Below are 72,089 nucleotides of genomic sequence, written 5' to 3' on the forward strand. Positions count from 1 at the left end.
TCACTCAGAATGTCAAAATATAAGCGATGTGATCTATTTTTGAGATATTAACGTTAACTCATACTAGTTAAGTGCTGCGGTTCCGGGTGGCATATCCGGGTGTCGTGTAGTGTCGTGATGTCACGCCGGGGGTACGGTGGCGCAGTCGGTAGCGCTGTCGCCTCACAGCTCGAAGGTCCTGAGTTCGATTCTCGCATGGGACGCTGTGGGCGCTGGAGTTGTGACCCCCCCATATCTTCAGTGCCTACTGCCCAGGTGAGCTATCTCGTCGAAAGGGCCTTTCTGTGTGGAGTTTGCACGTTCTCCCCGTACGCCCCAGGGGGTTCCTCCGTACATAACCCCCCACTAAAAACATGCAGAAGATCGTCATCCGACCAGTGACGACAACATCTGAAGTTGGTCCCCGGGCGCCGGAAAGAAAAAGCGACCACTGCTCCTGGCCTGCCCCCCGGAGGAAAGGACAAGCCTGGATGGGTCAAATGCAGAGGACATATTTCACCGGCCACCGTCAGCATGAGTGTGTGTTGTGGCCGCATGCATGTGTTGTAGTGTGTTCGTGTGACAATAAAGACGGGCTTCCGTCTGAAATCGTGTTTAATCGTGTTTCGTGATTCGTCCTATAGGGGAAACGCTGGTAATACATTATCAGTAATAGTATAACAATGGATGATAACAACAGATGAATGAATTTTGATGGCTTTTCTCTGCGTCTGTCTGTAGATGGGTGCAGTGGGAATTACAGAGAATGTGAAAGGAGACGTGAAGAAGTTTGAGATCTGGTACAGTGGCAGAGAAGAGGTGTACATAGTTCAGGTGAGGTCTGTCGCTTTCTATTTTCTATCTTATTCTTTTTCTTACACTCTCAATCACTCACTGTCTCTGACTCTCTTATCTCACACACACACCGCTGTCCTGTCCTGCTCTGTGCTGTGGTGTGTGTGTGTGTGTGTGTGTGTGTGTGAACGCGCGCGTGTGTGTGCATATATCGTGTTGGGGGTAACTCAATACAAAAGTAACATATTACGTGTAATATATTACTTTTAGCAGTAACTCAGTAATATCACTTATTACTTATAGGATTTCAGTAATATTATACCAGTTACTTTGTCAAGTAACTCACGTTACAAATTGAGTTACTTTTTCTTTTCTTTTTTTTAACCAAAGCTCAGATTTAAAAAAGATACAATAATTTGCTAATCAAACTGTGTGTTTTTATGCAAATAACCACTATAGATGACAATAACAAAGGAAAATAATAACATTTAGAATTTTGGATTGTTTACACTGACTTCAAGGCGGTTGACATTATTTTTCGGGATGGTTCCGGGGTGGCGATGTCATTCTGCTGCTGCTGTTGTTTTGGTGAAAGTAATGCAAAAGTAGTGTAATAAGTAACAAGTTATAACTCGTTATAACTCACAATATTACTTTCTGTGTAGAAAGTAATATTGTAAAGTAACTTATTACTTTCAAATAAAAGTAACTAGTAATATGTAGTATATTACATTTTGAAAGTAACTTGCCCAACACTGCGTATATGTGTGTGTGCTTCTCTGTCTAGGCTCCCACACTAGAGGTGAAAGTTTCTTGGCTGACAGAGATTCGGAAGATTCTTACCAACCAGCAGAAACTGCGCAACGGTCTCTATTACTGCTATTATTTATTATATTATTTATTTATTTATTTATTTATTTATTTATTATAATATCTTATTAATTATTTATCTTCTTTCTTGCTTTCTTCTCCTGTTCAGATGACAAGTGTAATTTGCATCATTCACCTTCCTTGAACTTAAGCCCCGCCTCTGTGCTGTCTGTCCCCTCCCCCTTCTCTCAGATGAGGCTCAGACCCTCCTGGTGTCAGATGCTGCTCTCTCTGACAGGTGAGGCTCCCTGCATGACCTCCCTATGACCCATGACCTCCTGACCTCCTGACCTATGCTGGGAACCCTAACCCAAATCACTTTCAATTCAGTCAGTTCACAAAGAACTCCATTCATTAAGGAAAGGAGTCGAGGTTGTCGCAACACTTGTCGCTCTCCTGTTTGGAAAAACAAAAAACAAACCAAAAAACATCATTTATTGAAGAGATCTGAGGCACTCAAGAAGGTAGTATGTTAAAAAGCCTTTATTCTTAGTTGGCTATCATTGACAGAAAGTTAAAAACATTGCCTACGCGTTTCAGCCTCACGGCCTTCATCAGGGCAAGTCTGAATGGTACGTTCGGGCATAGATTTAATTTATAAAAAATAACCTATTCTGTGGTCACATAATAGGCTATTGTCAGCAGAGTCGCATATCTCCATATTTCATACAAGGACTATGCTGGAAATAATATGAAGTTCAATCACATCATACAGGCCAAAAGCAACACAGTTGCAGCTGCAAAATGCAGGAGTAGCCTAGATATGAATCATCTGTGTGCAGGCGATCCCATATTAAATTGCTTAGATAGTAGTAATTACTTAGGCTATTCTGACATGTATGACCATGTCCAACCCAACGTCAGCCTCAGCTCCGTTGTGCACACGGCACCGTGCGCTTTGGAGACGTTTATGTAACCTTTTTATGCCGGTTTAGTGATATTTCTCCACTCACCATTCAGCTGCAATCGATCGGCGGGGTCAAACAACATATCTCTAGCCACTAATCTTGCTTCGTGGTACACCCCTCAGGACAATTGAGATACTTGTTACTCATGTTCGCTATTCATTGCAGAAAAGCTATGCACAGCTGGCTTTCAAATACTTCCTATAATTAAACTTTCTGGCACATTTTGTAAATGGGTCCATGGGTCAAACCCACCCATCTTCTACTTAAAGCAGGTTAAGGTAAACACTAGGGATGTTCATCAATTGTCGAAAATCGATAATTGATCGTTAAGGATTGGAATCGATCCTGTGGAATTTGGATCGATTTTGTTATTATTAAAAAAAAAGAAAAAAAGAAAAAAGAAATTGGACTAGGTTTGGGTGGAATTCGTTCCTCCTCGCCCCACTCCATTGCACAGCCGACTAACGTGAGGTGGAGCTTCATATAGTCTCTAGTTTTCTGGCTGGGCACGGGCCTTTGTGCCAACAAAACTGTTTTAAACATGGGGAATTCACACCAGCATGCGCCGGGGACAGCAGTGTTGGAGAGGAGACACATTGAAATAAAGAGTTCATTGAGGAGAACACGTTGTCTTTCGTATTTTCTGCCATAGGCATTCATTTTGTTAAAAAAAAAAAAAAAAAAGTATTAATATGATCGATAATCGATAATTGATCGTTCATTTTCACCGATTATCGATTATGGAAAATTTTCAAAATGAACATCCCTAGTAAACACTGTGGATTACGGTATTTGCAAATGTGATTTGATTCAGGCCTTGTATGTGTGCAAAATACTGTATTTTCATATATTTCTAGCAATCCTTCATATGGGAAACTGCAATATGTGTTTTGAATTTGAATTGAATGGAATGCTGAAGTAATTAACAGAACGTGCATGATATGTATGAGCTCGTTTTTGTGACACCGTGGATATTGTTGTTTTTCGTTGTTTGTTTGTCGTCATGGTGTCTCGTTCCCATGGTGACGGGGTTCAGTGTGTCAGGGGTGTGTGTGTCGTGGGGCGGAGCGTCGATGGGGGGCTGCTCAGCGTGTCTCCATGTTCCTCACAGCTCCAAGACCACAAGCCATGCCCACAGTCTGCAAGGGGAGGAGTCAATACACTGCAGCCCCGCCCTCTCAGAGCCTGTGGTCCAATCACCTCGGCGCAGTGAGTCACTGTGTCAGATCACAAAAGCAGAACACGCACACACACACACACACACACACACACACACACACACACACACACACACTCCGACCTGCAATAATTTCCTATAAATAAATATCCATTTTGCTGCCTCTATAGCCGATTGCTGCTCTAAACAGCGGTATCGGGTAGGACTTGTGAAGTGATGCGTTCAGAGGATTAACCGCTTCTAACCAAAGAAGAACAATTTGGATCTTGTGGACTTTAACATTCAAAACGTAATAATACAAAGGTTTCACATTGAATATAGATCACGACATAAGCACACATCAGTAGGGGTGTCACGATATTTCGTCGCACGATATATCGCGATATCTAAACGTCACGATATGCGTATTGTCAGAAAAAAATGATATCGTAAAAGAAAAAAAAAATATATATATATACATATTGCTCCTGAATAATAATAGAACAAATTTAGCAGAATCAACACGCATGAGTGAGGGGGTAGACTACTACTGGCATGGCAAAACAGCTCAAGGGGTACATAAGATTACATACATTTAGGGACCATTGAGCATGAGTTATTTAAGAAATAGATTGTATACCGTAAATTTCGGACTATAAGCCGCGGCTTTTTCCCCGTTTTTTGGCCCTGCGGCTTATATAACGGTGCGGCTTATCTATGGATTTTATCAGCTAACGGCCGCTCGGGGACCTCCAAAATCTATGGATGTTGGTATGAGGCAGAACGAGAGCAAGACAGACATTACGAGAGCGAGACCCTGATTGGATGATGTTGCAAAAAATGTGCCTCGCGACCTGATTGGAGCACTGTGCCACTACGCTCTCTCAGCCACTACAGTAAAACACCCTCCCTCCTCCCTCGCTCCGGGGGGAAAATGGCAGCGATTGAGCCTGAAAGACAGTCTGAATGAAATTGAATGTAACATTCCCAATTCTATGTATTACATTCTAAAAAACTAACGGCAACATTTTGGAAGGCTAAGCCACACAACTAGCTCGTTGTAATCTAACATCATGCTTCAAAAGATGGAGAACTGGCTGTGTTACGACGATGGCGGCGAGAAGAAGAAGGAAAGAAGGAAATCGAGCAGCAGCACGTAACCTTGGCATCAGGGTGTTGACACAGAGAGCAGACGGCCGAGGTGTGTCCACCGTTCAGATCCGACTGAAGGCCAAAACAGTCGCCACCGAAATGAAAATTGAACATTTTAGAGGTGGACCATCCTGGTGTTTCAAATTTATGAGACGAAAGGGACTGTCCGTCAGGGCGCGGACGACTGTGTGTCAGCAACTCCCTCCCGACTACCAGGAGAAAATTACAAACTTCGGCGAATTCACACAAAGAAAGATCAAGGAATATTCCATCGGACCGGAGCAGATCATAAATATGGATGAAGTGCCTTTGACGTTCGACCTGCCTCTCACTAGGACTGTTAACTCATTCACTGCCAATATCTGACTGGCATTTTTGGCACAGGCCAAGTATTTCCATAATGTTTGGTCATCTTTCAAGACCCACAGTAAATTCTGTACTAGGACTACAGTGATGTCCAATACCTCGAAATGAAGATCTAAGTCTCTACTTTCACCCCCAAAAAGAAAGTTAGCTTTTAGCATGTTCTGTACTCTACTTATAACCCTTTTTATACACCCCATGTTCACCAAAAAAGCCTGTCTGGGAAGAGAAAAGGGAGAAAAAAGCATTTTTGTAAAAGGGCACAATCTCAGGCATAACTCACTCTCAATTCTTTTATTTTGAACTGTATTGACATCAGACATGTAAATATTATTCGTTAGGACACAAATGACAAAAAAAATATATATATATATATATATATATACACACATGAAGTGCTTTTTTTTTTACATTCAACAATACAGTTTACTCGGTGTGAGTGTGCAGACAGACAGACAGACAGACAGACAGACACACCGACAGACAGACAGACAGACAGACAGACAGACAGACAGACAGACACACACACACACACACACACACACACACACACACACACACACACACACACACACGATCCCCCTTTTAGATTTCTAACCCAACATAGGATAAGCAATAACCACGCCCTGTGGCGCTGGGATTGGCCAGGAGCAACACTGGAGGGCACGCAGCCCAGCGATTTCATGAACCAACTGAAGAGCTCTTGAGAAGGACAGCGGGCTGCTGTGAGTGCCTTCTGCCCGCTGCTGCCTAGCTGTTCCTGTGTTTATTTTGATTTGTTCTGGTACACCGTCCTCGTCCATGTCTCCCTGTCATATCTATGATCGTTCCCGTTTTCCCCTCGGCTATTCAACACGTCCTCACCGCCCTCGCAAACTGATCGATCATTTCCTCATTCCTCCGATGATCAAACACATCTCTTGATTACTTTCTCCCGTTTTCTCCTGGCTGGCACAGAGGAAGGCGACTCCAGCTCGGCGTTTCAATGGCGTTTCTCCTGTCTGCACAAGGAAGCGTTACCCGTTCTCTGCTTTCCCTCTTGCTCAATTTCAAAACAACAGCTGCGGTATGTGTTTGATCGCGTGCTGTCGGCTACCCTTTGAAGGCAGGGACCTGTGTCTGTGTGACAGGCTGGGCAAGTGTTTGCTGCAGGCGCTGCACCAATAAAAACAAAAACACGTCAAACACGTCCTTGGCGGGGAAGGCCATTGCTGATAACACGTCAAAGACGTCATTGGCGGTGAATGAGTTAACAAGAAAGGTGAATCGTCCATCACGTTGAGAACCACAGGTCACGAGAGAACGAATTTCACTTGTGTTCTTGGCTGCACAGCATCTGGAGTAAAGCTCCCGCCGATGGTGATTTTTAAGCGTCTCACAATGCCAAAAGAAAAGATCCCCAGCGGGATATGCTTGTTTTGTTGAAATGTTAATAAATGGGAGCTTCCCCAAACAGCCATCTCTTTCCCGACAATCCCCTCTGTGCACGAACCCTTACATATGGTAATTAAACATCAAAACACCCGCGGCTTATAGTCCGGTGCGGCTTATATATGTAACAAACAGGCAATTTTGCTGCTGCGGCTTATACTCAGGTGCGCCTTATAATGCGGAAATTACGGTACTTTATTTTTCTTTCACCATGCAAGAAACATTTAGTTTGTGACAGTGTGACACATTCTATTGCAAGAGAAGCATTATCTTCCATGTTGTTTTCTAGTTATTATAATAACAATTTCCAAAAACAGCATTTGTTTTGTATTTTGTGTATTTCAAATGAAAGACTATTTTTCCAGTATTTTCCCAGGGCTCCCTTGAAAAGAGGTTTCGATTTCAACGGGACTCACATGGTTAAATAAATGATAAATAAATAAATAAAAATTATTTACTTTTGTTAAAAAATATATTGTTAAAATATCGTATCGTATCGTTATCGTGAACCCAATATCGTGTATCGTATCGTATCGTGAAATTAGTGTATCGTGACACCCCTACACATCAGTGATCAATAACTGGATCATTGCATGGTCAAGTCATTAGTTGTCTCAGCTGTCTGTCACCTGCAGGTTGGCATGCCCCCCACTCACTGGCTATCTGTGAGGGTCTGGAAGACTGGGGCGGAGCTACAGACCTCTCCTCCAACCTATCAGACTCAGAAGAGGAAGATCAGCGCGCCCCCCTGGTGAGAACTTTCTTCATGGAGCTTCCAGGCTGTCCATATAAAGTGGTCAAAGCTGCTGTAAAACCCACTGACATTTACACTACATGTGGTAAACGTGTAAGTTTAATGACACTTGACTTTACTAAATGTGTGTACTCATGGCACCCAAACCCTAAGCTACGTTACAATGTTCTGGACCTTCGCTTGAGGGCATTTTCTCTATCTGGACCTCTTTGAATTTTAATTTGAGTACCCCTGCACTAAACAAAAACAATGAAATCTTCCATTTTCACATTTTCACATAGATAGAATAACATTTTCACAAATCTTAAAGTGTTTCTTGGTGAGAGTCTAGGGTCCCCTTGGTGATCTAGCCCAGATTTGAAATGTGTAAGTGTAATGCTCTTTGAACTGGACCTGGTGTTATGATGCGGAAAAACAATGAAATCTAACACATTTGATTGATATTAAAATATATTAGATATAAAATCCCCCCTCTTCTCAAAAATAGGGGAGGAGCAATCTCCATAGAGAGCCGCAGGGATGACGTATTTTTGTAGTCAGAACGCGGAAGTCCTAGACTTCCTGGTTCTTCACTGTTTCTGTCTATGGGATTTTTGTATGGGTTTTTGCCGCGATGCTTCAAATACGGTCTCTGGGCAACGCAAGATTAATCAAACGCGAACCAGAGTTCAGTCGGATAATCTTCACACATGAGGACCACTTTCATTAGTTTTGTAGCGTAAATGCGAGCCCTAGAAGTAAAAAGCTCGAGCTAAGCTAATCCAGAACTACACACTGTCGCATAGGCTTCCACGTCACGTCAGCACTCAACCTGGACTGTTGTTGATGTGTGCACTGATTACCCCGGGCTGAACGGGGCTGAACCAGGTGAGGGAAAGAGAATTTCCGTGTTCGTCCTTTGAAGTGGTGACGTTATTGACGTATATATCCCCATCGACTCACTAGTGTAGTCTCATTTAGCCGTTTGCTAGCTAGCCGCCCTTTTAACGGCACGTAAAAGCTTCAAAACTCGTAAAAGTGGTCCTCGTGTGTGAAGATGATATTACTAAACACTGGTTCGCGTTTGATTAAGCCAGCGTTGCCCAGAGAGATTATTAGAAGCATCACGCCAAAAACCCATTCAAAACTCCCATAGGCGAAAACAGTGAAGAACCAGGACTGTTAGCATCGATGATTTCCCGACTCGTTCCTGCGGCTCTCTATTGCTTACATAAATAACCTCCACTGGTGTGCAACCTGTTCAGCACTTTGGTTAACTGTGGTTGTGTAAATGTGCTTTAAATGAACTTTGACTTGACTTGACTTGATACCACGCCATTGTCTGATTTCTCAGACTCTGCTCTTCCATGCTAAGCAATGCAGTTTCACATGAATACAGTTTCACAGACGGTAGTTGCACTTGTATACACACATACATGATAGATGCTGTACATATCTCATAAACATCTATACAAATCTACATGAAGTATACAGAATCAGAATCAGATCAGAATCAGAATCACTTTTATTGCCACAGTATGCAAGTTACATTTGTCTTAGTGTCTGTATGCAGCGTAGGGGTTACATCAATATACAGAGATAAGAAGTAGGAAGATAACTAAAGACAATCGCAAAGTTGCAAGTGCAATCAAATCAAATCGAGTCAATATATACAAATTATGTACATGAGTGGTGAAGGGTTCTGTGGATGATAAATATGAATTTACGTTGGATTTACATGAGATTTACAGACTGAGTTAAATAGACGTTAAATATGCAGTGGATTTACATGAATTTACAGTCAGAGTTAAATAAGAGTTTACATTGAATGTACATGAAATTTACAGGCTAAGTTAAATAGGCACAACCCTAATGAACATACTATTTACATACGCAGCTTGGTCTGAGGACCCATACAACAGTATGTCAATTATGATTATATTCTCCTGAGTTTGACTTTGACTGCCCTGTCTTCCATTCCAGGTGGCTGGCAGGTACAGGGTCATGGTGGAAAGCAGCATGGCCAGCACTGATGACATCATCTTTAATTGCGGTGATGTCATCCAGCTGCTGCATGAGGACTCATCAGGAACATGGTAAGAGGCATGTTTCAAAATGTTGATCATAGTCCATTTAAGATAGAGATGTGAAAATCCAACTGGAGGAAACGCTTTGGTTCAGTGAGAGGTTATTCAGTCCCTCCAGGAAATTGTGATTTTGCGATCGCAATAATATAATAATATATATAATAATAATATTTGCAAGGGCTTGCCATTTTTACATATCCCCAAGATTTCTCAGCAAAAATTTAAAAAATAGGTGCCTCAACTTGCAAATTTGACCAGTTCCCGTAATTTTACAGCAAAAAAATCACATAAAACGTGATTATCAGGACGCTATGCCTTGTTGTGGTATCTGTGTAAGGTCTGTGTGTGTGTTTTTGGCTTTTATTTTGCATGTCTGTGTGTGTTTTGGGCTTTCCTTGTGAAGGTCTTGTGTGTTTTGGGATTTCATTTGGAACGTGTACAAATATGGGCTTTTACTTTTAGAAGGTTCTGGGCTTTCATTTTGAATGTTCTGGGCTTTTATTTTTGAAGGTTTTGGGGCATTTATTGTGAAGGTTCTGGGCTCTTATTTGGAAGGTTCTGGGCTTTTATTTGGAAGGTTCTGGGCATTTATTGTGAAGGTTCTGGGCTCTTATTTTGAAGGTTCTGGGCTTTTATTTGGAAGGTTTCTATGCTTTTATCTTGAAGATTCTGTCCTTTTATTTTGAAGTCTCTGGGATTTTATTTTGAAGGTTTTGTGCTTTTATTGATTGTCATCTATAGTGGGTATTTGCATAAAAACAAATAAGTTTGATTAGGAAATGATTGTATCTTTTTTAATTATGTGCTTTGATTTAATAAAATGTAATTCAATTTGTAACTTGAGTTACTTGACAAAGTAACTGGTATAATATTACTGAAATCCTATAAGTAATAAGTTATATTACTGAGTTACTGCTAAAAGTAATATATTACATGTAATATGTTACTTTTGTAATGAGTTACTCCCAACACTGCCTATAGCCCAGAAATCAAAGGATCAGTATAACGTCATACTTTAAAAAACACATAGAAAGTAAAGTGAGAGAGATGCTACAACAAGCATCAATGTGTGTTTGATGGTGTGTGTGAGTGCAAATGGGATCTTAACTTTCGTTTGAAACCAACCCTCCTAGATGGAAGAGATATATCCAGGTAGACTATTCCAAGATGATATAGACCTATATAAAACAGTTGGTATTTGGTCTGGGCAAAGTCAACTGACCCCCACTTGCCCCTCTGGTTGAGTATGTGTGAATACTTGAACTATAAATTATATTGTTGAAAAGAAATTCAGGAGTTTGGTTATGAATAACTCTGTGAAAATGTAAAAGTAGAATGGCCGATAGCCGTTGTTCAACAGTAAGACGTATATGCATGTCAGCTACGCTAGACCTGGGGGGCTTTTATTTTAAAGGTTTGGGCTTTTATTTTGAAGGTCCTTTGCTTTTATTTTGAAGTATCTGTGCTTTTATCTTGAAGGTTGTGTGCTTTTATTTTGAAGGTTGTGTGCTTTTATTTTGAAGGTTCTGGGCTTTTATTTTGAAGGTTTTGGACTTTCATTTAGAATGTTCTGTGCTTTTATTTCGAAGGTTCTGTGCTTTTATTTTGAAGGTTCTGTCATTTTATATAAACGTTTTTGGGCTTTTATTTGGAAGGTTATGTGCTTTAATTTGAAATGTTCTGTGCTTTTATTTTGAAGGTTCTGGCTTTTATTTGGAAGGTTCTGTGCTTTTATTTTTGAAGATTTGGGGTTTTTATTTTGATGCTTCTGTGCTTTTATTTTGAAGCGTCTGTGCTTTTATTTTGAAGGTTGTGTGCTTTTATTTTGAAGGTTGTTGCTTTTATAGAGAGCCAAAGTCAACGTCATTCCTTGCTTCAGCAATGATACCAATGGATTGTATTTGTTAATCTCTGTGTGCTTTTATTTTGAATGTGTGTTGTGTTGTGTTGTGTTGTGTTGTGTTGTGTTGTGTTGTGTTGTGTGGTTTTTATTCTGGGCATAGGAAGCCCCTGCAAAATAAAGCATTTTTGATCGCAACAATCACAAGTAATGTAATTGTGTGTGTGTGTGTGTGTGTGTGTGTGGGTTGGTGTCTGTGTGTGGTGTGTGTGTGTGTGTGTGTGTGTGTGTGTGGGGGGGGGGGGGTGGTGGTGTGTGTGTGTGTGTGTGTGTGTGTGTGTGTGTGTGTGTGTGTGTGTGTGTGTGTGTGTGTGTGTGTGTGTTTTCAGGATGGTGAGGAATATAAGTCGTGGTGAAGAAGGCCGTGTCCTGCCTGAGGACCTGCACAGGATTCTGGGAGAGACTTGCTGAGAGCCAATCAGAACAGAGGACGGGAGATCCACAGTCTGTGATGACTTGCTGAGAGCCAATCAGAACAGAGGACGGGAGATCCGCAGCCTGTGATGTGTTTCCTTTCTCTTTTTCTTTCTCACACACACACACACACACACACGCACACACACACACACACACACACACACACACACACAGACACACACACACACACACACACACACGCACACACACACACAGGTCCTGACCAAAAGGGGGCGTACGACTGCGCCCAGGCGTTACCCCCACCAGTCAGATTGAAGCACAACACACTTTACTCTTCAAGCTAATGTGACATGATCTCCTCAGAAGGCTGTGACATCATCACCTCAGAAGGCTGTGACATCATCACCTCAGAAGGCTGTGACATCATCACCTCAGAAGGCTGTGACATCATCACCTCAGAAGGCTGTGACATCATCACCTCAGAAGGCTGTGACATCATCACCTCAGAAGGCTGTGACATCATCACCTCAGAAGGATCCACGCTGCAGACTGAACCAGAAAACAATGCCTGTACGTGGGACCTCACAATACCACAGAATGTCTCTTACACTAGTAGTGAACCATGGCCAGGTCATATTTTGGACTTATTAGAGACATGGGACTGGGGGGCTTATATTCACACGTGTGGACTTTTTATTTGATCGTTGTCTATTTTCTTATGAAGAAGCGCCATGATGGTCACAGACACCCACACGCTGGCTGGCCTACCAACATATCACTATGTTTATGTGCCAAACTATTCTGCTAATACCACTGTCCTGCTCTGTGCTGAGGCTAGCAGCTTTCCCTGCTCTTCCCAGTACTTAGAGTATGCAGGATCGATGCAAGAGGGGATTTCCTACTTGGGCTACCACTAGGGGTGTCACGATACACTCAGTTCACGATACGATACGATACACGATATTTGTCGTTCACGATAACGATACGATATGATATTTGAACAATATTTTTTTGCGATCGATTTGTAAGTTGAGGGGGCATCCTCCACGCTAATTTGAGTCATTTCACCATTTTCATCCTCCGTGTGTCTGTAACGTCCCTCGTCTGTTCAAAGTTCAAACAAAGCAATGAAAAGGAGAGCGAGCATGCAATCAGATGCAGATCAGTGCCACCATGTTCAGCTTCTTTTTCTCGCGATATGAGATTTCATCTCAACGATACGTATTGTCACGTTTCGATATCGCGATATATCGTGGGACGTTATATTGTGACATCCCTAGCTACCACTGTAGCTGCCTGGTTGCTCTAATTCAGTGTGTAACACATAATGAAAGAGCTCTATCATGAGGAAGTTTATTTGCTAAAAGTTTTTGTTTTGCTGCTGCTGCTATAACAACATCATCATCATCATTATAATTATTATTATTATTTTGCTTTTCCCTGTTAGACCAGCTAAGCACCTTTTGATCTAAGTGTGGAAAGTGGTTATGAGAACACTGCCACTTTATTGCATCTATGCTACGGGTTTCTCTACTCAAGCCACACTACTGCAAAGTTGTGTCATATTTCTGGTCGTTAACTACAGTTAGCCACGATTATGTATGTATGTATGTAGACACTGATCATTTAGATGTAAAAGCACATCTTACTTTCAACTGATACTGCTGTAGGTAACACTTATTTGGATAGTCAAACGTTGATATTCATCAATCAGATGACAAAATGCAGATATTCAACAAAGTGTCACTTGTCCGATTGCCTATGTAACCCTGACTCCATTTGTGACCCTAAACACAACCTTAAAGGAACACTCTGCCCATTTTCAACCAGCTTTGTATCATTAGAACATCAGTAGTATATCAGTAAACTGTTTTGAAGTCTGTCATTTAATTTGACAGTTATTGAGTGTTAAAGTGTGGACCAGTGACATCACTGGTCCACACTAACTCAAATTAATAACTCATTAACTCAAATCAACTCTCAATAACTATCAAACTAGATGAATGATGAATAGTTTGACAGTTATTGAGAGTTGATTTGAGTTAATGAGTTATTAATTTGAGTTAGTGTGGACCAGTGATGTCACTGGTCCAAACTTTAACACTCAATAACTGTCAAATTAAATGACAGACTTCAAAACCGTTTACAGTTTTCTGATATACTACTGATGTTCTAATGATACAAAGCTGGTTGAAAATGGGCGGAGTGTTTCTTTAAGGTTAACCCTAACTCCATGTGTGAGCCTAATCACCTAAGGCCTAAGGGTAACTCCTACCCATATATAATATCTGGGTATTCAATATCTGAGATATTGAATATTTATAGACTCATTGTCACACTGTGGTATCACCTGAAACTCAGTAGACTAGCGATACATTGTCATTTGAATGTCAGAATTGGACTGTCCAAATAAAGTGTGACCATCTAAATAAATATTCAGTCACTCATTGCTCTTTCATGTTCAGTTCACGGTTACATTTTTGGAGTAATCCAACTCACACTGGCTATGCTGTAACATTGTGATATATATATATTTTTTAACTTTACCTTTGTTCAACCAGACTGGTGTCATTAAGGTCTGTTTTTTCCAAGAGTCCTTAAAGGGATAGTCGGGTTAGTTTGAAGTGGGGTCCTATGAGGTACTTGCATACAGTCAGTGTACAGTACTAACTACATGCAGTAGAAGGCAGCTGGCCTGGTCCCAGTTCCCAGGAGAAATGGGACTGCGTCAGGCGAGTAGAGCTGTCTGCTGAGTGTGAAGGAGGCCACGAGCAAAAAATGTAAAACAAAAAACAAAACAGAAAAAATACATAAAATACTTTCATACTGCTCACCTGGCATATTCCAAGTCTCCACAAGCCCTGAGATGCCAAGTTAAGTTCAGTTCAGTTATCCTTTATTTATCTCCATGGGGAAATTCATCCTCTGCATTTGAACCATCCTCTACTAGGAACCTTCCTAGAACTATAGGAGCAGTGGGCAGCCGCGGTGCAGCGCCCGGGGACCAGTTCTTTTACCAGTGCCTTGGTCAGGGGCACTGACAGGAGTATTAACCCTAACACTAACATACATGTCTTTGATGGTGGGAGGAAACCCACATGAACACGGGGAGAACAAGCAAACTCCACGCAGAAAGCACCTGGGACGGACCGGGGTTCGAACCCGGGACCTTCTTGCTGTGAGGCAACAGCACTAACCACTGAGCCACCGTGTCGTCCGATTTGAAGGTGCGGCAGCAGCTGGGGGGGGGGGGGGGGGGAGGGGGGCTGATGAGGCTGCTGCACCAGCTGGCTACAGGAAGATTTCAGCTAAAAACAGGGTGTAAATGATGCCTTTTCATGATAACATGGCATCTCAGGGCTTTTGGTGACTTGGATTATGCCAGGTGAGCAGTATGGAAGCATTTTATGTATTTTTTACGTGTTTTTTTTAAACGTTTTTGCATGTAGTACTGTACACCAGTGGTTCCCAACCCTTTTTGTGTTATGTACCCCTTGAGCTGTTTTGGGATGCCAATAGTACCCCCTCACTCATGCGTGTTGATTCTCCTAAAATGTGTTATATTAAATGCACTTCTAGTAGAATTGTATTTTCATTTAATAATCAGATCTGATTATTAAATGAAAATACAATTCTGACAGTTTTCATTTGAAAAAGTCACCAGTTTTTACCAAGACGGGCCGATGAAATTACCTTGAATATTGTTTTGATCATTTTGTAAGTAAATTGTAATCCCCAATCTTTCCAGGTACCCCCTGCAAGCTGCTCAAGTACCCCTACAGTAGGTGTACACATATCCCCTGGTTGGGAATCACTGCTGTACACTGTCACCTTCTGTGACATTAATAGCAAAACTGCTTCCTTTCTTTCTTTCTATCATTCCTCACTCTTTTTTCTTGCTCCGACTTGTTATTTTCCTCACGTCCAGCTGCTGCTGCTGCTGCATTAAGGAGAAGGTCCCCAAAGAGCGGCTCTGTCATGAATTTAACTTGGCGATCCACAAAACGGACTCAATCTTTAAAACGTGGCTCTTCTCTGTGTCACAGGGTGATGTGTGATAGTAGAGATGTATTGTCAGATAACCCCTAATTAGTTGTGTCATGTGACTTGTGATGGAGCACCGGGGTAGACAGGAAGTGGTAGTTGGCTAAGGGGTTTATAGCCGTGGCATTTCAGGCTCTCTCTTAGCTGGTGTTTTGAAGAAAGCCATGGATTCCCTGTTGCCCCATTCTCTAGTCATGTTCCCTCTGATTTCACGTATGGATGTGACTGTGTGTGTTTGATATATTCTTTATAATAGCGTCCCCTAACTTAACTTAACTTAACTTAACCTATTGAAGGGAAGCTGTGTGTAACTAGCTTCCACACCCAGGCTTGAGCTGTCCACTGACGCGGAGTGACACCACCGCCCCCGGCCTGTCCCAAGGTAAGCCAACCTCCCGTTTATCGATTTCCTGTAAGATACCCTGTTGCTCCGTCAGTTCTGTGTTGTTGTGGCGAGGTTTGGATTGACTAGACACGAGCTCGATCCTATTTTGAGAACCAGACCCACAGTCACATCTGGCTTTTTCTCTTGGATCTCAAACACAACCGCTCTCTCCATGGTCTATGATCTTGTACGGTAGCTTTGAGATCATGATTTTCAGATTTTGTAGGATTATCCAATTCGTCCATGCATGCAAGTACCTCATAGGACCCCACATCAAACAAACCAAACTATTCCTTGAATCTGTTTTGCTGCTTTTGCTCATTGTGCACTTTTATGGATTATGGGAATTATTGTGAGAGTTTCAATGTATTATAATGCATACTGTATATGATTATTTCCCCAAATATAAGCACAAGAGTTGTTGATTTGATTCAGCCTGACTGGTGTGACTTCTTTCCTAGAGCTTTTAAGGTCTAGGTTTAGTGTCAGAGCTTAAAGGAACACTCCGCCCATTTTCAACCAGCTTTGTATCATTAGAACATCAGTAGTATATCAGAAAACTGTAAACGGTTTTGAAGTCTGTCATTTAATTTGACAGTTAATGAGTGTTAAAGTGTGGACCAGTGACGTCACTGGTCCACACTAACTCAAATTAATAACTCATTAACTCAAATCAACTCTCAAACTGTAAACGGTTTTGAAGTCATTCATCTAGTTTGACAGTTATTGAGAGTTGATTTGAGTTAATGAGTTATTAATTTGAGTTAGTGTGGACCAGTGATGTCACTGGTCCACACTTAAACACTCAATAACTGTCACATTAAATGACAGACTTCAAAACTGTTTACAGTTTTCTGATATACTACTGATGTTCTAATGATACAAAGCTGGTTGAAAATGGGCGGAGTGTTCCTTTAATGAAGTTCACAGAAAGTAGGCTACACATACTGTTTCAGATGGCCAAAATTGTGTTCAAATTAACTTATTTTACTTGCATACCATTTGAATCCAAAACCTAACCTAACCTAAGGTCACACATTGAGTTACCATAGGAATGAAAGGCTTAAATGTACATACTCAGTTCTGTTTTAGTTCTGTTTTATTGGACAGAATAAACAGGACTAAATTTGGTAAGAAAAACACCAAATGAAGCCGAAGAACAAAAATAGTATAAATCTACTTCCAGGAAATGGCTGATCTTGTATAGACAAATAGAGCTCAACAGTCACGTTTTGTCTTTCTTTCGTGTCACGTTATTTTACCAGTGTGTGTTTTGAGTTTTGTTAACGTGTCTAAATGATCAGAAATGGAGTCGCCGATCTCCACTCCTCCTCAACCGGTTGAGCTGTTCCCGAGGAAGAGCGCCTCAACACTACACCTGGGCCAGAAGCTACACCTGGGCCAGAAGCTAGTAGGGTTACTGGGAGGATATGAAGAAAGAGAGAGAGAGCGCATTGCTCTGGTTGAAAAGGAAGAGCGAGAGAGAGCCACTCTTAGGCCATGTTCAGACTAGGAGGCCAAATCTGATTTGTGAGGTAGTTTCCAATCTGCTTTAGACTGATGTGACTTCACTCGCAACTCATCATCAAATGCTTCTGCGCAGGAAAACCATGTCACCAACGTACGTATTTACTGACGCCCACGTCATTACGATAGCAACCCATGATTTGCATTTCTATCACCTCATTATTATTTACATGTGAAAGGCCCCAAGCCAGGGGGAGGCTGCGGGGGCTGTGTAAAACAGCCATCCCCGTCAATCCTTCAGAGTTTCCTGTGTTATCCGGAGATCACCACAAATAGTTGTTAATCTGAACTTCCACAGCCATTCACAATGGCGCTTACTGACGAAAATGCCACTTTTCATCCAGTGATGCAGATAGGCTGTTTAGGTCTGGACACACAGATCTGACTTGAGAATCAGACACACTCCCAAATCAGATTTGGGAAACCAATCAAGATAATGATGATTAATGACTTTATCAGCAAATCGGATTTGCCTGTAATGTGAACATGGCCTTATTGACAAAGAAAAGAGGGACCGAGCTGAGAGAGAGAGCGAGAGAGAGCTGCTGATCACAACGTTCAAAGAGAGAAAGAAGTGAGGGACAGCGCTGAAGCCGATAAGGACAGAGAGTTTCAGAAAGAGCTAGCCGTGATGGATCGGAAGAAGGTGCTGGATGTGGAGGAGGTGACATCACCGGTGGAGCTCATGACCTCTGAACCCGTCACATTCCCATTTAGGGTCTTACCATGAGAGTCTTGTGGAGAGGCGCTAACAGATGTACCATAAATTCCGGACTATAAGCCGCACCTTTTTTCCCGTTTTTTGGCCTTTTTTGGCCCCTACGGCTTATATAACGGTGCGGCTTATCTATGGATTTTTTCAAAAAAAAAAAAAAAAAAAAATTTTTTAGCACTCTTTCTAACTATAAATCCACTTCTGTTTTAATTTCCTCTCTTGCCCTCTTTTCACCACACTGTATGACACTGTATGACACTGTGTGCACTGTAAATAACAACACAGGTGGTGTTGTGTTATGTTGTTTTGTTGAAATGTTAATAAATGGGAGCATTACATATGGTAATTAAACATTAAAACACAATAAAAAAAAAAAAAAAAAAAAACACTAAAACACCCGCGGCTTATAGTCCGGTGCGGCTTATATAAGAAAAAAATAGTCAACTTTGAAGGTGCGGCTTATACACCGGTGCGCCTTATAGTCCGGAATTTACTAGTTCAAAGTAGTACTTGACATCCTAAAATTTGTTATGAACTCGTGTTTCAGTGTGGGCGTGCGTGCACGTCACGGTCTCACCACTCCTGGCTTTGACTCCGCATCCACAAACTCCTCTGTACAGAAGTAGCAGCTATTTGCTCCACAGAAAGCCATCATTCAAATGTTGCCTCTCTTTCTCCTCCTCATCCTCCTCGTTATCATCTGCTCCCGTATTCGCTGGCTTCCACGGCACAATAACTTAGAAATTAAACCGGAAACAACGCATGAAACCACGCCATCAGCTACCGCCATGTTTACTGCAGGCTTAAAACCTTTTAGATAAGGATTTTGTTTAAACCTGAGGTTACGCCACGACTGTTGAGCTCTATGCCTATCGTTTTTTTTTATGATATAGATCAGGGATACTCAACTTGCTTTGCCACTTTCGTGAAATGATAAAGACCAGGGGCCAGTTAATAAACAAACAATATACATTTTTCTGTAGCGGATTGTAGGTTTTTGGGGTGTCAGCCGGAGTTTAGTCTGACAATGTTGTGCACACCGGATAGTTAGTTACTGTAGGTTAAGTTAGTTAGTAAGTACATACATAAGTGCCTGGGTAGTGAGCAGACGGCAGTATTTGACAATTTAGCAGCTAAATCATAGATTATTGAAAGATATTCCATATTCCACACTGAAATGCTATAACAGAAGTGGAGTATTGGCCAGGATGACAGAATGACTTTTTTTTTTTGCAATTCCATCGCGGGCCACACGGGGCGGGCCCGCAAGTTGAGTATCACTGATATAGATGGTTTCATGGCCTTGTTGCGTAAGCACATTTTAGATACGCCTCTGGCTTTGTGTGTATGATAGCTGTTATGAAGTAGCTTTACACGCATTGCGTGGTCAGTTTGTCGAGTTGCTAATTCGAATCCCCGTGGTCTGACTGATCCACGGGTAGTAGAGTGAGACTCGAGTGTAGATGCCGTACTTTCCCTCCAGAGCGCACATCTCGCCCCAACTGACGATGCCGGTGAGGAACCAGGTGCCGTGGGAGTTTGTGGCGTGCGGCCCGCCGCTGTCGCCCTGGCAGGCGTCTTTGCGCTCGCTGTGGAAGCCGGCGCAGAACATGAAGCGCGTGATGTGGTCCCGGCTGCTGCCCTTGCACACCGTGCGGTCCACGTACGGGACCTCCAGCTTCTGCAGCGTCCGGGCCTCGCGGCCCTGAAAGCTCAGGGTTCCCCAGCCGCTCACCAGGGAGCTCCTGGCCTCCCTCAGCAGGCTCTCCGTGAAGACCTTGGGGCCCAGGCAGATCGGGCGGCGCTGGGCCGACAGCTGCACGGGGCTGCTGAGCTGCAGCAGGGCGATGTCGTGGTTGTACTTGGACTTGCGGTCGTCGTAGTGCGGGTGGATGAACTGCTCGATCACAAAGTGATCTCGCTCGGTGCCCTCCGTCCGGTCCAGATCATGTTCACCTGTAGATGGAGGGATATAGCATAGAGCAGGGGTTTTCAAAGTCTGAGACTGTGGGCCTCCCAAGCAAAGGCGCCTTCCCTCGCTCAATTCCTGGATGCCTATGGGATCATGACAGGGCCGGTTCCAGAACAAGATGACTAGGGATGCATCCTAGATAGGAAGGGGTGCAGATGCCCGGCCATGTTATTTTACTAAAAATAATGAATTTTTACCATCATTTCAAGTAGAATGATACCACCCAAGCAAGAATATTTCAAGTGTTTCAAGTGCTTTACTGAAATATTTGGACCATATAATGATAATACAATTATCTCAACCTTAAAAGGTTACATATAGGTGCCAAAAAGCCATAAATTCACATCAAAGAACAAAGAAAAACAACAATTATAATTCAAGTTTAAACAGTAAGTGTGCAGCTGCAGCATTTATTTATATATATATATAAAAAAAAAAAAAAACTTTTCAACTGAGCATGCAGACAATTAAAATAAGGGTGCAATGTGTGCTTTTGCACCCCCGTAGAACCGGGCCTGGATCATGATCCCATGGTAGGCACTAGCTCAACAATTCATGGTCATAAAAGTGGACTGGTAACTTCGTTACATAGCTAATTCATGTTCTCATAATTATATAACAACCATAATGAACCGCGACGTGACAGAAAATACGTTATTTACAGTGTGAACGACGTATGCCCCGTTTACGCCCGTTTTGGCCAGTTCCAGGACATCATATTTTAAGCTGGAAATAAGGTCTGGGGTGTAAAAAAACAGGAATTCTCCGTTAAATGCAATTTTCAGAAAACTCATAAAAGTGGTCCTCGTTTGTGAAGATTATCCTGCTGAACACAAATTCCCACTCCCATAACCACAGACCTTATTTCATGCATTTTAACCAAAGTCCCCATTCTAAAATCCCATAGCCTTTTCCCCTTGACCCACTGATACCTGATGCAGCATTTGCGTGTATATTTCAGACCTGCAGCATGTGTTGTCGTTTTCCCTCTAATCCCGGCTGCGACGCAGAGGCGTAGTGGTTGTTTCAAGACATGTGACCGATGAAATGCATCGTGATTAGCTGAACAACCCCCCCCCCCCACACACACAAACTCACTACCTCCTCCAAAACTCAACTGAACCCCCCCCCCCCATAAAACTATAACTCATATCTAATTTAATGCCTGTTTAACTGGGACTGTAAATTCATGTAAATTCCCTGCACGTTTAATGCCTATTTAACTTAGCCTGTAAATTTCATGTACATTCAATGTAAACTCTTATTTAACTCCGACTGTAAATTCATGTAAATCCACTGCCTATTTAACGTATATTTAACTCGGTCTGTAAATCTCATGTAAATTCAACGTAAATTCATATTTATGATCCACAGAACACTTCACCACTCATGTACATATTGTATATATTGACTCGATTTGATTGCACTTGCAACTTTGCGATTGTCTTTAGTTATCTTCCTACTTCTTATCTCTGTATATTGATGTGACCGCTGCAGACACTAAGACAAATTCCTCGTATGTAACTTGCATACTGTGGCAATAAAAATCATTCTGATTCTGAATTTGCACAGGGAAGGCAAAATGCATTGTGGGTTTTAGAATTAGAATGATGTTTTTTTTTCCCTTTTGCGCCTGGATGGAGCGGAAAGTTTTCAAAGCTGAACTACAACTAGACATGGCTGATGAGTGACGGAGTGACGGGAGCGATATTGACAAATGAAAGCTAAAGGGTTTAAGCTTTCAAATCTTTATTTATTGATTTCATGTTTCAATCTGCAGCTCACAAGTTACATGTGAAGGCAGCAGAACACATTGGAGGTGGCTTTAGTGACATGATCAACACCTGTGCATTAATCAGCATCTGGATAGGCCACGCCCACACCTGTCAGGTGGATAGCCCACACCTGTCAGGTGGATGGATTATTTTGGCTAAGGAGAAGTGCTCACGGACATTGATTTTTTAACAAAATTTTGAACAAAATTTGAGAGAAATAAGCCTTTTATTTGCATGAAAAATGGGAAGCAAAAACAAAAGTGTTGCGTTCATATTTCTTGTTCAGTATACCTTTTAAGAAATCCAGACACCAACTACTGTATTGATCGAAAGCGCATAACTAAACAAATTAGGCGACGCTTTTGAAGACGGGATTGCATTGTATTTTTAGGGATACAAAATGAGAATCTTCACGTAAGGATTTTTGTTCTTACCGACTCGGACGAAGAAGTTTGCTGAAGCCGTCTTTGCCTCGATGAGACAGTGAGCAGCAGTGATGACCCACAGCTCACTGAGCAGAGAGCCTCCACAGAAACTGGAGGCTCCATGGCCTTTGCCAGGACGCATTAGGGTCACCTAAAACACACGCACACACACATGCACGCACGCACACACACACACGCACACACACACATGCACACACACACGCACACACACACATGCGCATGCACACACACACACACACACACACACAAATAAGGATGGAATGGAAGAATAGCAACACAGCGTACACCAGTGATACTCAACTTGTTGTGTGTGGCCCGCGATGGAATTGCAAAAAAAAATAAAAAATACAGTGCACCTGAACGCAACATGCAAGATACCCGCTGAATAAGTGTCCAAATGTTCATGTCATTCTGGCCAATACTCACACTTCTGTTATAGCATTTCAGTCTGGTATATGGAATATCTTTCAATAATCTATGATTTAGCTACTAAATTGTCAATTACCGCCGTCTGCTCGCGCTACCCAGGCACTTATGTATGTACTTAACCTAACTAACTATCCGGTGTGCACAACATTGTCAGACTAAACTCCGGCTGACACCCCAAAAACCTACAATCCGCTACAGAAAAATGTATATTGTTTGTTTATTAACTGGCCCCTGGACTTCTATCATTTCACGAAAGTGGCCCCCGGGCAAAGCAAGTTGAGTATCCATGGCTTCTCGTTTCCTCTGCATACAGTTGTTTCTCATTTCATTGGACCACTTAAAGTCCTACAAACCACCATCATTCCCAGCCAAGCCAAAGGTGCAAGTATTGCTTTGTGCCTAATTAGCCCAGGCAACACCGGGTACATTGCTACTTTTCACCCAAGTAACAACACATATAGTTGAGTTGGATTTGTCAGTTAGTCTGCCTGCACCCCTCCCTACCTACCTGCCAGGGTATCTCTCCAGGAATGGCCTCATTCCCTCCCACAATCCGCTTTTTCTTGTCGGCCTCGGTGGTGTTGCTCAGCCCAGCGCTGCTCGGGCTCAGCCCAGCGCTGCTCGGGCTCACGGTGAAGCTCACAGCAGAGGTCACCTGATGATGTCAAATCATGAAAGTAAAGTAAAGTAAAGGGTCAGAGTTTTGGCTTACTTGAATAATATGATTTAAGGATCCTAATTATAATGCCTAGCCTCTCTCGGCCTCGCCTGCCCTATTGGCGCGTGTGTGTGTACGTTGCTCACTAAATGTTATTGCATCAGTGATGTCACAATGCCTCCTAGTGTGTGTGTGTGTGTGTGTGTGTGTGCCATTATGATATCACTGATGACATCATCAGTGTGTGTGTGTGTGTGGGTGTGTGTGCCCCCCTATGACATCACTTATCAGTCTTGTCACAATTCCTCGTGTGTGTGTATGTGGGGGTGTGTGACATCACTGATCAGTCTTGTCACAATGCCTCCTTGTGTGGGTGTGCGTGCGTGTGCCCTTATGACATCACTTTTGACGGTGACATCACCATTGTGACGTCCAGCTGTCGATGGGAATGTTATTCCTTGTTGCTTATCGTGACATCACAGATGAGGTCATTGGGTCGATGATGTCACTCGGCTTCATGTCATTGCTGATGTCATTCACACCATCACTCTCCATTGTGATGTCACATGGCCCTGATGATGTCATACAGTCCCTGGTGATGTCACTATTCGCAGTAGCTCCAGGGAACCCGGCAGGCCTATTTGGCCCCGGATTAGGCCCCTTTCAGCCCATCTCGCCGTGCATAGGCACCTAAAGCTGCGTTCACACCGACCTATTAAAGTTTGTCGCTGGCGTCGAGTTTACATACAAAGTCAATGCAAACGAGCGATTGAGCGTATATTCGCCTGGGAGAATAATCGCTGGGCGTCCGAGCGGCAGAGACAGAGCGATAGGGAGAAAATACGCTCGTCGCTCAAGATGAAATATTCCAACTCGAGCGAAAATACGCTGGCATCAGTCCCTCGCTGTTCAACGCTGATTGGCTGCCGTGTGAGAGCGAGTCAAGGATCACTCTGGCTTGGAACAAACCGCTGGTTTATTGTGTGGCAACAAACCACATTGACAGGCTGACAGCTGACATGAAGTGAAGTCTGTACTACCGGTATGCAGCTCGCATTAGGAGCACGCTGATAGTCTTAGCTTGTAAACAATGACGGTGGCTCGTAGTGGACAAACAGCATGACATTGCGTAACGTTATATCCCCCACATGTCCGTCATTTCGTGTGCCTGTTGATGAGCGATTTAAACAGAGCGACAGAGCGATTCCAAAGGGTTGACTTGAGCGACAGAGCGAAAAATAAATATCTCGGTGTGAACGCCCCTTAACAGGGAACCTTTCTATCAGATACAGTTCTCCAAAGAGAAACAGATTGGTGATGCAGGGGAATTGTACAGTACAGTAAGTTGTGGCACAGAGATTACGGGCCCTATCGTCGCAACGGCGTTAATTTTGCGTTAGCGCCAGGGATTCCGCTAGGCATTTTTCCAGACGGCCAATGCAGCCGGTAACCTTCGAGAATTCCAGCCATATCGAATATTTACCGGCCACTATTTAAAAAAGGATGTTGTAAAATAACGTTTTTGAATCCATTTATTTCTCTATAGTCTATTCTTTATAGCCTCTATAGTCGATGATATTTATTCCAGTGTTGTCATTAAGAGGCCGATTTTGCAGCAAGAATATTTAATTGGTCGGCACGTCGTTCTCGGTGAGGCCGCTTTCGTTATTGAAACAGACAACATGCACGCTCCTACTGTAGCCTATCTATCTGCATTTGCAGACACTCATGAACCCATATCTTCTGCACATTGCCTTGATGAAAAAAACAACGTAGCTAAAAGTAATAAGTGCGACAGTGTCAGTGCAGACAGCGCACAACTTGAATCTCCAGCAATAGAGAGCCGCAGGAATGAGTCCGGAAATCATCGATGCTAACACTCCTGGTTCTTCACTGTTTTCGCCTATGGGAGTTTTGAATGGGTTTTTGGCGCGATGCTAGTAATATCATCTTCACACACGAGGACCACTTTTATGAGTTTCCGACTGAACTCTGGTTCGCGTTTCATTAAGCCAGCGTTGCCCAGAGAGATTATTAGAAGCATCGCGGCAAAAACCCATTCAAAAATCCCATAGACAGAAACAGTGAAGAACCAGGAAGTCCGGGACTTCCGCGTTCTGACTACAAAAATACGTCATCCCTGCGGCTCTCTATAGGCTACACACCTTAATCTTTCCCACTCCACACCTGGCACCTGCGGCAGCTCTCCACTCGTTCTCGGCTCCCATGTGGCTTTATTTGTGGTAAGCATTTTGATTAATCTCCTCAGGGTTCGAGTTATGGGGGGACCTATGCGGTCTTGGACCCCATAGATAGAGTCTGGGACCCCATAGTCCAGAACACCTGTGGGACCCCCACAAATATAACTTTATTTTTTTTATTTTTTCCCAAATAACACATTTTTCGATGTAATAATTAGTATTATTTATGTTAACTAGATAAATAGGCTAAATAAGAAACATGTTTTCAGTTTTCCCCAAAAACCGTTTGAATTGTGTGAAATAGGCTGCATTTCACCTCCAAGCCACCATGCGCCGCCCATGAGCGCGTGTTCTACTACTACAACCGAGTTGCAGGGAGAAGAAGCCACAACAGCAGAAGAAGAAGACATGCAACCATCACGTGATGTAAACAGCCGCCTGAAGCCAACACGATATTATTAATCTTTAGTATAGCGACCATGCCACCGAAGAAAAGGTTTAAGCTGCCAACGGGGTGTAAAAGCCCGGATAGCTTCGGTTTCAGAAAGAAACAAAGAACGGCTTCAGACAACGGACAACGACCTGTTAGCGCAACAGCTAGGTTGCTACTAGCTTGTAGCTAAGCTAACGTTATGCTGATGATGTCGTGGACACAGCTGAGAGGAGAGGAGGCTGAGACGTTTCATTTTGTAAGTATTAAGCCTACAGTTTGTTTTTGTTCTAACAAGATGCTGCCACTGTATCTGCTGACATGCTGCTGTTTGTTTGGTGCAATTTGTTTTTCATTCACAAGTTCTTGATGACCTGTGCACAAGTTAGCCTACTCTGGTTACTTCCGGTCTGTTGTTGCTATGCAACGGTAGTGTCAACGGTAGCGTAGTAGGGGATGGCTGCCCCATTCATCTGTTTTCTTCTTGTTGTTTTTAGATAGCATTTCTTGCGGAGTGCAGAGAACTGCTCGGAAAGCAAATTGTATTTGCATTAAGTATATGTATGTATAAGCATTATGTATTTATTTTTGTAGTTTTTGATTTATAAGTGCAGAGACAGAGTTAAATAAATGCTCATTTAAGTTCAGCAATTTTGTCTCATTTGTAAAATTAAATTGTTGTATTTTATCAGATGCAAATAAGTAAATATCACGGCATTATATAGGCCTAGCTGTCGGAGCGGAGGTGAGTGAGAAAAGGAACAAATTGATGGTTAAGAGTAACGGCTCGGGCACACCATGAAACGCTCGGCGGCTTGCCTCCTGTGAAAGCCTCTTTGACGCTGCAGCTTGATAGGCTGTCTTGCTCCATTTCCGCGTCTGATTGGTCCATTTCAACCTCGCGCGACAAGGCGGAAAAGCGATTTTGCCATTGTAGATGTGCACGAGCCGTAAGACTGTCTGTCTGCGACAGGGAAACGCTGGGCGGTTCCAGCGGCAGGGGGCGCGAGATTCAAATGGACCAATCAGACACGGAAATAGAGCAAGACAGCCTATCAAGCTGCAGCGTCAAAGAGGCTTTCACAGGCCTAGCATTTCATGATGTGCATGAGGCGTAACTGGAGCGAGCGATTGATTGATTGATTGATTGATTGGGCCGACAGGTGGCTTTTTACCTCGGCTAAATTGTCAGCCTACGTCGGGTCTCTTTCGCTTTTGACGGCGGCAGGCACGCTTTTGTTTCTTCTTGAGGAAGAATAGCAGGTGCTTGGCGCTTTCCTGCCGTCTTGCTGGGCTCGGCTGAAGTACTTGTCGTTGCACGATCTAGATTAAAAAAAGGACTGGCCTAGCAAGGGATGTGTGTTTTGACGTTTGGGTTTCCTCCTGCGTCAAGTCACAGCGGGTCCAGCGCTGGCCGGCGGGACTGATGCTGCGTGTGCGGCTGCGCTACAGTAAAGAAAGCAGCTGCTACATTTTTCTTTGTCACCAAACAGTGTTTGGCAAACACTCAACATAACAGGGGGTGGAAAAAATATGATGTAAGTCTCTATTTAAGTCGTAACTTATTGGCAACATCACTTAGGCTATAGGTCACACAATATTAGGCTATTTTATATAAGGAATTTATTTATCTGGCATATTTTAAACCGTCTACTTGAGCCGGTGACCTTTTAATTTGAGAGAGAGAGAGAGAGAGAGAGAGAGAGAGAGAGAGAGAGAGAGAGAGAGAGAGAGAGAGAGAGAGAGAGAGAGAGAGAGAGAGAGAGAGAGAGAGAATTGGAGGATGAACCAGTTCGGATTCAGGCTATAACATACACATTTAAAAATATTTGTTTCTTTAATAGGGTAGGGATGTGTGAGATTTTAATTCTAGCCTATTTCAATAGCCTATACCAGAATTGTCCACTCGGGTTAAGCTATTGTTGCATGGTGCAATTGCAGGGGGAGGTTACTGTATACTATCAATGGTTACTGTATAGCCTACTGGCCGGTGTTGTGTCAAAAAGTGATTTGCTGCCAGAAACTGATTTCGATCCACGGGACCGTGCACGGCGCTGCCTCAGTGCCTCTACCCACCCTGTGCACCGACCCACCCGGCCTGCCTACCCGGCCCAGCTCACACCTTCTCCGGGGAGACCCCCCTCCAGGACACGGCACACTAGCCGAACACTTAAAAGCACCCCTCCCCGCGCTACACACAGACTCCCGCCCCGCCAGACCCTCGTTCCCCTGGTAATCCAACTCAAAACGCAAATCACTTTTTCGCACAAAACCATGACAAACAAATTCTCATTGTTAAATCAAGGTGTGTTTTTTTCTGCAGTGTAGGTGAGTTGAAAATCAACGTGGCATTCTGAGGAGGGAGGTGTGTCCGCGTGCGAGCCGTGTGTAATGGGCCTATCCAAGCGAGGATTCCCTGCACTGCGCCGGAGAATACTGTCTGCGCTCAGGGTACGCCTGGCGTAGTGTTTTTTTTTGCTCTAAGACCAGCTATTTGGTGGAGTTAAAATTGAGAGCACCCAATGCCTTTTTTTCTAACACATTGCGCTGGAACGCCTATTTTGGAACGGTTAGGGTAAACCTGTGTTTGCGCTCGGAACATACCGACGGTATCTTCGCCAGAGCGCAAAATGACACTTGCGGGAGGGAGATGATAGGCTAAAGGCCCACGGACACGCCTGGGCCACGCCTACACCTGTGTCTGCGCTTAGATCCCAGCGCAAAACTGGACGGTGGAGGCAGACGATGGCTTAAGACTCAGGGAAGATAGCAATAAGAGGCGCGCAAACGGCAGCGCAAACGATAGCGCCGTACGAAGATAGGGCCCTACGTGTGTGATGAGACAGTTCCATTGCTGACATGGCAGGACATCAGGACAGTTCATGATAGATTAGGATTCCTGTGTTTGGACATGTGAGATCAAATGGTGTACAGAGTGGAAAAGTGTGAATTTTCAGGAGAGATGTACATTTAAGCAATATAGCATGAGAGCAAGTGTGTTGTGGCGAATATATCCCGCTGATAAGCTGTTATGCGGCCTTGTGGGATAACAGCTTATCAGCGGGATATATGCCACAACACCACGCAGCTCGAGTGCTATATTGCTTTTATAAAACGGTTTCCAAGTATAATAATATAATAATAATAATAATAATAATACTATAAGTCCGACTGGCATGGTATTCTGGTAGAGTCAGTTGAAACACTACTGTAAGGCGGGACCGCAAGAACGTGCGGGTGATTTGATTGGATCGTTCTGGAGACTGAAGTTGACATTGGCCAATCCTGGCGCTTGCTGAGAAGCTGAGTGCTTTCTGGAAAGCCCGACACGCAGCTCGAGCGCAGCGCTGCATTCTCAGCGCTTGCTGAGAAGCTGAGAGCTTTTCTGCAAAGCCCGACACCAACTAACGTTACGGGGTTAAATGCGGGGTTAAATGCGGGGTTAACAGCCTTTTTTTTTGCAAAGAAGACATTAGCCCGCATTTATTCTTGTACAAAACATAATTTTCTGCGAAGTATTAGTAAAGTTATAAGCGAAGATCGATGAACAAGGATCTGACAGCTGTCTCCGCCATTTGTTTTTTTTGAGGTAACCAAAGGCTTTTAGTAAGAGAGTTGCCATGGCAACTCAATAACCCATGGCCATGGGTTATTGGAGTGGGTTATTGGATTTATACAATGGCTGTGAACCAATCAGATTGCTTGATTTGAGAGAGCCGTTTTATAATATGTAATATAGTAGGGTTGGCACGATGGACGATGGCATCGACCATCGTGATTGGCCGACCCCCCATCGACCTCTGAGCCTTCTACATCGGATCATCGTGATTAATTATCTGTTCGAAATAAATTTGTACCGTTTTAATAATAAAAAATACCAAGTCAACTTACCGTGACGCGTGGGGGACGCGCCGGCGGCATTAAACGAGCGCGCCCAGTTCAGACTCAGAGAAGCCTCCTCCTCCCCCTCCTCCGCTCTACTGCTTCTCTGCACTGGGAGCGCTTGTTTAATGTCGCCGGGGCATTCACACTCATCAGTCTGAATGACTGATCAGTCTCGCGTTGAGGCTACAGCAGCAGCTGTGTTTCTCTCTCAACTCTCCTCTCCTCGTCAAATCGCTCTCATTAGGTTCAAAAGCCCACGCGAATCTAACGTTATATCAGCCAGTAATTCAGTCAGTTTACTGCCAGCTAGTTAAATTCAACACACACACGTTGTTGGTGAGGACCTGTAACGTTAACATTTTGTTATTTGCGCCATTCAAATTGCTGGTAGTGAGAGCCACTGCTTCATTCAGTCGCCTGGCTCTGTGCTGTTAGCAGCACAGAGGCTAATAGTAGCCTATCGAAGCCCGCTGGTCTCCGTGAAGAGCTCAGCTGTCCAGTTGTTAATGAACGCATTAATGAATGGCATTACCGCACCGCAGCGACTTAATACATTATTAATTATTCCCCCCACCCCCGCCAATGACGATGCCATCGTGGATCACGATGGTTCACGGTGGAATAATCACGATGGATAATTTACTGACATCGCACAACCCTAATGTGTAGGCTATGTATTTAAGTGGATGAAAGGGTCTGATAGTTGAATGGTTCACATCACCTGATCTGGCTCCACCACAGAGGAGTTGAGGAGGAGTTCAGATAGCGTCAGGTTGTCCATGTCATCATAATCGTAATCATAAAAGGAGGCGTGTGTCCTGTTGGATGCTGGGATGAGGGACCTGGTCTCTGAGCTGCTGGGCTCACTCACATGGCCGCAGGCAAACTGCTCTGAGGGGGTGGCGATGAGGGCAGAAAGAAAGAGAGATCAAGTTTTGTCTTTGGATGTTAAAAGGGGCAGTGAAACGTTTCTTTTTAACCAAAATGTTTAGGCTACATGTTACATTATGTTTTATTTTGTCACATTTTTGTCTGTGTTCTTTAGGTTTACTGTAGCCCATATGGCTCTGTATAGCTGCACAAAGGACCAAAGGTCGCCGCCAAAAAGAAATTGGCCACTTTGTCGCCAGATTAGAGGAATATTAACATTAAGATTAATTAGACTGTTGTGATGTCATTATTCACCTTTTCTCACTCACCTCCATGTCACCTCTCCCTCCCTGCCCGGGTTGTAGCGGGTTCATTTTTAAAGCTAGAGCGAAGCTACTGATATCATATGAAACTAGAAGATCTAAGGCATCCAGTGATACCAACCAGGACATGCTAGCTCATCAGCAAGGGGGGTAAATACCCCTCCAAACTTAGACAACATTTTGGAAACGGAAAAATGGACATGGCCATATTCACAGGGGTCCCTTGACCTGTCACCTCAAGATATCTGAATAATAATGGGTTCTATTGGTACCCCAGTCTCCCTTTACAGACATGCCCACTTTATGCTAATCCATTTTATTCTTCCAAAAAAATGCATGCATTATAAATGTGTTATTTTGGCCTATTCTGAATATTTCTGCATACTGGACCCCTAAACAATAATGGAATTGCAGAAATTGAGTGTGACTGGAAAGCTGAGAGTCTTGTAAATTCAATTAGCCCAATTGTATTCATGTGTGATGATGTTAGTCCACATCATCTACATTGTGTCTTGTACGTGTGTGTTGAGGCTCTACTTTAGCAATACAGTCATGTAAATCGTGGTATTTATTGCCATTATTCGCTCTAGCTTTAAAAATGAGCCCGCTACAAACCGGGCAGGGAGGGAGAGGTGACATGGAGGTGAGTGAGAAAAGGTGAATAATGACATCACAACAGTCCAATCTTAATGTTAATATTCCTCTAATCTGGCGACAAAGTGGCAAAAAAAAATTTGGCGGCGACCTTTGGTCCTTTGTGCAGCTATACAGAGCCATATGGGCTACAGTAAAATAAACAAATAAAAGTTAATAAATATAAAAGCATTCCAAAGTGGTAAGTAGGCTTAATTTAATCATGTAGAAGTGCAACGCTTCAGTCCTCGATTAATTCAACAGGAGCCATTCATGTTTTTTCTTTTGTGATTATCATTTGAATGCAATCTATTTTTCATATAGGGGTCCTATATGAATGGTGACTCTGGATTTTCAGAGAGTTGATTAGTCAGAAGTTGGGTCTTTCATGCGTTTTGATCTTATCCTCTCTGAACTTAAACCTGCCCAAGAGCAGGTTAGCCATGCAGCATGAGTTGCCATGGAGATCTAAACCACTGATCTTGCTTCGTGGTACAGGCCTCAGTTCCCTGAACGCTGTATGTGTTTTTATGATTGATCTTATTGTACCTGTGGGGACACAGCTCTCCCCGTCTGGAGCCAGTTTGTACCCAGCAGCACACTGGCACACAGCACGCCGCCCCTCCATCACACAGATGTGGGAACAGTCTCCGTTGTCCACTGAACACTGCTTGGTCACCTCTAGAGAGGGGCAAGAAAGCAGAGGTGACTCTATCTATCTATCTATCTATCTATCTATCTATCTATCTATCTATCTATCTATCATCCATCTATCTATCTATCTATCTATCTATCTATCTATCTATCTATCTATCAATCATTTACAGTATCTATCTATCTGTCTATCTATCTATCTGTCTATCTGTCTATCTATCTATCTATCTAGCTAGCTATCTATCATCCATCTATCTGTATCTATCTATCTATCTATCTATCTATCTATCTATCTATCTATCTATCTATCTATCCATCTGGAATGCTGGCATCACACAAGCTCTTTCATCCCAATTGGAGCGGGTACAGAAGAGGGCCTGTCGCATCATCCTCGGCCCCAACTATGACCACTACTCAACCGCCCTGTTAAAGCTAGGGCTCACTGACCTGGCTTCCCGACGTGAGCAGATCTGTCTGTCATTTGCCCAAAACCTCCAAACCTCCCAATTCGCCAACTGGCTACCCCCAACACGTCTGCAGATCTCTGGCCGTATAACCCGGAACTGTCATAAACTGAACAATCCCCTCACAAAAACACGCCGCCATCAGAACTCTCCCATACCATATCTGACTAGACTCCTGAACCAACATATTATCCCATAACATGTCCTGTTGATTTAGTTTGCTCTTGTCTATGCCTGAAGTCCCATTTTAGTTATGTGCTGTTTTGAATTTTTAACTTGTGTCGATGTCTGCTTTTTAACCTGTAAATTGGTAATTAATTCAGCCTACGGACTGCTATATGCCAATAAAGTACTACTACTACTACTAATAAATAATCATCTACAGTATCCATCTATCTATCTATCTATCTATCTATCTATCTATCAATCATCTACAGTATCCATCTATCTATCTATCTATCTATCTATCTATCTATCTATCTATCTACAGTGTATCTATCAAAAAATCACAGGACATTTCTATTTTATTTTTAATAATAATAATAATAATGTCTGTCTAAGGAGAAAAACCTGTTAATTTTTTATTTTAAAAGCTTTATTAGGTAAGTTACCGCTGTATATTTCTAGTTTATTGACATATCGCCACAGCCGATTTAACACTCGGTCATCAGAGAAAATTATTCTCTTGGCCCCCAAAACCCGAACAGAGCTAGGTAAATCTTCCTTCTCCTTTCATGCACCATATGCCTGGAACGAGTTACAAGATGTTTTAAACATGAAATCTTTACCCCCTCTGGACATGTTTAAAAATACTCTAAAATCTGTTCTTATAGAACAATGTCATTGCATGTGAAATGTGCGATTGTCATGTTAATTTAGCCCTTCTTCTTAGCCTTTAATCCTTGTAGTTTGTGTTTGCTTGTGTTTCTGTGTGTATTCTGTTATTTGTCCCCGTTTGTACTTTTTATATGAAACCTTTTATTTTTGCTGTCCATCTTGACCAGGACTCCCTGGCAGAAGGGATATTGTATCTCAATGGGACCTTCCTGGTTAAATAAAGGATAAATAAAAATAAAATAATAATACTAATTATATTATGATTATTAAACTTAAAACATGTTACAAGTCGATATTCATCGGGCGTCCGGGTAGTGTAGCGGTAGATTCCCTGCATGCCTACCAACGCGAGGGGCGCAGGTTCGCATCCTCGTGTTACCTCCGGCTTGCTCGAGCATCCATACAGGCATGATTGGCTGGTGTCTGCGCCTATAGCGCCTCCTCTGGTCAGTCGGGGCGCCTATTCACTGCAGAAGGGAACTGGCAGGAATAGCGTGATCCTCCCACGTGCTACTGTACGTCCTACCGGTGAAGCTCCCGCTGTTGGGTGAAAAGAAGCGTCTGGCTACTGTGCATGTCGCGGAGGAAGCATGGTGCTAGTCTCGGCTCTCTCCAGACCGGCAGAGGGTGGAGCAGCGACCAGGGCAGCAGAGGGAAACATTTTGGCCAAGTACAATTGGGGAGAAAATGGGGGGGGAAAATCAGAAAAACATAAAAATAGAAAAAAAGTCGTTATTCGTTCCTACGTATTTTTGAAGTATTTTCACTTGGATTCTTGAAAACAAACTTTGAAACAGCTATCGGGAATTGCGGAAGGTCTTTTGAACATTTCATTGTTAAGCTTAGCTAGCTTGGTTATTAATTACTTGCATTAGCGATGCCGGTGATACCATTAAAGCTCGTATTAGATATAGCTAGTTTTAAATTTTCAAGCCAAACATGAATGTATCAACCAACGTCTGCATTGCCATCAAACATGTTTATTTAAATGATTAAAATACATTTCTGTCTCTTTTATGCTTTTCCCCCAATTGTGGTTACAAGCCAAAACTTCCTAGAAGAAAACAAGAGATTGGTAAGATGAGGCTAAAATGTGGTAACTTACACTCTTTCTGAAGAGCACTTTAGGGTTTGACACTGGGGACCAGGGACCGTTTCCGAGCACACTTATCCCCAAACTGACCCCAGGTCTGGACCGGTTTGTTTGATGAGTGTGAACATTGCATTAACTTTTTAATTAATGCAATTAAAAATTAGTTTGTAAATACCCCTTAGCTTTGCATGTTTAATTGGTTAACCCATTGATACCTGATGCAGCATTTGCGTGTATATCCCTCATTTGTGTGTGTATCCCTTTAAGACTAGGGATGGGCGGGAGTACTCGGGTACTCGAGTACTCGTTCATAACGTCAGTACTCGAGTAATGTTTCTGCTGTTCGGGTACTCGCCCCACCCCCCACCCCTTTAAAAATGGTACGCACACATCGTCATGTGGATCAGGCAGCATGGCTGTGTTTCAGACAGGCATAACTGCACGGGCGTCAAGTCAGCCAGAATGTAAAAGTATGTCATCTGCTTTAGGGCTTTCAAAATAAAACCCTTATTGTAACATTGGCATTAATATAAATTTTGAGTAATGCCTTACAGCCACAGTTTCACTCGTAATCTTAACATCACGAGTATTTTGATACAAGGTTTGCTGCTTTGTTTGTTGAAATACCTTTTTCTCATCCAACGTGCATCAATAAGCTATTTACTTTTGTTTAAGTACTATTATTTTGAAAGTTTTAACAGGAAGTTTCCCAGCTCATCATGAAGATTGACTGGTGGAGATGCGCTCCCGTTAACGACACGAGACAGACGCACTTCTCCACAACGCACCCCCGATAAAACTCATTGAAAACGTGGCGCTAGTTTACTGACTACACTGTCGTCGTCCCATAACGTTAGCCACAAGAAATGTGGAGAACGAATCACTTTATTGCTTCATGTCGATCACTATTTAGCTGCAGCTAACGTTATGGTCACTGGTCAGTTTTCACTTTTTGGCAGAACACCGGACCTTGTAATCCGTGGATTTACGTTACTGTACTGATCATAAAGCAGAATGGATTGTACCGGGCATGTAGGCCTATTGGAAATGAGCCTTCTTCGCTTGTTTCACAAGTCTGCTCCGACGACGCAGCGCTAACCAATGCTGCCATCCAACCACCAGAGATCTGAGGTAGGGACAACAGCTGCAGCTAACGTCACCTAATTGTCCCTTTCCTCACAAAAAGTGCTACAGGTTGTGTTTTTTCCATGCAAAAATGCAAACGCTATGTGTGAACAGCCCCATACACAGCAGATTACCCCTGCTCCTGCCCCTGTCATTACCATAGTAATAGATATTCGAAATGAACTGCTTAACATAGCCAAACTTGGGTTAAGCGTGTGTTTCCACACGGACCCCCAAAGCCCCCCAAACCCCCCCCCCCCCCCCCCCACAGCGAGTACCCGATTACTCGTTCATAATAGAAGGAGAGTACTCGAGTATTTAAATTGGTTAAAATGCCCATCCCTATTTAAGACGGTCTTAAAGGGATACACACACAAATGCTGCATCAGGTATCAATGGGTTAAGACAAGATATTGCTAGATCGCCATGAAATAGTGCATCGTGGGCAGTGTTGGGGGTAACTCGTTACAAAAGTAACATATTACATGTAATATATTACTTTTAGCAGTAACTCAGTAATATAACTTATTACTTATAGGATTTCAGTAATATTATACCAGTTACTTTGTCAAGTAACTCAAGTTACAAATTGAGTTACATTTTATTAAATCAAAGCACATAATTTAACTGTGTTTTTATGCAAAAAAACGAAAAAGAACAAAATTAAGAATTTTGGATGGTTTACACTGACTTCAAGGCGGTTGAAATTATTTTTCGGGATGGTTCCGGGGCGGCGATGTCATTCTGCTGCTGCTGTTGTTTTGGTAAAAGTAATGCAAAAGTAGTGTAATAAGTAACGAGTGACTCTACACAGAAAGTAATATTGTAAAGTAACTTATTACTTTCAAATGAAAGCAACTAGTAATATGTAGTATATTACATTTTGAAAGTAACTTGCCCAACACTGATCGTGGGCGAGGCAGCGCAGCCGAGTGTGCGAGCTGCGTCTGCAACGCCACGAAGCGGGCAAGACCTCGAGGGCAAACTGACGAGTTATGGCAGAAATGATCGATGAGGAGGAGGAGGAGGAGGGGAAGGAGGAAGAGGCGTGGTAGGCTGGAAAGGAACGGGTACAGCCAGAAAGGAGAACGCGCAGTGCGCTCTGTTTCTAGTCCACATAATCTACTCTGCAAATGTTGAAATGTAACGTTATAGCCTACTTTTCTTCTTTGTTGTGTTTATTGGCAGATCGCAAGCCAACTAGGTGCATGTCGCCACCATATGGGAGTTTATTAGGGGTGCTCCGATCCGGCTAAGCCACGATCCGATTCCGATTCCTGGGGCCACGATCCGATTCCAGAATCGATTCTCGATTCCAGAATCTAGAATCGATTCTCAATTATGTAGTTTTCTATTGCAATAACACACAAAGGTAAATCTAAGACAAAAAATGACAAATGTATTAATGCTGAACTTCAAATTCAACTTCTGAAGTATTACAGTCAGGGCCTAAATTCATTTAGCAAACTAGGGGGGAATTCCCCCCTTATGTTCTTCAGATAAGATGGATTTATAGACTGGGGGGGATCTGTAGACTTTGAGAAGGATTTATAGATTTTGGGGGGAATACATTAACCAGAGTTCTTAAGTGCAAGAGGTGGTGGCACCGTGGCAGTACAGTACACAAATGACATGAACATTTGGACACTTATTCAGCCGGTATCTTGCATGTTGCGTTCAGGTGCACTGTAAAAAAAATATATATATATTTTTTTTAACAATACGAAGAAGAATCGATTCTTGGGAGTTTGGAATCGATCCAGGAATCGTGGCATTAAGAATCGTGATCCTTTCAAGAAGAAAGAAGATTTTTTGGAGCACCCCTAGAGTTTATACGCAACTGTGCCCGGGCACGGAACAAACAGGGGAGATGGGAGGGGGGGGGGGGGGGGGCAATCGTACTCAGGCACGGAACGAAAGCGGTCGTTACAGTGTGAAAACACCCTGTGTGAATCTGTCAGTCAGTCAGTTCCACTCACCAGTCTCACAGTTCTTGCCGCTGAAGTTTGGTGTGCACCAGCAAACGTACGCGTCGCTCATATGCTCGCACGAACCCTCATTCTGACAGGGGCTCGATTTACACTGGTTTTCGTCTGCACACACACACACACACACACACCCACACACACACACACATACATTCACACACACACACACACACACACACACGCACGCGCACACACACACACACACACACACACACACACACAAAGGTTTAGAGGGGAACAGTATGCTTCAGATTCAGCAGCTTGTCATTGGGTTGTGTGTGTGTGTGTGTGTGTGTGTGTGTGTGTGCGTGCGTGCACGTATGTGTGAGTATGTGCGTGTGTGTGTGTGTGTGTGTGTTGCTTACCGCTGTATGTGGCCCAGAACTCCATCTGAGAGAGAAACACACAGGTCAGTGAAAAACCAGAGTAGCAGTAGAATTGGTTGTTTAGGTGTGTGTGTGTGTGTGTGTGTGTGTGTGTGTGTGTGTGTGTGTGTGTGTGTGTGTGTGTGTGTGTGTGTGTGCGCACGTATGCGCGCGCGCATTATGTTCATCTGGGGCGGCTGTGGCTCAGGAGGTAGAGCGGGTGGTCCACTAATCAGAAGGTCGGTGGTTCGATCCCCGGCTCCTCCAGTCCACATGACGACATGTTGGATAAAAGCGCTGTATAAATGCAGTCCATTTACCATCTGGTCGCAACAGAGTCTGTAAGATGGCATATTTGTTATGGTCTAAGCCAATCCACATGTAAGACTTTATATTACCACTGTTAGGGAATGGAATTACCACTCCTCATCCGCTAATGTAATATAACAGCTTATATAAACCAAATGAATGAAACCATGAGCCAGAAAGATGTCTTATAGAAGTATATTAAAAACCATACATTCTCTGGCAATCTGTATTGTCAGAGGACTGAATCTCAATGTACACATTCTGATACGTTATACAGAGTCCAAATATTCACCGATGACTGACAGTTTAACATATCGTCGCTGTTGTGCCAGGACCTCGAATGTGCCTTTTTTCACTTTTTTATTTTTTGTCATGAATCAATGCCATTGGTCACCCTTCACGTCTCTGTGTGGTTTTTAACAAATGCAACCAATGGAAAAGCATTAAAACGAGCTTGTGAGTAAATCTCGTAACGCCATTCGCCCTCAATCTGTCAGTCAAACCTCGAAATTCGTCCCCTACCTCCGTCTGTACCCCCCCACGCAGGACAATAAACCCGGAAAAGACACACGGCAGACGCGCTGTGTATTTCTCATATCGTTTTGACTAATCCTGGCTTCCTCTGACGTTAATAGATCAATAAAATGTTTTCCAGTTATTCCTAGGCTGCAAACTTGTTTTAACATGCAAATCGGAGTGTTTTCTGACGAGAATAAAGTAACGTTAACGCTACGTTATGTCAGACTATTTCTCACCCCATGCGAAAGCCCCCGCCTCGGACATGAGAGGCGAGGGGCAATCCTGCTGCTCCTGCGCGCGGCCCCGCGGCCTGGAGCTTGGGGGCTCGTGCATGAGGATGCGACTGCCTCCCGCTTGACTGGCCATGAGAAAGCGCTTCCAAGTCGGACTGATAATATAAACAACATCATTTGAGCTTATCCAGGTCAGATATTTATAAAGTAATGACACGTTCAGCGGGAAACTAACTATAATTAAGACATGTGCCAACTTTGACGACATTTGGTTCAGTATTTTAAGAGCAAACAGGTTTTTTTTACTTCCTGAAAAGTTTCTGTTTTGGAAATTCGAGGTCCTGGAACGACAGCGACGATATGCTTTATACTGTAAGGCAGGACAGAGGAAAACAGAGAGAGGAGGGGAGACTGTTATCAGTTTTTATGGCACTCCATGCACTGTCCAAGGTTTCAGCAAAAGGAGAAGTCCTCTGCCACGGGTGAATCTATATGTGAGATGTCATGTAAGGGTTAATGCCCGACGAGGTGTACATTATCACTTTTTAAGGGACGACGCGAGAGGCGTGAACCGTCCGAGGCGAAGCCGAGGATGGTTGCCTCCGCGAAGTCCCTTAAAAAGTGATAATGTACACCTCGAAGGGCATTAACCCGCTTATACCATGGTCACTTGCCAAAGAAACAAAACAAGACCATTCATTTATATTTCCATGCATTTTGCAATCAAAATCTAGTTTTCATAACCTTGAATATGAGTTGAGAACCGGCGAGACAAAATAGTCCCCTCGAGATTAGGCTATCATGGGATAAAATGGCTGCTTAGTTTCTACACCTGGCACAATTCTAGAATCAAGCTAACTAATAATTTGGCCAATTGTAGCCTATGTAACAACATACAAAATAAAACGGCAATGTCTAAGAATGCAACGCCATGTAACTGGGTCGTTTAAACTCGCATTCCAGGGAATTGCGTTAACGTCTGCGGGTCTTATAAGACGTAAATGGCGCGAGGCAGGAGTAGAGTGAAAACTATCTGCTTTCAGTATGTTGGAGTCCAGGTATGTCATCGTCAATACACGTTCGCTAATAAAACTGCTTGTTTTGCCATCTGCGGGAAGGCTCAAACTGTCAATAGTGTTTGGCAACATGGAAACGACTCTATACATGAGTATTATTCTCCGGGGTTTACTGTGGGACAGAGAAAATGTGCGTATGAAGAGGCGAGAGGAGAGAGAGAGAAAGGAGGACAGCACAGCGCATGATTAATGAGGCTTGCAACATGCAGTAGGCCTATCGTCGACGTTTTATAGCCTATTGGAATATTTTCAAACCTGTATCGTGCTTCTTCTTGTCAGTCAGACCACATAATTTGGGTTTTTATTCAAAAACAAACATGTCAACAATTAATTTCACTTGTCATCAATATACTGTAAATCATATGAATAGAAAACAATTGATTTAGCGGTTAAGAATATTTTTATTTTGTATTGCAAAGGCAGTAATCTTTTTTATTTTCCTTTTCAATAACAATATTGCGCATAGAACAAGAACGTACAATTTGACAGATTATAGCCCACATGGGCGAGGTAATAATAAGAGGAACAAAATAAGTGGCATATAGGCCTGCAACAAGAACACAATATTGGCGAGGTAATTAATTATGCTGGAGAAGAAACTGATTTGTTTGCATCAGAGAAAGACCGACAGCGGGAGAAATATAGCCTACAGCTTATTTTTTAAAATTGAATTGAACGTTTCCATTGATTGTGAAATTTGATAGAGTAACAGGCAAATCTGGCACATTAGCGGCGTTTGGAGGAGGGTGGACAGCTGTGGACTGATGGGCACTGGCACTGCTGGCACTGCTGGCACTGGAAGTGGAAGACGACAAGACATCGCTCCATTCTCGTCTCTCCCGTACTGATGGAGCCCAGTAAGCCCGCAGGCTGCTCTCGCAACGGTGGCCTGTCACCGACATTATCTGGCGGCTCTCCAGGCCGGCGTCCGAGAGGCGACCTACAGCTGTGCTTCGGAGGCTGTGGTTGGTGTAGACCCGCGAAAGACCGACCTGAAAGGTAAGATATAGGATGTTATATTTTTGTGATGGAGCGGGAGACAACTCAGACAAGCACGGTCTTATACAAAATGGTTAGACTGTCATGTTTTTATTTGCCAATTGTAATCACCTCTTTGCTGATCTTTTGCATCATGCTTCCCAGGTAGTGCACACCCATAGGCTCCCGGCTGTACCACACATCAGAGGCCACGGTGCTGGTGCTGCGCTTCGGGTGGAGGTAGAAGGATTTAGCATCTGATGGACATTTGGAGATGTATTTTTTAAAACTTGCAACCGGACACAGCGGATCCTCTGGCCTGGCAAACATAAACCCTCTGAGGGTTTCTTTATCTGGCTCATTCGGGTCTTGATGATTTTTTGTGTGTGGGTTGTGTGCCAGGCTGACAAACTCCACCCCATCCTCGTCTGTCTGGAGGAGGAAAGATGCAATTGACAGCTCTCGGTTGCCCTCCCTGCCACGTCGAGCAAGGCACAGCTGGATGTCGAACCACACTTTTCTGACCAAGCCGACGGGTGTATCTGCAGATAGGGCTACAGACTTTCTTATTAGCTGAAGGTCTGACTCAGAGATGCGGGGATGGTGGATGCTGGTATCCTTTCCACTTTTCCTGTAGCGTTTAACTATGGCCTTAAAAACGGCATTGCTGCTATGGAACCTGGCGTCAGTCAAGATGTTGAACTGTGTTAGGTATCGGTTTATACCGCCTCTCAGACTTCTCAGGCTTGCCACACTGTATTCACCTCCTGCCTTGGTGGACTGAACAGCAGCATAAAACTCCCGCAGGGTCTCATTTAGCGCATCGGCACTGTAGCTTTCAATGTTGGAGTCCTTTTGTTTTTGTCCAAGGAAGTCTCTCAGTATGTTAACAGCCCATTTCGTATTTTTTTTTGTGTTGACCTCATCTTTTTCCTCCTCGATTTGATTTACTTCTTCCGTTGATAACTCTTTGTGCCGTTTCTCAGCTTTCCTTTCAATTTCTCGTTCTTTTTCTTCTTCAGCTGCATCCCAGTCATCAAAGTTGCCATACTCTCCAAATATATTAAAAGAAATTTTCCCAAGAAAGTCGCTCATTTTTGTATTTGTTTACAAACCGGTGTGGGAGCCAAAAAGTGAGTTCACTTGTCTTTCACAGCCTCTGGGAGAGCGCGCGCTGTCTATAATTAATATACTCCCCGCTTTCAGCGGGAGCGTTCAATGATAGACCACGCGCACCCTGGCTGGTTTGCTGCAGTTGTAAACAGAGGGTTTGACAGCGGGAACGAAGGGGGACAGAGGGCTCGCGCAGGTTGCTGCAAAGGCCTTTGACAGTTATCAGCTGATATCTGTCAAAGGCCAGGCTCGCGCCGGGCTCGTCCCCGCTCAGAGGGAAATCTCCTTTGTCGCCGAGAAGAGCCTGGTGACGCGAGGTTAAAAATCTCCGAAACGAAAATCAAAATTGTAAATAAGAGTTATTTTTGATAAACTGAGCACACAGGGGTGATTTAAATACTTACTTTGACCGAGTCAATTTTTTTCTCAACATCCAAAATTGTCATATTAACCCTTAACGGGGGTATAGAGCTCAAACTGCTCTCCTGATAACACTTGAAACTATGGCGCATTGATATGAACGGTGAACAGACCATTTAGCTAGGTGTCCATTATCACTGTACAATATCACTTTTTAATGGACACCTTGCAGCCAATCAGAATCGAGTATTCACCCAGACCATGGTATAAGTCATGGTAACTCATAGCATAATTATGCGTATGCAATTATTAGGCAACTAGTATTAGCTTATTTATTAGGAAACGCCCATGGAACTTATATTTTCTCTAACAACCACAAAAGCATAAACTGCTGTCTTAAATCAGTTCCATAATGAATAATAGAAACTAGTGGGAAAATAAAGGCAAAATGGACGCCCGCTAGTGTCCGTAACACCATCCCAATGTACTAGAGCCCGACCGATACTGGATTTTTGAGGCCGATACCGATATTAGGGAGTAGGGTTGTCAAAAGTATCGATAGTATCGAAAAAACCAATACTAAAAATTTGAAACGGATACAATCCTAATTTGCAACAGTATCAATATCAGCAGTACTTTCTCTTAATGAAAAATCAAACATACCACTGATTTCTCCCTCCCTGTCATTGGTGGGTATCTGTTGCTTCAACAAGCTCAAAGTGTTCTGATGACTAGAGCAGGGGTATCTGTTGTGTTATGATAGGCTGATGACTAGAACAGGTGTAATCTGCTGTGTAAGTGTAAAGTTTTTAATGGGTTTTATCAGGCCTAGATTATGGAGAAGTGTGCATCTGTCCGTCCATCTGTCTTCGTTTAGTTTTTATGCCTCTCGATGTCTTGTCGCATCTCCCCGCGTCGTATCGAAAATGGTATCGAGTATCGATATTTTCCTAGGTATCGGTATCGAAGCAGAAATTCTAGTATTGTGACATCCCTATTAGGGAGTAAAAAAATGCCAATACGGATAATATCGGCCGATATTTTTTTTTTTTTTTTTTTTTTTTAATCAAATTTGTATCTCCCATTAGTGCAAATTTTTTATTTATTTATCCTGGTTGCTGCTCCACCCTCTGCCGATCTGGGGAGAGCCGAAAACTGGCTCCATGCTTCCACATGGGCAGTTAGCCAGCCGCTTCTTTTCACCTGACAGGGGAAGCTTCACTGGTAGGACATAGCACGTGGGAGGTTCACGCTATTCCAACCAGTTCCCCTCCCTCTGAACAGGTGCCCTTAACGACCAGAGGAGGAACCACATCAGCAACCCTCAAATATCAAACACTTGACAAAGATGAGTTCACATGAATTGAAATATGTAATGTAGGCAGGATATTTTACAGCTTATTAATAAACTCAATGCAATGAAACAGTAAACTTAACTGGGAATTTAATAATTGTAAATAACTAGAAATACAAAAACACAATAGAACAAATGGTTAACAAAAAATATCAAATATACACAACATGCTGTCTATAACTTAAAAAAAAAAAAATCTGCAATATCGGCGCCCCATATCGGCCGACACGATATATCGGTAATCGGCCAATATCGGCCGATAATATCGGCGAACCGATATATCGGTCGGGCTCTAGAATGTACCGTACGCTATATGTGCAACCAACTCCCTCCTTCGGTTTAACACATAATGGGCCAGTATGTCCAGTGTGTGTTACATTATGTGATAGTCGGAGTGTGTGTCTGAGTGTATATAAGTGTGTGTGTGTGTGTGTGTGTGCGTGTGTGCAACATACAGTCTTTTGATCATTCTCAAACACCTCCCTGGCCTCCTCAAAGTTGCACACCTCCTCCATACACTCCCTCTCCAGGTTGTCTTTGTGGAAGATCTCCTCTAAAGGGGTGTTGTGGCGGCGCTGGCGGCGCAGCACTGTGGCTGCCCACTGCCGAGATACAAACACAGAACCTGAAGAGAGGACAGATGTGTGTGAGACTCAGAGAACACAAACCACGGCCACTCCCCCCCCTGTACACTGTCTGCACGGCAGACCACGGCCACTCCCCCCCCTGTACACTGCATGCACGGCAGACCACGCCCACTCCCCCCCCTGTACACTGCATGCACGGCAAACCACGCCCACTCCCCCCTGTACACTGCACGGCAAACCACGCCCACTCCCCCCCCCCCCCCTGTACACTGCACGGCAGACCACGCCCACTCCCCCCCCCCCCCCCCCGTACACTGCACAGCAAACCACGTCCGACTAAGCTCAAATTGGGCCCGACTCTAAAATGAGTCGTGCAGTTCGCAAATCGGGCCAGAAAACAGGCTTAATTCGTACACTGGCTTGGCTTTAGTGCCAATAGACCTTATTCGCTAACCCCTGACAGCGCCATATTGTTGACATACCGTCCTACAGCTGACAACTATAGTAATGGCCTTATTGTCGTTTCTGTTCCATTACAAAATAGCGATGGTAATGATGGCAATAAAAAACCCACAGTTGTTGTTTGTATGCAGCCGTTAATGCCTGTAATAATAAACAAAAGAAAAAACGAGGTGAACAGACTTTGCTGTGAGGAGCTGTCAGAAAGTTTCACCTGTCTCTCTCCTAACTATCCACACATCTCCTGTGCTGCTGACGTATCCTCCGTCTCGCTCCCTTCACGTCTGTGGACGGTAGAGATAGAAACAAACCACGGGGACTTTATTGCTGTCATTACTACAGCCGCGTGTAACGCAGGTCACCATCCGAACACAATTGGAACGATACAGGTAACGCTAACGGCGGCTAGCTGCCTATAAACTCTGCTCTTACATAGGCTGTCACTTAAAGCGGCTGCGCTATGTCAACAATAATGGCGACGGTGGGCGTGCCCGTACGTGAGTGACGTCAATCGAATAAGGTCTATTGCTCTCTCAATGATTTTGATCGGAAAACCTTTTGTTTAGACTTGGTCATCAATCATTTAAAGGCCCTTCCCATGTCTCCATGTCTCCATGTCTCCGACATCTCTTACCTGTGTCCTCGGTGCCTGCAGCTTCCAGCCTGGACATCTCCAGCAGCAAGCCAGCAGCCAAGGCCAGGAAACAAACCCTGGCCATTTTCATATTGTCCATCTGCCTCCCTTTTCAACTTGACACTGGAGAATCCTGAAGCCTGAACTCATCCACTGACCCCCCGCTCCAAAGTACAGGAACACACTGTTTACCCACCTGTGTGTGTGTGTGTGTGTGTGTGTGTGTGAGAGAGAGAGAGAGTGTGCGTGTGTGTGTGTGTGTGAGAGAGAGAGAGAGTGTGTGTGTGTGTGTGTGTTAGATATTGAAACAGATCAAGGGGAAGGGACGCAGTAGAAAAAAGTGTGAGACTGTGTGAGAAGGAGAGTGTGTGTGTGTGCGTGTGTGTGTGTGTGTGTGCGCGTGTGTGTGTGTGCGTGCGTGTGTGTGTGTGTCTGCGTGCGTGCACGTGTATAACAGAGAGAGATTTATAAAGTGATGAAGTTGGGGAACGAGGAAGAGAAAAACAGACTTTCTCTCCCTTCTGTCTGGGTCCATCTCAGATCCAAATTGAGCAACAACAAATATTGACTGCTGACGAGAAACGGGGACAGTCACCAGTGTGTGTGCGTGTGTGTGTGCATTTTCGATAATACCAGTATGTACGGTAGTTAATGATGAGTCTTTTCTGATAAGCAATTTTTTTTACTGCGTGACTTACATGACTGTGTCCATTGGAGTTAGCATTGGCACCTAGCACCCCGGGTAGTGCCATAGAGAGCTGCAGGAACGAGTCCAGAAATCATCGATGCTAACACTCCTGGTTCTTCACTGTTTTCGCCTATGGGAGTTTTGAATGGGTTTTTGGCGCGATGCTTCTAACGCGAACCAGTGTTTAGTAATATCATCTTCACACACAAGGACCACTTTTATGAGTTTTGAAGCCTTTTTTTAAAAGGGCGGCTAGCTAGCAAACGGCTAAATGAGACTACACTGTTGAGTCGATGGGGATATACTGTATACGTCAATAACGTCATCACTTCAAAGGACGAACATGGAAATTCTCTTTCCCTCACCTGGTTCAGCCCGGGGTAATCAGTGCACAGCAGCGCACACATCAACAACAGTCCAGGTTGAGTGCTGACGTGACGTGGAAGCCTATGCGACAGTGTGTAGCTCTGGATTAGTTTAGCACAAGCTTTTTACTTCTAGGGCTCGCATTTACGCTACAAAACTCATGAAAGTGGTCCTCATGTGTGAAGATTATCCGACTGAACTCTGGTTCGCGTTTGATTAAGCCAGCGTTGCCCAGAGACCTTATTTGAAGCATCGCGGCAAAAACCCATTCAAAAATCCCATAGACAGAAACAGTGAAGAACCAGGAAGTCCGGAACTTCCGCGTTCTGACTACAAAAATACATCATCCCTGCGGCTCTCTATTCACACTCAAATGAACCCTGATCCAGCTGAGTTAACCCTGTCATACCCAAAATCAAATCAAGCTGGGAATAACCCTGCATGGTTGGACCCTTGGTGTGAAAGGGGTCAGAGTAGCCTGATATTCAGACTGCATCGTCAATTCATAAACTCATTTCCTCTTCGTCTGAAGCTGCGTTCACACCGACCTATTGAAGTTTGTCGCTGGCGTCGAGTTTACATACAAAGTCAATGCAAACGAGCGATTGAGCGTATATTCGCCTGGGAGAATAATCGCTGGGCGTCCGAGCGGCAGAGACAGAGCGATAGGGAGAAAATACGCTCGTCGCTCAAGATGAAATATTCCAACTCGAGCGAAAATACGCTGGCATCAGTCGCTCGCTGTTCAATGCTGATTGGCTGCCGTGTGAGAGTGAGTCAAGGATCACACTGGCTTGGAACAAACCGCTGGTTTATTGTGTGGCAACAAACCGCATTGACAGGCTGACAGCTGACATGAAGTGAAGTCTGTACTACCGGTATGCAGCTCGCATTAGGAGCACGCTGATAGGCTTTAGCTTGTAAACAATGACGGTGGCTCGTAGTGGACAAACAGCATGACATTGCGTAACGTTATATCCCCCACATGTCCGTCATTTCGTGTGCCTGTTGATGAGCGATTTAAACAGAGCGATTCCAAAGGGTTGACTTGAGCGACAGAGCGAAAAATAAATATCTCTGTGTGAATGCACCTTGTAAATGGTAAATGGCCTGCATTTATATAGCGCTTTTATCCAAAGCGCTTTACAATCAGTAGGTAGTCTACATTCACCCATTCATACACCAATGGCGGCAGGCTGCCACGCAGGGTGCCTACACACCATCGGGAGCAAGGAGGGTTAAGTGTCTTGCCCAAGGACACAGCGACAGCAGCTGGGAGGGAGCGGGGATCGAGCCGCCAACCCTTGCGTCATTGGCCGACCCGCTCTACCTCCTGAGCTAAAGCCGCCCGAGATCGGTTGAGATCGGTTGAGGCGATGTCTCATCATAGACGCTGGGTTAGCTGGCTGGGGGCGTGGCCAGGGTGGGGTAAATTCCCCCGTTCTATCCATTCAGCAAAGTTAGAATTTAGCTGCTAGCCCAGCCCAGGCAGACACGATCAGGGATTTAACCCCCGCAGTAAACGCACATCTGTGTTCTGCTCTAGAATCCCCAAACCTGTAGTTTAGGAGCCGCAGCACCTTCCTTTGGTGAGTCAGCCCATTGAAGCACTCGGGCGCCAGCCGTATAACATTTTGTGGGCGTTTCCACACATGCCGACTGTCTCTATTGCGCTCACTTCAGTATGTATGTATGTAATATCCGAAATTGTACCGTTTGTACAGAATGTATTTTTTATACAGAATGTAAATTTTGTATGTGATATCTTGAAACTGCAAGTTGTTTGATATCTTGAAACTATGCAAGTTGTTTGACCCCAGGAAGAATAGCTGCAGCTCTGCTGTAGCTAATGGGGATCTTAAATAAAGACAAAGACAAAGACTTCAGAGCATTTCTATGAAGGGGCGGGCTTCGGTCTTCCCTAACCAATCACTAGAGACCAAGGTGTCCACGGCAACCTAACCTCGCGTCACCAGGGTCTCCCCGAGGCCACCGGCCGGCATGGCAGGGCAGCTGCAGCAGTCTTGCTAGTCCCAAGCACAAGCTAACGTAGCTAGCTAATGCTAGCCACAGCTTCTCCACGGTACGCAGCCAAAGTCGGCTGACTTTGTACTTATTACTAAGTCTTATCGTTAGAGCCCGACCGATATATCGGTCCACCGATATTATCGGCCGATAACCGATATATTGGTATCGGTCGATATGTTGGCCGATATGCCAATATTTTTTTATTTTGTAATTTTTAAGTCATAGACAACATGTGTATATTTGATCTTTTTTCTTAATTCAGGTTTGTATTTCTAGTTATTTATAATGATTAAATCCCCAGTTAAGTTTACTGTTTCATTGCATTGATGTCACTTTGGACAATAAAGTTTATTGATAAGCTGTAGAATATCCTGCCTACATTACATATCTCAAGTCATGTCAAGTCATATCTTTGTCAAGTGTTTGATATTTGAGGGATCTTTGCAAAAACATTGTGTAATATAATGTGTATATTTAATATAAGAATATCGGCTGATATATAGATATCGGAATTTTTTTACTGCCTAATATCGGTATCGGCCTCAAGAATCCAGTATCGGTCGGGCTCTACTTATTGTACACTGCAGTAACTAGTAAGACGTTCGTGTTTGGCTGTTCAACATGGAGAAGCTGGCTAGCATAAGCTAGCTATGTTAGCTTTGGCCACAGCTGTGTCTGTTTCTGTTGTGCATGACTGACACCCCGTGATTGGATTTTCAACCAGAGAAATATTGCGTCTGGCGATTCCAGACCAAGAACAGCCAAATCCACAACTGTGCAGTGGGCGTGGCTTTGAAGGTCTGGAGCCAGGCTAGGGTCAGAGTGTAACAACCCTACAATCTTACATACAGTACATCACCACCCTACAATCTCACATAGTAAATCATCATCCTAGAGCAGCTGGCGGCCCGCGAGCGCCTCCTGTGTGGCCCGCGCTGGAATTGCAAAGAAAAATTAAAAAATATTTTTTACAGTGCACCTGAACGCAACATGCAAGATACCGGCTGAATAAGTGTCCAAATGTTCATATCATTCTGGCCAATACTCCACTTCTGTTATAACATTTCAGTCTGGAATGTATGGAATATCTTTCAATAATCTTTATGGATAAAAGGCTAAAAGTAATCTCATGTGTAAGAAATGACTGTTCTACATTGAAGTAAAAATGTAAATAATTAACTTGTTGGTTTTGGATTTATTTAGCTTCAAGAGTGCATTTGTGTGTGACCCTCAACACAGGCTTTGAGAATCCCGGGGCACTTACTGATACTTGTGCTTAAATTAACCCACTCATATTCTGGTTTATTTCTAGAAAAACATTTTGGCTAGTGGAAATTCTAATTAGCTGGTAACTTTAAAATCTAGCAGCCATGTTGGCAGGTGGTCAAAAAAGCTCATTTCAAGCCCTGCAGGGAGAGCAAGTGGTGACATAGAAGTGAGTGAGAAAAGTTTCAAATATTGGTGTTTAAGAATGAATAATGACATCACAACTGTTAATTTAAAATGAGTTATTCCTCTAAACCTGACTTCAAATGCCCAACATTTTTCCGCGCCGGCGCCGTTCGGCCCCCAACCCTCAGCAAAATCTGGCCCTGGAACGAGGACATTTTTTTGTGGTCCTCTCTATCATCACAGTTCCTGGGTTACGGCATGACAATATTTGTTCAGCCCCCGGCAACAATCTGGGTTTCTCATGTGGCCCCCCATTAAAAATAATTGCCCACTCCTGTGCTAGAGGATAATTAATGAGGAAAAGGGTAGATAGGGTATAGAGGGTAGCCTACAGATTGGCAGACAGCCAGTCGGATAAGCAGACAAATGGAAACTATAGCTATAAAAAAAAACATGTTGCAAGACTTATGCCCACTCTTGAGTATTGAAAGGTATTTCATTATCCTGCGAGGACAAATCACCCTGACTGACAGGCAGAGCAGCTGGCCTTGAGCCAGCTAGCTCCCTGGCAGCCAAAGCCTTGTTGTGACTTATTGACTGAGGAGGATGCAGGAGAACTGTGTCCCCCTTTTTAGTGCAAGTTATTACATTTTAATAACAGATTTTTGACAAAAGCAGGAGGGAAGATAATAACAATTAAAAGGACTTTTCAGACCAACAGTGAATAATCCATGCGAATAAATCACAGATTATATATTTTCCTTTCTTATTGTCATCTATAGTGGTTATTTGCATAAAAACACACAGTTTGATTAGGAAATGATTGTATCTTTTTGAAATATGTGCTTTGATTTCATCAAATGTAACTCAATTTGTAACTTGAGTTACTTGACAAAGTAACTGCTATAATATTACTGAAATCCTATAAGTAATGAGTTATATTTCTGAGTTACTGCTAAAAGTAATATATTACATGTAATATGTTACTTTTGTAATTCATTACCCCAACACTGCCCTTTACAAGTCCAGTATCCATCAACTTTGTCACACAACAGCGAAGGAAAGACATTGTCAATGGAGATGGACAGATCAGTGAGTGGGCAGTCTTTCCCTGGGAGGAAGAGTAGTTCTGTTTTGGCAAGATTCAGCTTGAGGTGGTGGACAGAGGACTCACTGAGGTCCGCAGACCGCTGGGTGCGTTTGTTTGTGTCCCCGGCGCATGCCGGTGTGAATTCCCCATGTTTAAAACAGTTTTGTTGGCACAAAGGCCCGTGCCCAGCCAGAAAACTAGAGACTATATGAAGCTCCACCTCACGTTAGTCGGCTGTGCAATGGAGTGGGGCGAGGAGGAACGAATTCCACCCAAACCTAGTCCGGGAAAAATAAATAAATAAATAAATAATAATAACAATAATCGATCAAAATTCCACATGATCGATTCAATACCTTAACGATCAATTATCGATTTTCGATAATTGAGTCTGCAGTATGGGGCAGTGACACTGTGTGGTCGGCCATGATTTTCCTAGACCACTTTAGCATCCTGGCAGTGTGTAGGTCCTGAAGGGATGGCAGGCTGCACCCAACCACCTTTTCAGCACGGCGGATGGTATCCTGCAGTCTGGAGATGTCCTTGTGGGCAGCAGCAGCATACCAGACGGTGATGGAGGAGGTGATGATGGACTTGACAGTGGAGGTGTAGAATGAATGAATGAATTTATTTGGTGATAAAATAAAATAACACAACAGTACATAATGAAAGAACAGACAATATATCAATCACCGAGGATAAAAACAAAAAAAGTCTGAGGGCTTATTTCCATTGTGGTCCTCACATAAAACATATAGTAAAGTAGAAAGTAGAAAACTACCAATGCTGGCTTTGGCACCTTGAACATTTTGTTGCTTACCGTAAGTATTGATTTGATTTGTTTCCATATAATTATATTCATAATGCTATATTATATTGCTTGGTTTTATTTGCATGTTTTTAGCTTGACATTTTTGTGCTTGGTTTTATTTTGCAATCTTTCAGTTGTAAATTTGCTGTGGTTGGCTTTTAGTTGTATAGCCTACTTAACTTCCACAGTGTGACGCTTAAATCTTTTCTTGAAAGTTTGAGTGTGTATTCCACTGTGGGATGAGTCAGGAGGACCAGCCGCTGGTCTGGGATCAGGTCCAATCAACACCTGCTCTCTCCTGTGTGTCCTCCGCCTTTCAACTTCCCTGTTGTTTAAAGGTATACTACTGTACTATGCAACTTGTTAGGGCGCTTCAAACTAGGGCTGCACGATATGAGGAAAAGCTGCGATGTGCGATAACACTGTTCAATATTGCGATGACGATATGACCTGCGATAAATAAATAAATGCTATAAAAAAAAATATGAATGGGTAGGGGTGCTCCGATCCGGCTAAGCCACGATCCGATCCGATTCCGATTCCTGGGGTCACGATCCGATTCCAGAATCGATTCTCGATTCCAACGATTCTCGATTCCAGAATCTAGAATCGATTCTCAATTATGTAGTTTTATATTGCAATAACACACAAAGGTACATCAAATACAAAAAATGACAAATGTATTAATGCTGAACTTCAAATTCAACTTCTGAAGTATTACAGTGAGGGCCTAAATTCATTTTGCAATACGAGTGTGTTAATTTAAGCATACGTATCAGTAAGTGGCACGAGATTCTCAAAGCCATTATTTACATTTTTACTTCAATGTAGAACAGTCATTTCTTACACATGAGATTACTTTTAGCCTTTTAGTCATAACGATTATTGAAAGATATTCCATATTCCAGACTGAAATGTTATAACAGAAGTGGAGTATTGGCCAGAATCACATGAACATTTGGACACTTATTCAGCCGGTATCTTGCATGTTGCGTTCATGTGCACTGTAATTTTTTTTTTTTGCGATAACACGTGACTTTTGCGATGTGTTCATCGCGCATTTTCATATCGCGATGACGATGAAAATACGATAAATCGTGCAGCCCTACTTCAAACGTACACAAACTTTCTTTCTTTCTTCTTTTCACATTTGAAAGTATCTTCTCGGTCTGACAGATGTAAGAGCTAAACGTGCGTTTTAGACGTACTTGAAAGCCATAAACGGGTTGTTTACATTTTTGTATTGTTTGTCAATGGTGGCAGGGAAGGACAGCTGATATATGCCACATGGATTACATGTATGTTTCACATAGGGTTGTGTTTTGATTTTTATGTTTTATTTTGTCCAATATTGAAATGTTCTAGAATTGTATGTTGTGTCAACATTAGGGGTGTCATGATACACTCAGTTTACGATGCGATACACGATATTGGGTTCGCGATAACGATACGATACGATATTTTAACAATATTTTTGGGCGATCGATTTGTAAGTTGATGTTGCATCCTCCACGCTAATTTGAGTAATTTCACCATTTTCCTCCTCCGTGTCTGTAACGTCCCTCCTCTGTTCAAACAAAGCAATGAAAAGGAGAGCGAGCATGCAATCAGATGCAGATCAGTGCCACCATGTTCAGCTTCTTTTTCTCACGATATGAGATTTCATCTCAACGATACGTATTGTCACGTTTTGATATCGCGATATATTGTGGGACGATATATTGTGACATCCCTAGTTAACATACATATTATTTATATCTACCACTTAGCCTACTTAGGCTGATTTGGTTGCTTTTTCTTGTAAAAATGTAGTAAGCCTCATTGCATGATGGGAGAAATGCACTTGTGTCTGTCTGTGGCTTTGGTAGGGGAGCCGGCCCGGCGCAGTGAATAAGGCCTGGTTTTGAAAAGCGCTAACCGCAAAATTAACGCCAGTTGGGAAGATCGCTTTAGGCTGGTATTTAAAGGAACACTCTGCCCATTTTCAACCAGCTTTGTATCATTAGAACATCAGTAGTATATCAGAAAACTGTAAACTGTTTTGAAGTCTGTCATTTAGTTTGACAATTATTGAGTGTTAAAATGTGGACCAGTGACATCACTGGTCCACACTAACTCAAATTAATAACTCATTAACTCAAATCAACTCTCAATAACTGTCAGACTAGATGAATGACTTCAAAACCGTCATCTAGTTTGACAGTTATTGAGAGTTGATTTGAGTTAATGAGTTATTAATTTGAGTTAGTGTGGACCAGTGATGTCACTGGTCCACATTTTAACACTCAATAACTGTCAAATTAAATGACAGACTTCAAAACAGTTTACAGTTTTCTGATATACTACTGATGTTCTAATGATACAAAGCTGGTTGAAAATGGGCGGAGTGTTCCTTTAAGGCCGAAACGCCCATTCTGGCCTATTCTGGCACTGCGCCACGCCTCTTCAGGGCCTAAAAACATGATGCTATCTTCCTGAGTCACGGGTAGGCAGGCGCAAAGCGTGTTTTTTTTGCGTTTAACGCCAGTTTAGCACCTAAGGCCAGGGGGAAGATAGAGCACTATCCCGCTTATACCATTTGACAACAATATAAAATAAAAAGCATTCGTGAAATTTAACAATCAAAATCTAAAGTTTTTCACAAGCCATAACTCTGTTTAGCTAGCAACGCTTGGGAAACCGACAACAAGCGTTAGCATCTCGTCAGCTTCTCATGCAATGGAAACGTTGTTTGCTGTTCCAGTAAATAGGACAAACCTTGGTTACGAGCCGGTGTGGTGCAGGGAAGCTAGTCCGCTCAGAGTCAAGTGTTCCAAAAGTAATCTAAAGTATTTACAATACTTCACTTGAGTAATCTAATGGAATACATTACAAACTACATTTTAGGGCATGTATTCAGTAACATTTTAAAAGACACCTTCCCAGTCCCAACACTGATCAGACAACACCATAAATAAAAAGTCGTAAAAGGTGAATTCATTTGGGAAGATTATCTTGCTGAAAACGGTTACATTTTTCATCAACGTTTGTTAACCACAAACATTATTTCGTGTATTTAACCGAAATTCCCATACAAAAATCCCATTGACTTGGCGTACGAACCAGGAAGTGCAGGGACTTCTGGGTAAGCCTACAAAAATATGCCATCCCTGCGGTACTTTTAGCCTTCCTTTACTGAACATCACAGCACAAAGGCTTTTTCTGTTTCAGAACTGCTCATTCAGCAAAAACACACTAAAGTGGGTCTGCTGTCACCAGGCCTCCTGTACTGTATCTAGCAGCTTGATATAGGTACAGAACAAACTAAATGTATCTCTGACCCAACACAGTTAACCTGCATGAGATGGGGCGTCCGGGCCGTAGATTCCCTGCCTACCAACACAAGGGTCGCAGGTTCGTATCCACGTGTTGCTGTACCTCCTGGTTGGTCGGACATCCATACAGGAACAATTAGCTTATGCCTGAGGGTGGGAAGCCAGATTGGGGGTATGTGTCCTGGTCGCTGCACTAGCGCCTCCTCTGGTCGGTCGGGGGCGCCTGGTCAGGGAGGGTGGAAGGGAACTGGTGGGAATAGCGTGATCCTCCCACGTGCTATGTCCTACCGGTGAAGCTCCCCGCTGTCAGGTGAAAAGAAGTGGCTGGCTAACTGCGCACGTGTCGGAGGAAGCGTGGTGCTAGTCTTGGCTCTCCCCAGATCGGCAGAGGGTGGAGCAGTGACCGGGGCAGCCAATAGGGCAGCATGGGGATAAATTGGCCAAGTATAATTGGGGAGAAAATGGGGGGAAATCAGATCCAGCAAATTCTCACTCCGAACGCGTCTCACAGCACCGCTTTGTCACGCGCTAGGGCTCCGCGGAGCCTAGAGCGTTTTATGGAACGCAGCACGCAGGGTGGAACGTTAAAAAGCACTCCACACCTGTGGGTTCAGGCAAAGGTCAATCCGGCTCCATCAGGTCACCTTTACACACCCTGAAGGTTTCAGCCCAATCGCAGGTAAAACGGCACAACTGTGGCCAGCCAAAGTTACACACACACACACACACACACACACACACACACACGCGCGCGCACACGCACACACACACACACACACGGACACTTCTCATTCTTGTTATAGGATAGCATTTTATGAAATGTAGATTGAAAAAAAAGAATGGGGAACCGGAAGTTGGTGTGACTTTGGCTCAGACGTGCACTAGCCAACATGAAAATATACAGTAGGCCAAAATGAGTCCAATTGATTTGAGTTATTTCATGTCATTTTAGAGGCACAGTACAATAGACCCATTTCATGGGCGCCATTTTGTGCTGAAAATGTAGGATAAACACAGGTGCAATCAACACACTAATGAGGGTTTCCAAATTCCAATCATTGGAGTTGGAAACCCTCATTAGTGTTTTGCTTGCACCTGTGTTTACCCTGCCTTTTCGGCACAAAATGCCCCCCATGAAAAGGGTCTATTCATTGATCAGTTGAAGTCAAACAAAATAAACATTGCCTATGGCAGGCATGTCCAAAGTCCGGCCCTGGGGCCAATTGCGGCCCGCCCAAGGGAGCTGGAAGGTGGGTGCTGAGGGTGCTGCAGCACCCCCTGGTGGCAAGAGATGGGATTTTCGAAATTGTTGGATTTGGCTGTCTTGTGTTTATAACAGCAACAAAATGCATTAAAAAACAGTTTGTGCTTCCCAGCTCTAATCTTATTTCATACGCTCTCTCTTCAAAAGTGTTAGATTTTCATCATAATCTGGTTTTCCATAATAATAATAATAAGTTCAGTGTTTATGCCCGTGTTGCTGTCTGTTGTAGTGTAAAATGACTAAAGGGAGGGTGGTTACATGAAAGTGAGTGAGAAAAGGAGAAGAGACTGAATAATGACATATAACAGTATAATCCTAATGTTAATTTAAAATTAAATATTCCTCTAAATATGGCTAAAAGTAAAAAAAAACATCAAATTTTCTGGGGCAGCACCGAGAGTCCCTTCCTTACAGCACCCCCTACCTAAAAGTACTTCCAGCGCCACTGGGCCCGCGGACAGATTTTAAGTGGCCCTTGGCTTGTCTCTCAAAATAGACTATTTGTGGCTCTATATATACACATTATTGGTTAATCAAGTAATGCCTACCCCACACTACAGGATAATTTGCAAGATTATGGCCAAGATTCCCCCCTCCCGATTTTCTCGGGGGTGCTCCCGATTTGAAGCGCGTCGGGCAGATAATCTTCCCAAATGATCCTGTAGTGTGTGGGGTTCAAAGATTCACAATCGGGAAGACTGCCTCTTCCCGATTGTGAATCGGCCATATCTAACATGTTAGATATTTACAACCCGACAGGCGATTGCATCTTGAGCAGAGAGCCAGTAGTAGCTGCGTTTCCATTAGTTTTTCGCAAAATAAACTGGTCCGCGTCCACCCGCAGCCCCGCACAGAAACAAAGAACGAGGAAATTGTCATCGAGGTGAAATACCCGTGCGTCTTTGAACGGGACGGAAAACTAATGCTATACTGCAAAGCATGTAGCCTACAACAAGCGCTTAGGTCTCAGCTTCCCGCATCGCGAGTGTCTGCACGGAAAAGTGAGTCAAATCAGCAGACGCGCCCCTCCACAAGACACCTGTGCAGATGGTTTTCGCCTGGCCGTGCACAGTAGGCCTACACCCCGAATGGACGCGGCTGTCCGCGCAAATATTAGTTAAACAAATCCTTTCAGTGCAAATGCATTATAAAAAAAAAAAAAAAAAAAAAATCGAAAACGAAATGACACTACTACACCCGGTGCGCACACTGAATAGGCATTTTAAAAGTTAACGTCGAGCCCTGCTTCAAGGTGAATCTTCGGCATAATCTTCTAGTGTGTGGGGTTGCGTTTGAACAGACGCGATTGTGTGTGTGTCCCAAGATTGAAATGTTAAAAAATCGGCTCTCTCTGTCCTGTAGTGTGTGGGCTCTCAAGATTTTTATAATCTTCAAGGATTTGAAAATCCTGTAGTGTGGGGTAGGCATAAGTTCAATTTGCATTCCCCCCCCTTCACCTCACGATGACAGCACTATCATACAGTTTGTACAGGAACCAAGTAGGAACAGCACATGCATAACTAATGTTTTCAGATGGTAAACAACATCTTCAGAGTACATTTGTATGTGATTTTTTAGTTTATTTTTTATAACCCATGCTGGCCCCCCGGCATTTTCACATGATCTAATCTGGCCCCCATTCAAAAAAGGTTTGGACACCCCTGGCCTATTAGAGACAGTCGGCGTGTGTGGGAATGGCCACAAATTGTTATACGGCCGGCGCGTGAGTGGGGTAAAACCGTCCATCTATCTCAATGGGCTGACTCACCTCATAAAAAGGAAGATGCTGCAGCTCTTTCCTAGGAAGACTGTCATTGCTGCTTGGGTAAAATTCAAATAGGTAAAAAAACAACAACAAGAAGGCTAAGGCCTTGGCCACACTGATCCGTCATAAAATGGACAGAACGGATAGACGGATAGATTTATGTCCGTTGCATGTACAAGTAACCTACTTGTACAGCAGGTGGCGGTAAGCACCTTGAAGGTGTCAGCGACCCGCCTATAAACCGACAGAAGAAGAAAGCTGGCGTCAGCTACGCGCTACGTTACTTATGTGGCAATAAAATGCCACCGAATGACCGGATTAGATGGTGAAATCAGACGGTGACACTGACTATCACGTTGTACAACAGCGGGATGGTGTACACAGCATTAATTATAGCCTCCTTCACCGCCTCGGCCGCCATCTTCTTTGAAAAATTGAAACAAATCTGGGAACGCCTCCTCTCGAGACCTCGACTCTGATTGGCTAAACGGACAGTGACTATCCGACCATCCGATACGTCCGTCCAGAAAAAGTTCATCCCTCTTCAACTTTCTGTCCATCAAAACGTATGCAAATGTTCTGGATACGTACGCTTCTGAGGGCTCCACGGACAGTCGGACAGCTGTCATTGAAAATGAATGGAAGTGAACAGAGAAATGAACGCACACGGACACGGACAGACACCACGGATCAGTGTGGCCAAGGCCTAAAGCTATTTTTCACCACAGATTGATTGATCAATAGATAGCATGGTGTTAAACTGCTGAGTTTGCAGGTAGCCCTGCATTTATCGGCTTGATGCCCCTGTGAATATGGTAACATCCTTAAGTCAGCAAACTACAGTCAGTCAGTAATGTTCCCTTAGGAAAATCACGAGATTAGAATATTGGTTACAACACTAATACTCCATACGTAGGCTTTTTTTTTATTATTTTGTTTTGTAGTGCCTATGTAGCCTGATCTAAAATCACAAAAGTATTCAATATTACTGTGCCTTACTATTGATTTCTACATCTAGGCTAATTGTTGCTGTGTTTCAATCTCCCCCCCCCCCCTCTTCTCTCTCTTTTTGTGTGTGTGTGTGTGTGTGTGTGTGTGTGTGTGTGTGTCTCTCGCATGCGCGCTCAGCTTCATGGGACAGTTTCATCCAGAAGCACTACGGGAGCGCAGGCTGAGCCATGCTGGAGTAGAGAGAGAGAGAGAGGGGGGGGGGGGGACCTAGAGAGAGAGAGTGAGGGGGGAGCTAGAGAGAGAGAGATAGGGGGGAGCTAGAGAGAGCGAGCAGAAAGGAGATGTTGAGAAGAAGAGAGGGACAGAGAGGGTTGTTGGGGTTGTAAAAACAGGAAGATGACAACAAAGTAAAGCCGTGTTCCTCAGCTGAAGCTTATTCCATCCAAGCAGCAGCAGAACATCAGCTCCATGAGCGGGAAGACGTCCAGACCCAAAGAGGAGAGAGAGCATGCCGCCAGGGGTGAGTAGACTCATGATTCCACTGTGATTAATCATGATTTCATGCTGATAGAGATGCTGTTAGAGAGGACATTGTTTTGATTCACACATATGAGGACAACAACATATCAATATGGTTTCTGGCTACAGCGTCAATCATGATGCTGACATCAGCAGGGGTTGGTCACTTATTCCTATAAGGGTTTATTTATTTATTTATTTATTTGTGTGTGTGTGTGTGTGTGTGTGTGTGTGTGTGTGTGTGTGTGTGTGTGTGTGTGTGGCGTAAGTCATTGCGGTGGCACAGGCGGTCACTGCATCCATCCCCTTTTCAAACACAGTTAGACATAGTTTGCATAAAGTTATTTGGCTACTTGCACAGACAGCTAAAGTTAGCATTGTGATGTTAGCCATCCCTCAATCATGTTCATTACATACCATGTCTGATGTGAGCTGCACAGGTTTATAGTGTAGCAAAACACTGAATTCCATTTGATGTCTGCAGGTCAAGATGCATTTCTCTCAAAATAATTAGCATTGTCGATAACATTTTGGGTGAAGCCAGATTTAGCCATATTTCAAGAAAAGTGGCAGCAGTGTAGAAGCTAGTGACTAAGCTAATAACCATAACGGCACAAATAATTGACAACAATCTCTTAACAAATATACAGTATTTACCCCAATGAGAAAATGACAAAATACTAATGTTAATTTAAAAGAAGATCCTAAATCTGGCTTCAAACGCCAACGTTGGAGAAACACTTTTTCGGCGTGATCTTAGGTCTTACAAAAAATGCTCCAAAGTGCGTTTGTTTGGTGTTATTCTGTATAATATATATATAATGTATGTATAATATACAGAATAACAACACCTACATATTATGTAGCCTATCGGTAAACACATTATGTGTTTTTGTTTGTCCCTCATCCCCCCCATCCCCCGATTGCTAAACCCTGGATGGTGTGTGGTGTGAGTGAGTGTGTGTTCTTGTGATATGTATGTGATAGCATGTGGCCTTGTGTGTGTGTGTGTGTGTGTGTGTGTGTGTGTGTGTGTGGGGCCTGGCTCGAGCCCCTGGACAGCAATAAAATTGACGTGCGATATGGGCTACACCGCAATGGACTGTGGGAAACTGTTGCCATGGAGACAAAAAAGGGCGTTGCCCTCAAGCTGCATATATTACAAAGCCATGCTCATTAATCTGATGAGGATGGAAGGAGCGGTTATAGAAGCAGCCTGCATCATGTAAGGTCTGAGACTCACACACTGACCATTTTCAACCCCCCTAAAACTGTCTCAAAAGCCTCCACCCAGCGAGCACAAAACGGTTTTTTTCAACGTTGATTTTTTAGTTTTTTTTATTTTTAATCTGGGTGATATTGGGTTTGAACATCTAAGACCTAATTTCACCCTCTTTTCAACCGGCGAAAAATGCGGTTACAACGTCAACGTGTCAAAAAAACACAATTTGGTTCATCATATTGTTAAAACGTTTGTTGTAGCTCGAAATAGAGACCATATTGATAGTGTGTGAATTGGCATTTGTCCATTTTATTGTGGAACTGAGAGTTGAAATCTGGTCGACACGAAAAAACTACATTTCAACGCATTTTATGTCACATGAAATATCATAAATATGGGACTAAATATAGCCAGGCTATGTGCTGCCAGCAAAAAGCTTCCAGGACACAACTATGGTTAATACTTTAGCGCAATACTATAAAATAATGAATTGAGTTCCTGCAGTAACGCGCATGCGCAAGTAGGCTACTTAGTGCGGAACGAGGTGTACGCCCTGAGTTTCTGGTGTTAAATGAAATTAACCTCTGAAGCCGTACAGCCTATAGATAGACGCACACACACACAGTCAACATTTTTTGTCTGTTACATAATATAATAGTCTGGTACACATGATATAATACACCTGTCCCATGATCGTTTAGCCTGTGGTAACATACAATGGTGTACAAGTTGTGTACGAGATAGAGATATATTGAGTATATTATGTGCATGTATTATTACCGTGGCCTGATCGGCAGTTTGAATCCTGTGTGAGGCGCTGCATTTTTATTAATTTAAGATCCTGGTGAAATATGGTCTAAATGTGAACGTTTAATCAACGTCTGCAAATAGTGGGTGAAAAAACGTTCACTTTTGAACCTTTCTTGCACGTTTTTTCAACGTTGACCCTAAACGTTTTTTCAACCTAAAAATGCTCGCTGGCACTATCATTTTCTTCTCATATACATATGTATAACAGTCACTCTAGATCACACATTGTATAAATGTAAATAGCAGGTAACTTTTATGTACTATGCTCGCTGTCCTTGCTTGTTCGTTTGAGCTTGTATGCATATAGGCCTATCTTTTCTTTTTCCTGTGTATGTTCATTGAGAGCAATGTACCGGAGTCAAAATCCTTGTCTACAAGCTGATTCTGACCCATCCACATCTACCCCCTCCCTCCCACACACACACCTCCTGCTCCCTCTCTCCTCCCCTTGTCTGCCCGGTCCCTCTCCCTCCCATCCTCCTCCCTCTATGTATCAATGTATCCCTGCTGTATCCAGTGTTGGGGGTAACTCATTACTAAAGTAACATATTACATGTAATATATTACTTTTAGCAGTAACTCAGTAATATAACTTATTACTTATAGGATTTCAGTAATATTATACCAGTTACTTTGTCAAGTAACTCAAGTTACAAATTGAGTTACATTTTATTAAATCAAAGCACATATTTAAAAAATATACAATAATTGCAATAAAGTCTTACCTTTCAGTTGTCTGTAACCCTAGCGGTTCAGCCACAGTAAGCATTTTAATTTGGGTATGTCGTTTTCACCATTTTCTTCAGAAATAGGTGGCTTTAGTAGAACCCAACTAGGGTTGCAAAATTACAGGAATATTCAAAGTTGGAAGCTTTCCATGGGAATTCATGGGAATATATTAACATAAGCTATAATAGGAAGTAATGAGAATTAAAGGGAATTAACTGGAAACATGTAATTTGTACTATGTATTTACCTTGTCATACAGCCCACATAAACATTTTGGGACCATAGGGGATACATTTATTTGATTCAACATTCCTGTTTTCTGTTCAATAAAATAATCTATTAAAGTTCTACTCACAAACTAAGTCAAAAATGTCATTTTTGCATAATAATAGTGCATGCCTGCTTATGACAAAAAATATATTTATGTCTGTATGCAGTATGACAAGGTAAATACATTTAGTATAAATTACCCCAATATTTCCAGTTTACATGTATTCCCATGGAAAGTTTCCAACTTTGAATATTGGGAACACTTTTTCTCCTTTTTTTCCCCGTTCAAAATTTCCAAAATTCCAGAGCTAACTTCCCACGCTTGGTGTGCTTGCTCAGCTCGCATAATATGCCAGAGCATCGTGCTCGCCCACCGTGTTATAGTAGTGAGATATATAGATATATACAGTAATAAGTAGCATCATACTGATCTCACACATATACATCATCATAAGGTTGGGTGGGTTCCTTAGGCAATGATGGGAATCCTTTCTTCCCTCGCCTGCGTACACGTTCCAATTTCTCACGCAGTCAGTCAGTCAGTCAGTCAGTCAGTCAGTCAGTCAGTCCGTCCGTCCGTCCGTCAGTCAGTCAGTCAGTCAGTCAGTCAGTCAGTCAGTGAGTCAGTCAGTCAGTCAGTGAGTCAGTCAGTCAGTCAGTGAGTCAGTCAGTCAGTCAGTCAGTCAGTCAGTCAGTCAGTCAGTGAGTCAGTCAGTCAGTCAGTGAGTCAGTCAGTCAGTCAGTCAGTCAGTCAGTCAGTGAGTCAGTCAGTCAGTCAGTCAGTCAGTCAGTCAGTCAGTCAGTGAGTCAGTCAGTCAGTCAGTCAGTCCGTCAGTCAGTCAGTCAGTCAGTCAGTCAGTCAGTCAGTCAGTCCGGGGTCTCACCGTATTGTCCACTATATGTCAGATGTTGCCTTCCTCTTCTTTTGGTTGCATGTGTCAGCTCCTAGTAGTAGTAGTATTTATTTGTCCTTTCGGAAAGTTGTCCTGCATCTGTAGCATTCAGACAAAACACAGCACAAGACAAGAGAATACAGTACAGACAATATACAATAGAGTACAGTACAACACAATGCCACGACAATACGTCAAACAATAACAACGGATATGATCACACAAAGTGCTTCGCACCAACCCCACCCCAGTGGAAAGAAAGTAAATGGTAAATGGCCTGCATTTATATAGCGCTTTTATCCAAAGCGCTTTACAGTCAGTAGGTACATTCACCCATTCACACATCGATGGCGGCAGGTTACCACGCAGGGTGCTGGCACACCAACGGGAGCAATTTGGGGTTCAGTATCTTGCCCAAGGACACTTCAACACGCAGACTGGAGGAGCCGGGAATCGAACCACCGACCTCTTTTGTCCAAAACGATTAGTGGACGACCCGCTCTACCTCCTGAGCTACAGCCGCCCCAAGTAAATTACAAGAGCTCTGGTCATGTGTTCAGAGCTTATTAAGCAGACCAATACTGGATGGTATGAAAGATCTCTGGGCACGGGAGGTCCGTAAAGGCGATACCCTGTACCTCCGTCCTGATGGCAACAGTTTATATTCAGCGCTGAAGAGGGTGTGATGTGTCACTAAAGATTGCCCTCCCCTTCCTGATTACACGAGACTCACAGAGCCGCGTCATGCTGAGTTGTTGTTGACCTACAATCTTGCTAGACATATTAACAACCTTATTGAGTTTGTTCTTGTTAGCGATTGACAATGAGAAAAACCAAGCAATAAAACAAAAACTGAGGATATTCTCTATAAATATGAGCGATCATTATGTCTCTGTCCACTCCGAATAGCCGAAGCTTCCGTAGGAAGTAGAGTCGTTGTAATCCCTTCCTGTAGATGACACCTGTGTTTGAATCCCATGTCAGTTTTCTATCGATTAACTGTCCCCAGATATTTATATTCATCTACGACTTCAATACGGTCACTGTTGAGGTGTCCTTCCTTTTGTTCTGAAATCAAAAATCATTTCCTTAGTTGCTCCTGCTCCTATACTCCTATATACTGCTCCTATACAGTGCAGCTTCTGTGCTGCTAGCCAGTGGTGTAGTGGTCCCTGGAGAAGTGGGTAGACTGTAATTTATGCAACCTCCTATACCCCCAGGCCGATTTGTTTAGTGGAGCAGAGCGGAGAGCCGCTTCTGGGACGCCTCTGCCGGTGGACACAGCTAGGCGTTCACTAGACCAGTGGTTCTCAAATGGGGGTCCGGGGACCCCCAGGGGTCCGTGGCACTTTGCAAGGGTGGTCCGCGAAAAGTTTTCAGGAAAATAAAAATATATACTTTTTTTTTCTTTTGCAAAAGCTTCATAGTTCAACGGAAATATTTTATGCTTTAAATCTAAAATGGTTCATGGATTACATTCTAATCTAACAAACCTATCAATTTGAAAGTCAAGCACGTTACCTTAGCCCAAAATCACAAATCAGAATGAGGGGGTCCCCGGTATATTTTCTATCTTATAAGGGGTCCTTGGCTGAAAAACATTTGAGAACCATCTCCGGTGTCCGCCTGGCGGTCGTAATGCAACGTTTCCTGGTGGAATCTCAACCTGCCGTTAGAAGTGGGTTCATCTCTCGAGACAGAGAAAAAAACGAAGCACACTAATTGAATGGAATCGCATCAGAGAAGATTTAGAAGTGAGTAGATGCAAAGCCATCTGAAAAAGAAGTAGGTAGACGGCGTCTACCTGCGTCTACCCTCCACTACACCACTGCTACTAACAGCTTCTGTGCTGCTAGCTCCAGGTGTCTCTATATTATATTGTAACGCTGGGATGTGGACTTGGGGAATTCGGGAGGGGCGTGGGTGACGTTACTGTCTTCGGGGGAATTGGAGGGAGGTGTGTCCGTACGGGTATTTGGCCAGCTAGGAACGGGGTTGGGAAATAGGGGGAAGAGTTAGAGTGTGAGACAGGATGTTGTGGTTGGACTGACAGCTAGACCACGTTACACTGACGTTAGCTGCTGAGCTGAAGTGAGCTAATAGCTGTCACATTCTCCCGGCACACCTCCAACCCCGGGTTAGCCTGTACGCTGCGGGCAGGTATTAAATACGCTCGGCTGAGCTAAAGAGAAGAACTGTCTCCAGCCTAGAGGTGACACAGGCCACAATGTGAGATGGGTTACAGAGGTGAGCTAAGAGCTAGAGAAGCGAGCTTGTGACCGGAAGGTCGTCGGTTCAATCCCCGGGACCGGCAGGATAAATCTGGGTGGGGAAAGTGAAAAGGCAGCGCTTGCCCCTCCCTCATTACCACCACCGAGGTGCCCTTGAGCAAGGCCCTTAACCCCAACCGCTCCAGTGGAGCCCATTGCTCTCAGGGAGACTCCTCCCCTGTAAAGGTAAACAAAAACAAAAAAGGAGGGGGGAGAAGATAATCCCAGTTACTTTCAACACCTTATTTGCTGCACATTTTCTCCAAATTTCCATCGCTTTCTTCGCTGTAAAGCTTTAGCCACACACTCAAGGGCTAAAGCAAGCTCCAACAGTCTAACACAAACATTGATATTAAAAGACATCACTAGCGCTGTTCTCTGGTAATGTGGCGCCATCTAGTGGTTCATATTACGAGTTACTGCGAGTGCTAGGGAAGGAGAGCTGCTTGTCCCAAACCTGGAGGGAAATACAACAGGACAAGACAGAAAAACTGAATGACCTCCAGGACTACCCTGCATGTGCATTGAGCTCAAGTTATAGCATACATTTGAATAAATACAGTCATGAATGGTTAGAGGATTTCACCAGACACTTTTAGCAGCCAGCCACAGACATTTTCACAATAGTCTAGAATATTAGAATAATCTGCACAGGCTATCAGAGTGACAGACTTGGGAACCTTTGCGAGAATGTTTTGCTCTCCTGGCCTTGCTATTTCAATACAAAACTATTTTTGAGAGGCATCCAAACAGCATGCGCAATATGCTCTTATTGTGTCATCTCCTTGGTGACCTGTGACCTTCATGTCCTTTGCCCATGTGTCACTACCGTGTAAATATCTCACCAGCACCAACAATACCAAGGCCCATGTTTAATGCTGATGCGGCAGAGAGAGAGAGAGAGAGAGAGAGAGAGAGAGAGAGAGAGAGAGAGAGAGAGAGAGAGAGAGAGAGAGAGAGAGAGAGAGAGAGAGAGAGAGAGAGAGAGAGAGAGAGAGAGAGAGAGAGAGAGAGAGAGAGAGAGAGAGCACCTAGACCGGGGGTCTCGAGACTAAGACCGAGACCAGACCAATGCGACACCATTTTCAAATTTTGAAAGACCATGACTCTAATGATAACAATAGATTCAAGATTTTTATTGTCACTCCATGGTACAAGTATCACGTGTGAAATTCTTGTGCTGTGGACTCCGTTTACAACATAGCGCAAATAGTACAAATGTAACAGGGCATATGGGTGCAAAAACAACAAGAGACACAACAAGCATAAGGCAGTATAGTGATAAGACAAGTCAGAGACAGTGGCATATTCACTGCACATAGGTGCACGTGTCGGGTGCATACTTTAGACGTGCTTAAACATTTTACATTCTGCGTATTTGACATACAGGTGCAAATAACATATACCTTATTAAACATACAATTAAACTCGGCATTTTAAATTCGGCGTATTTGACATACAGGTGCAGATAGCATATTCCTTATTAAACATACAATTAAACGTTAGACACACGTAATGGTAGCAGCTACAGTACGGTACAGTGCGGCTACTACACTATTTGTGTATGTTAAGGAGTCTCGTGGCCTGCGGGAAGAAACTGTTCCTCAAGCGATTTGTGTCTCTTCAGAAAGATTTCTTCTATAGTCACCAATAAAGTAGACGATCAAGGTGAGAAACATAATTTTCTTACAGGCTCTTACATAACTAGATGCAGATTTGTGAGCGTGCACGCTCTTCTTCAGCAAGCCCGTTTTAATAGGCTACTTTACTATAAGAGGAAACCGACAACACTCAGCAGCATCCGTATGCGTGGACACGACTGTGTATTAACAGGCTGCTTCACAGGAAGCACTGTAACAGCACAGGAATGTAATGGGCTGATAATATAGAGTTATGGCTTGTGTCGTCTCTGTGTAAACCTGGACTGGCGGCTTGGCTTTATTGCTCTCAGTCTGGTCACAATATAATGTGCTGTGATGAGGTGCACTGAGGATTTCACAGAGTGAAATGCTGGTCTGACTGAGGACTGATGACTGATGACTGACGAGTGAGGACTGATGACTGATGAGCAGTGTTGGGGGTAACTCGTTACAAAAGTAACATATTACATGTAATATATTACTTTTAGCAGTAACTCAGTAATATAACTTATTACTTATAGGATTTCAGTAATATTCTACCAGTTACTTTGTCAAGTAACTCAAGTTACAAATTGAGTTACATTTTATTAAATCAAAGCACATATTTAAAAAAGATACAATCATTTCCTAATCAAACTGTCTGTTTTTATGCAAATAACCACTATAGATGACAATAACAAAGGAAAAGAATAACATTTAGAATGTTGGATTGTTTACACTGACTTCAAGGCGGTTGAAATTATTTTTCGGGATGGTCCCGGGGCGGCAATTTCATTCTGCTGCTGCTGTTGTTTTGGTAAAAGTAATGCAAAAGTAGTGTAATAAGTAATGAGTTACTCTACACAGAAAGTAATATTGTAAAGTAACTTATTACTTTCAAATGAAAGTAACTAGTAATATGTAGTATATTACATTTTGAAAGTAACTTGCCCAACACTGCTGACGAGTGAGGACCGAATGATGACTGACGAGTGACGCCGTATTGTGCGATGACTGACGTGTGAGGAGTGAAACGGTAATGCAGGAAGAATGACAGCGTCTTCGTGTGAGGACTGAAGGTGTTTCAGAGCACACTCGACATGGTTTACTATAGGAGACATGACAACTGACAACACTTAGACTGAGGAATGACAGCCTATACTCTGACGGACGAGGGTGCCCTAAAATGGTTGCCGTACACCTGGCGAGTGAAACACAAGAATAGCAGCACTGTATTCAAATCTAGCACCACACTGGCCCAGTGCCACAATATTCTATTCTATATTTTAAACAATGTTTATCTTACCTTAGATCATACATGGGCAAACTACGGCCCGCGGGCCGGATGCGGCCCGCGGGCGCCACCTGTGTGGCCCGCGATGGAATTGAAAAACATTTTTTTTTTTTTTTTTTTTTTTACACAGTGCACCTGAACGCAACATGCAAGATACCCGCTGAATAATAAGAATAAGTGTCCAAATGTCAATGTCATTCTGGCCAATACTCCACTTCTGTTATAGCATTTCAGTCTGGAATATCTTTCAATAATCTTTATGACTAAAAGGCTACATTGAATTAGAAATTTAAATAATTAACTCATTGGTTTTGGATTTATTTAGATTCAAGACTGCATTTTTGTTCGTGTGCCCCTCAACACAGGCTTTGATCATCCCGGGCCACTTACTGATACTTATGCTTAAATTAACCCACTCATATTCTGATTTATTTCAAGAAAAACATTTTGGCTAGTGGAAATTCTAATTGGCTGGTAACTTTAAAATCTAGCAGCCATATTGGCAGGTGGTCAAAAAAGTTAATTTCAAGCCCTGAGAGCAGGTGGTGACATAGGAGTGAGTGAGAAAAGGATGAAATATTGGTGGTTAAGACTGAATAATGACATCACAACTGTTCATTTAAAATTAGTTATTCCTCTAAACCTGGCTTCAAATGCACCAAATTTTTCACGCTGGTGCTGTTCGGCCCTCAGCAAAACCTGGTTAGCGAGGACATTTTTTGTGGCCCTCTCTATCATCAAAGTTACCCATCCATGGGTTACGGCATGACAATATTTGTTCGGCCCCCGGCAACAATCTGGGTTTCTCATGTGGCCCCCCATGAAAAATAATTGCCCACCCCTGCCTTAGATGTTGTTCTTGAACTTTATACTTTCTGCTTGCTTCCAATAAGGCCTTCTGCTTGAGTGCATACTGTAGGTGTAGAATTCCTTAGGCTGGTTTCACACCGGCGACCCAAGCCTTGCCTATGCCTTGCCTTTACCCACGCTTTTTAATAGGCGTCCGTTTTAGTCAATGAGGCTGTGTACACCGGGCGCCTGAGCGTGAACCCTGCGTGTACCCACGCCTTGCCTGTGCCTTGCCGATTTTATCGAATAGGCGAGAGTTCTATTTTCACGCCGACAAGGCGCGTGCAGGCAGGCTTTTCTGTCAAGCCATGAAAGAAAAACGCGACAATATCCGTGGGAACTGCCAAAGTCAACTGAATTTCAAAATAAAATGGAGTTTCTACAACAGTATTGAGCAGAGAGAGAGAGCGAGAGAGAGATTGACGGGTGGCTATCACGTGGGGCTTTCTCCCTGTCGGCAAACAAATCTTCATGAGAGAGAATAGCGACCGAAGAAGCAAGATGGACAATGTTGTTGTGCCAGCACATATTTTTGCAAGATCACCTCTCTAAAATGTCCGACTATAGTCAGACCTGGTTATACATATCCAGCATCAATAGAACATTAAATATATCCGATTTATTTTACCTAGAGTAGAGGCTACCCATGACAATTCTGGACAACACGTGAAAAAATACAGTCGGGAGAGAGGAGAGGCGCTTGTGACTCGGCTCCAGGTTCGGCGTGCAAAAGGCGTGCGGTGTGATCGCAAAAGCGTGTAACAGGTTCACGCCCAGCTCGGCGTAGGCGTGGGTTGAGGCAAGGCAAGGCGTAGGTTGTCTGTGTGAAACCAGCCTTACAACTATATTATTCAAAGTTGGTCTTGACTTTGAATTTCACTCTTGATAAGCTCCACAGAGCAACAGCTCCTCTGGTTGGTCCACGCTTGATAAGCTCCACAGAGCAACAGCTCCTCTGGTTGGTCGCTCTTGATAAGCTCCACAGAGCAACAGCTCCTCTGGTTGGTCCACGCTTGATAGGCTCCACAGAGCAACAGCTCCTCTGGTTGGTCCACGCTGCAGTCATGAGGGAAAATACTCAAAACGGCACAGTACAAAAGCATTGCTAATGGAGATGCTGAAGCGAAAGGATGCAACAGCAGTCAGATTTGGTGTCTTTGTGCCTTTAAGCAAGAGATCGATACTTTATTGATGCTTTGCAGGAAATTCATGTGTCAAGGTCGACCACTTCTCCAAAACAGGGGCTCTTCTCTCCACAGTTCCCTGCTGGCCTGGCAGTGCCACACAGTACTCATCATCCAGTTCATCCATGTCCCCTTATGGCACCTACAGACTACAAGCTCCTCATCAGTCATCAGTCTCTGTTCCTTTCACACTATTCACCTTATTCACCACGCCCACTTTTTCTCTCTTCCGCGTTCGACGCAACGTATTTGTTCTTCCGGTTCAGCGCTAGTTGGCGGCCATTTTCAAAATAAAACGTCAGTATGAATGAAGTTTGGCAACATTCAGAATTAAGCTACACTGCGGCCAACTTCAGTGACATGTTCATAACGTTACTGCTGCGAGGAGCCGATGGCTGTACCCAGTCGGCATTTAACGTTAGTTACAAAAGCACGTCGACAGTGTTTTCTCACTGCCAGTAGCCTAACTACAGTAGGGTTTGACAGATAGCACAGTCAGCGCTCCCAGTCCTCGCTGCTCGTTAAAGATTTCCAATAGGCGTTATTCTGATAAACTGGTCACATATAT

General features: G+C 43.4%; 2 protein-coding genes across 2 annotated transcripts in view; one reads left to right on the top strand and one right to left on the bottom strand.

The window, feature by feature from the left end:
* The window catches only part of LOC310800210 (proto-oncogene DBL-like), a gene marked incomplete at both ends in the record, with an annotated part of 78,549 nt that extends 66,764 nt beyond the window's left edge, over nt 1-11,785 (top strand). The window contains 7 exons of the mRNA XM_083662795.1: nt 721-813; nt 1,562-1,640; nt 1,837-1,882; nt 3,589-3,761; nt 7,290-7,405; nt 9,371-9,483; nt 11,704-11,785. Of these exons, the coding sequence (XP_083518921.1) occupies nt 721-813; nt 1,562-1,640; nt 1,837-1,882; nt 3,589-3,761; nt 7,290-7,405; nt 9,371-9,483; nt 11,704-11,785 (702 nt within the window). The remainder of the gene's footprint in view (nt 1-720; nt 814-1,561; nt 1,641-1,836; nt 1,883-3,588; nt 3,762-7,289; nt 7,406-9,370; nt 9,484-11,703) is intronic.
* An 8,025-nt stretch (nt 11,786-19,810) lies between these two features.
* On the bottom strand, nt 19,811-46,278 carry LOC310800276 (coagulation factor IX-like; the record flags this gene model as incomplete). Its single annotated transcript, XM_083662849.1, has 9 exons — nt 19,811-20,379; nt 22,605-22,746; nt 23,554-23,700; nt 30,941-31,110; nt 32,595-32,726; nt 38,198-38,311; nt 38,572-38,596; nt 44,969-45,138; nt 46,194-46,278. The coding sequence occupies 9 exons, from the start codon at nt 46,276-46,278 to the stop codon at nt 19,811-19,813; spliced, it is 1,554 nt and encodes a 517-aa protein (XP_083518975.1).
* Nucleotides 46,279-72,089: the final 25,811 nt, after the last annotated feature.

The sequence above is a fragment of the Poromitra crassiceps genome (assembly GCF_964638095.1).
Source record: "Poromitra crassiceps genome assembly, chromosome: 29".
NCBI lineage: Eukaryota > Metazoa > Chordata > Actinopteri > Beryciformes > Melamphaidae > Poromitra > Poromitra crassiceps.